This window comes from Triticum urartu, chromosome 4A, assembly GCF_056163025.1.
Source record: "Triticum urartu cultivar PI428250 chromosome 4A, HENAU_Tu73, whole genome shotgun sequence".
In the NCBI taxonomy this organism is placed as follows: domain Eukaryota; kingdom Viridiplantae; phylum Streptophyta; class Magnoliopsida; order Poales; family Poaceae; genus Triticum; species Triticum urartu.
This window is the reverse complement of record NC_141876.1, coordinates 599634387-599706475: the sequence shown is the minus strand read 5'-3', so window position 1 is coordinate 599706475 and position 72089 is coordinate 599634387. Positions and strand designations below refer to the sequence as shown.

Sequence of the window (72089 nt, the reverse complement as noted above, 5' to 3'; positions counted from 1 at the left end):
TGTGCCACACGTCTAGGCCCGGTAGCCCAAAGAGCGATTCATCGCAACCAATCCGCGTTCATTCGCGGCCGCAACATCCTGGAGGGTCCGCTAGCCCTGCAGGAGATCGTTCATGAACTCAAACGCACCAAGGAACCGGCCATTCTTCTGAAGCTAAACTTCGAGAAAGCGTACGACCGGGTTAACCGGGACTTCTTATGTCAGGTCCTTCTTAGTCGCAGTTTTTCGGCGGTGTGGGTACACAGAGTAATGCAGCTGGTCTCGGGAGGACAGACTGCAATCTCGGTGAACGGAGAAGTAGGGCACTTCTTCCGTCACAAACGGGGACTCTGGCAGAGCGACCCAATGTCCCCGCTCTTGTTCAACTTTGTAGTTGACGTGCTGTCCGCTACGCTCCGAAAAGCGGCCGCGGCAGGCCATATCAAAGGGTTGGTTGGCCACCTCATTCCAGGGGGAGTGACACACTTACAGTACGCGGATGATACGCTGCTGATGTTTTGTCCGAACCATCATAGTATAGCCACGGTCAAAGCGATTCTTCTTAGTTTTGAGCTCATGTCAGGCCTCAAAATTAATTTTCACAAGTGCGAGGTGCTCTACATGGGGGTGGAGCCTGAGGAAGGTTGACGTATAGCCGATTTGCTCAACTGCAAAGTGGGTAAATTCTCGTTTACATACCTTGGCCTTCCTGTGGATACCAAACGGCCCACGATTGAGGATTAGGAACCTCTATGTGCCAAAGTGAGGGGTAGGGTTTGCCCGTGGAGGGGTAAATTTCTCTCGAAGGCTGCAAGGCTCGTTCTCACCAACTCGAGCCTTTCATCCTTGCCCATGTTTGCCATGGGCCCCTTTCTGCTAGTAGAAGGGGTGCATGCCAAGATGGACACACCTCGGGACAAATTCTTTTGGGAAGGAACGGACCCTAACCGCAAGTATCATATGGTTAAATGGCAGTGGGTGTGTCGACCCAAAGCCTTGGGAGGCCTTGGGATCACTAACACGAGGATCCTAAACATCGCGCTGATGTGTAAGTGGATTTGGAAGATTGCCCAGGGGGCTTTGGGGCTCTGGGTTGAGCTTCTAAGGGCAAAATACTTCCCTAACGGAAAAAATTTCGAGGGCCGGACAAGGGGATCCCCCTTCTGGAATGATCTATAGACGATCAAACCGCCATTTACCATGGGGGCAAAATTCTCGATTGGGAATGGCCGGTCCGCCCGCTTCTGGACCGATTTCTGAATAGGAGCCCAGCCCCTATGGGCCGAATTCCGGGATTTGTAAGACATTGCGGTGGACCCGGCTCAGTCCGTGGTGGAGGTGCTTACGGCAACGCCACCGGAAATACATTTCAAACGTGAACTTAGTGGGCAGGAGCAAGCTAGCCTAGCGACCTTGCTTCAGATGATTAGCTTAACAGTCCTATCGGACCAGCCAGACACGGTGAGTCGGGCACTCACGAGTTCAGGCAAGTTCACGGTTAAATCGCTATAACACAAGATGTGCAAAGGGCCGGCGCAACTTGTGATCAGGGGGTTGTGGAAAGCTCGGTTGTCTTTGAAGATCAAATTGTTTCTTTGGCAGATGTTCCGTGATAAACTTCCCACCTCCTTGAATGCAGCCAAACGCAATGGCCCGGCCACTAGGCCTTGCGCTGTGTGTGGTGCACCAGAGGACGCAAATCACGTCTTCTTCGTGTGCCCACTGGCAAGATTTGTGTGGAGCGTGGTGCGAACGGCTGCAGGCGTCCAATGGGACCCTAGATCGACGGCAGAGCTTATTCAGATTTTAGACGCGATCCAGGGGCCAGCCAAGCGGGTGTTGTCGAGCTGTGTAGGGGCACTGCTTTGGGCTCTGTGGCTTATTAGGAACAAGCTGACTATTGAGGGTTGCTTCCCAACTCATCCGGCTAATATTATCTACAAATGCAACCTCTTCTTACAGCACTGGAGTCCGTTGGGGAGGCGCAAGGATACTGAGACTCTAAAGAATGGCCAAGACCGTCTGATGCAAGTATATGTGCTGGCTAGGGAGCCTTCGACCACTACTATCGAGGTGGTCCCTTTTGTAGCCTGACGAGCCTGCGTGCTCTGTACGGGCTTCGGCCATGTAATATGTTTGTGGCCTGCTTGACCTCCGCCTTATGTAGCTTCGATCGCATCTGTGACTGGGCCGGTTAGGCTTTTGGTTGGTGTTGTACTAAGACTTATGTCGTGTTACGCTGCCTGTTGGGGGCTTTATTAAGTTAAAGCCGGACGCATCTTGGCGTCTTCGTTCTAAAAAACAAACTAACTAACACAATATGCTTGGGACTTTCAGATAGAAGTGTAAATACATGACCAAATCACAACTGTACTAATACGGAAATAGGATTCAGTGTTGAATTTAAACAATTGAGGCTAGCTCCTGAACCATCTGTTGCAGATTTGACATCTTTTTGGTATACTCAAGAGAGCTTCAACTCTAGTTCTGCTATATCAGACCTGCAAAATGATAACCAAACAGAGTGAAATGGTGGTTTTTCTTGAAATTGCTTGTTAACCGGGGGTCAGAAGATGGCAACATAGATCATACCATTTCGGTATTATATGGTTGCTAGAAATCTGCACCTTCTAAGACAAGAACATTGGATTAGGTGCACTTGCACTGGGGTAAATTGATTGTATTTGGACATCTTCTGGAAAAGGCTTGCACTCCTCTGTAAAAATTTGTGCCCGTTTCTCTCCAATGGAACCTACAAGATGTACATATGTTGCTAACTGCTCATGAACACTACCAAGGAGCAATTTGTCAGGTAATTTATATGATTCAGTTGCCTTAATACTGAGGGGGGGGGGGGGGGGGTTGAGCACAGTGAGATCGACGAGGCTGGCGGTGGGGAGACCCGATGGGGAGGGAGTCCGTGAGTCTGTTCGCGAATCGCGAGAGGCATGGTGCAGATCGATTGATGGCAGAGTTTCGTCTGCTCTTCTAAATTCCTAAACCTACACAGATGAGAGTTATTTTTTATGTTGATGGTTTATGTGGTATTTTATCTTGGTTGTTTTGTGTACGTGTTTCTGCCTGCGCTTTGGAAACAATATGTTTTTTTTAACTTATATGTTTTCTTGTTTAATAATAGTATAAATGGATGGAGAGGTGGTTCGAAGGGTACCACCTCCGATCTGAGATTCTGAGTTGCCCATCCAGAATCTGATGGCTCGGGCTAGAAGTTTTTAGATTCCACGAAAATTTGGTTTTCAGCTGACACATCCATTTTTCTCCATATACAGTCGACAATGTAAAAACATCACTGGTCAAACAGTAGCTCCGAAACACCAACGAACAATTACATAGAGTGACAGTCATTTACTTTTCTTTCAAAATACGAACTTTTAGGCACAACCTCTACTCACGCTAGGTGCGTCATGTAAAGACAGGACCCGGGATTCGCGGCCAAACCAACCTAGCGACGGGGCCTAACAGTTCCAAAACAGAAAAGAAGTACTCAATCACATGGATGAAAGCGCATGGATGCGTGCATTGGATTCGTCTCGGTATATGTGCTACTCATGCTTCACTGCTTTCTTTGTTGACTGCTTGTTATCTTACTGCACATTCGTTTTCCATCAATAACGGAGCTTCTTTAGTTCACGATGCATCTTTCAGCCATGTGCTTCACTCCACTTTGGGAAGCCTGGCGCTCTTTTGCTTTGTACGAAAACAAAAAAAAAAATAGTGCAAAGAAAGACAACAAGGCCATGCATGCATGAAAGCGAAAGCACAACGACCGAATTTCTTGATCCATATGTTCCCTCTTTGGGAATCATTGAGCTTCTTGTTTAGTGCAAAGCCTGAAGCTAAGAGCATCAAACTTCCCTTTCTTTTATTTTTCTTAATATATACTACTATTCGACATGCAATAAGTTCTCCTGCATGATTCGGAAAAATAAGAGTACTTTAGCCTTTCCCAGAACTTAACTGCCTGTGCCACCTCCCTAAACTTAACTTCCAAAATTTGATGGTTTAAACTTATTGCACCTAGTTATTCATTAAAGTTAACTCCCAAAAGAATATCTTTCACTAATTCACACATAAAATCAATCTCAAATATATTTCAACATTTTTACAGAAAAAGTGAAAAAAGTAAATTATTTCAACATTTTTACAAAAAAATAAAAAAGGGAAAAGATTAAAAATGGCATTTGACCATTTCATCCAACACATCTCTTGCGTCGCCGGCTGGAGGGCGCACTCGCCTGCGGGAGCTCACCACAGACACCACATTGCCGGAGGGATAGGGCAGGTTTGAGGCGCCACGGCCCGATTCCTTGTCGAAGCTCGTGGCCATGGCTCGGCTCTTTGTCATCCTGCACAACGCATGCACATGAGTTGATCGGGAGCCTCGCAAGGCATGTGCTAGGGTGTTGGAGGAGTCTTGTTGTGGCGATGGTCCGGCATGGCGCTGGAGGATTCTTGGAACGTTGCTGTTGTCTGACCCGGCACCACAACAGGAATGTGTCGGGAATGACACGACACCACAACAGGAATGCAACTCCCGGATACCGGAGGAATACCTTGTGTGCTATCAAACTCACTCCGTAACTGGGTGATCATAAAGATGCTCTACAGGTATCTTCGAAGGTGTCTGTTGAGTTGGCATGGATCGAGACTCGGATGTATCACTCCCTGTGATGGAGAGATATCTCTAGGCCCTCTCGGTAATACAACATCGTAAAGAGCTTGCAAGCAATGTGGCCAATGAGTTAGTCACGAGATCTTGTATTACGGAACGAGTAAAGAGACTTGCCGGTAATGAGATTGAACTAGGTATGCAGATACCGACGATCGAATCTCGGGCAAGAAACATATCGCCGGACAAAGGGAATTGCATACGGGATTAACCGAATCCTTGACATCATGGTTCAACCGATAAAAGATCGTCGTGGAATATGTAGGAGCCAATATGGGCATCGAGGTCCCGCTATTGGTTATTGACCAGAGAGGTGTCTCAGTCCTGACTACATGATTAACGAACCCGTAGGGTCGCACGCTTAACGTTCGTTGACGCTAGAGTAGTATTGGGATATTTGACGATTGGTAATCGGATGTTGTTCGGAGTTTCGTATGAGATCCCGAAAGTCAGGAGGAATCTCAGAATGTCGAGAGGTAAATATTTATATATGGGAAGTCATATTTTGGGTTCTGAAAAAAGGTACAGTTTTTTCGGTATTGTACCTAGAAGCTTCCGAAAGGTTCCGGAGGATTCTTAAGGGGTCCGGAAGTCCACAAGTGGGTCCACCACATCCCAAGGGCTAGCATTGGCTGAGGCGAGGTGCCCTGGCCACCAAGTTCTCAAAAGCCCATGTGGCTAGGGAAGGAAAAAAAGAAAAGTCCTACTAGGAATAGGATTAGACTTGGAGTCCAAGTCCTCTCCCCTTGGCGCCAACTCCTAGTAGGAGAAGGGCTGGACTCCCAGCCATCCAACACAAATAAATATAGGGGAGGGGGCGCAGCGAGGCACCCCAAGACATTGGCCCTGGCTGCTGCCCCGTCTCTCCCTCCCGGCATAGTTTTCGTCCACAATTTTTTTTGCTTAGCGAAGCGCTGCCGTTGCTCCACCATCACCATCACCGAATATTATTTTACCAATTTTTGGTTTACACATGCATCTGTGTTTTCCACCGAGCACATATTCTAGGATATATAAGTTATATCCTAGAATATAAACTCTTAATTATGAATACAAAAATATAATAAAACAATATTATTGCCTTCAGGGCATACTTCCAACAGTTATGTGGTTGGACCAGTGCTAAGTTGTTGTTCTTACTTGAGCAAACAACGTACTTTTGATTACCCCTCTCATAAACATCTGCAACTATGAAAGAAAAATTAAGATAAATCTAGCCATAGCATGGAATATATGGATCCAAATCAGACCCTTACGAAATAGCGCATAAACTGTTAGAATTCTGCCCACAGGATCGATCACATCACAGTATGACGAACATGTACACAAAAAACTTTTATAGCCAAGGGCTCTTATCGTGCCCTTTGTTTCTCCTCTTTTTATTTTCTGTTTTCTCGGTCGATGATGTTACAAAACCCACGTCCTAGGCTGTGCTTTTATACACGCACTAGCAACCGACCTAAACTGACCTGAACCTATACGTGTATGACTTCTAGTAGGACTCCCATCACATGAACACAATGTTCTAACCGGACAAGTACCATTTTCCTAATCTAATTGCTTCCTAACCTACCACGTACTGGACACGGACCAACTACACCACGTTGTGCTAGCTCATGCCGACACCACGTAAAACCATGACTCATGTTTACAAACTCAAGATTACTCCTAACATAAATTAGGGTTTAATCATCTGTCACTCTAACAACCCATTATGTACTACTAATCCCACAATATGCCTCCCCCTAGGTCTAAGCATGGTAGTGTGCCATGTAGTCGTCGTTCGGACAACACCACTAAAGGTAGAACAACATAACACATCATCAAAAATATTGAACAAAAACCAACTTCACATGGTTACTTATCATAAGACTTCTCCCATGTCCTCAAGAACAAACGAAACTACTCACAAATCATATTAATGTTCATGATCAGAGGAGAATGATATATGATTAACAATCTGAACATATGATTTTTTACCAAATAAACTAACTAGCATCAACTACAAGACGTAATCAATATTAATAGAAACCCACATGCACCAATTTGAAGCTCGAGAGAAAGATTGAATACAAGAGGTGAACTAGGGTTTGAAGATGAGATCGTGCTGGTGAAGGTGTTGATGGAGATTCGTTCTCTCTTGGTGAGAGGAACTTTAGTGATGACTTTGATTTCCCACTCCGAGAGAGAAGTTTCTCTGGCAGAATCGCTCCGCCAGAGAGCAAATGTGCTCTTGGCCAGGTTCCACCTCGAGACGGTAGTGCTTCCTCCCGGAAGTCTTCTTCTGATTTTTTCTAGAGGAAATGGCTTCATATAGGAGAAGATGGGCCACGCGGGCCCTATGTGGGACCCACAAGTTCATCAGGCGCGCCCCATGCGCACTTGAGCCTGTGACTCCATCATGGGTCCCCTCTGGTGCAATTTCCTTCCAGTATTTTATATATTTCAAAATAAATCTCCGTAAAGTTTCATGTCATTTGGAGCTCCGGAAAATAACTATCTCTGTTGTAGCTCTTTTCAGGTCCAAAATTTCGGCTGTCAGCAATCTCCCTTTTGTGATATAACTTACACTTTAAGAGAGAAAAAGACATTAGAATTGCATCAAAAGACGAAATATAACTATAAAACAGTAGAAACAATAATAGAAAAACATGATATAAAATAGACGCATCAAGCGGCAATCTCGCTTTTTTATGAGAACGTGGTGACCGCGGGGGGCGAGGGTGGTAGCGCTGCTCCCGAGCAATGCTCCTGCTACAACGACCTTTCATAATGCTACAACCGGCATAGCTGCCTCACACCACCGACATCTGGTTTTGTACAAACAACCACATGTGCCGATTTTACGCTACAACAGCGTTGCCTTTGTTCTTCAACCGGCTGCTTGTTTTGCTACAACTCACCACTGGCTGCTACAACTGGTGCCTTGTTTTGCTACAACCCATCACCGGCGTCAACCCGATGCTGAAACCGGCAACCACAAAAGCTACCAACTGGTGAACGTTTTTTGCTATGATGGGCCACAAGGGTGACGGTACCGGAGCTTTTTTCGCTGGAAACGACAACTTTTTTGCTACAAGCAGTGGACATTTTTGCTGCCACCAACAACCCGAGGGAAAGAGAGAGTACATTTCGTGAGCTCATCGTTGGGGTGATGGGACCGTCGACCATAGCCACCGGAGCTATGGCCGTCGCCACATAGGTGCGGCCAGCTACAACCGCGAGCGCACACTGGTACACGCATGTAACCGGCGAGGCGCTAAATGCAGGAGACAACGGCGATGATGGTGTTGACCGGCGAGATCTGTCGGGGCGGTTCTCCAAGGTGGGGCGTGTCGCTCATTCATGGCGGCGCTATTGGAGCTTTTTCTCACAGAAGAAGGTGTCAGGGGGAGGAAGGAAGGAGATGGCGGGGCGGTTGTGGGCCGACCGGTCTGCGCCTAGCACGCGCCTTTTTTAAGCCTAGGAAAACAGGATTAAATCTCACTATCATCAGTATTGATCACAACCAGGAATTGTGCACAAAGATATAGGAAAGCAATCACGCAGGAAGCATTGCCAAAAAAGTCATCACGGAGAAAAAAACCAAGATTAAATCAATACGATCACGCAAAGTTGTTGATACAACGGAGATACATTTTTGCTCTCCTGCTAGCCTGCTGTCCCGATTGGCGCTGGCGGTAGCGCCTGCGGCACAACACGGTACTGGATTTCTTCTCTCATCGTGCAAGTAACTTCCTTGGTGTCCTGCAGCGTGTGGTAGCCTATCAAGCCGAGGGTCACCGGCCAGCAAAAGAAGGTGCGTGCTTTGGATTTCTTCCCCGTTACTGGATAGGAGGTGATGATAGCGTCCAGCTGCAGCATGACGGGGAAGCTGATCTGCCCATGGTATTGATCCCACAAGTACTTCAGCGCTTGGCCGTCACTAATCGCCAGTCTATTCTGCAGTTTGTGGGACGCCCCCGGCAGCACGGTGAAACTGTCCAGATCAAATCTGAAGATCTCTATGTATCCGTTTTGCTTGTCGAGGAGGCGTACCGTGGTCTTGTTGCAGGCGATCTTGCTGCGGCGGCCAGGGTTGTGGGCACTCATAATGACGAAAAGGTTCACCGCCATGGCTATAGCACCGGCGTCATCGGCCTCCGTCACCAACCACAGCTTGCCCGCCTCGATGTAGCCGTGATCGATGGAGATGCGGATGTCTTCAGAGCGGAGCACGGCGCTGATCACCATCAGGAGCACGGCAGCGGTGAGCACGGTAACCACGGCGACCACCGCGTAGCGCACTGTGGCAAGCGCGGTTACCAGTATGAGCTTCCTATCGCCACCTGGTGCCATATCCTCTGATGTTACTCACTACTATCTAGTATTCTCTGTCTGTCTCAGTAAGCCAACAATTCCTGCTCTTATATTCAGCGAAACAGTAAGTTGGGAACCGCCGAGCCGGGGATACTGATATTCTCTGACGGCAGGCATGGGTTATCCTCTTACTCAGATTATTATATTTCTTTTCAGAAAGAAACGGCCCGGTATATTATACTCCCTCTTTCTCAAAATAAATGTCTCAACCTTGTACTAGCTTCAGTATAAAATTATACTAAGGACAAGACACTTATTTTAAGACGGTGGGAGTAATCAGAAATACAAAGCATTCCTAATATAATAACGAAATGCATCGATGTCTCTTCACCACAAAACAATCACTACCCCCCATCAGAACAAGCCACTCGACACTAGAAGTGGAATATAAATAAACCAAATTAACCACACACTATTAGAAGCAGGTTTTGTCCGGAGTTTCAAGAGTTCACCGAGTTCATTCTATCAGGAACTCGGCGAATTTTTGTCTGCCGGATTTGATCCAAAATCCGACTCGGCAGCGATAAGCAACTCAGCAAAGTTGTGCCTTTGCCAGGTTCTGATCAAAAATGACTCGGCAAACAAAACAAACTAGACAGAATATCGATTTCACCAAGTTTCGGACGAGAAAAACTCGGCGAACACTGACATGTGGTTTAGTCCCCCCTTGTTTTTGAGGAGCGACGGGACCTGTTTAAATTGCCACGTCGTCCCGAAGCAGAAAGCTACAGTCATCATTGCACCTTTTGTGGAAAATATGACTGTCACTATGAATCTTCTCTGCTTAACATAAGACAGTTTGTATCCCTCACAAAGTGAGCATTTATTGCTGATTGCTCGACTCTTTTATAAATCATTTCATTCAGCCCTGTCAGTCGGCTGCTGTCAAACTTCATCAAGTGCGAAACTGGGCGAATATATGATTAGCAAGTCAGCTGTCAAATTTTCGCCGAGTTCATTGTGGAGAGACAACTCGGCGAAATGTGGCGCTGGTAATGACGACGTGCCACGCCGCAAGCCCTTATTGGATGGAGACTGCCGAGATTATGTTTCTAAGAACTGGGCGAAGGATGGAGACTGCCGCGAGCCCTTATTGGATGGAGACTGCCCAATTTATGTGTCTAAGAATTGGGCGAAGTTTGGCACTGGGTAATAACGACGTGCCACGCGACACGCCCTAATTGGTTAGATGTTTTCCTAGTGTGGAACTCAACAGACAAATTTCCCAGTTATGCTGAATGATGAACCCGGCAGATTTTCTGTACTAGGCAATGTGTTCTGCCACGTGGTTTATTTCTATTGGGAAGGCTTCGCCGAGTTTGTCCACCAAAAACTCGGTGAACATTGTGCCATGTGGCTCTTCCGTTAATGGCGCGTTCATTCTGACGGTGAGGTTCGCCGAGTTGCTTGTGGCAGGAACTTGGCAAACATTGTTGATATATTCACCGTGTTCTCAATACAATGCACTCGGCAATATTGATGATTACCAGGGCCCGTCCAGCCGAGTGCATTGCACCGAATTTGACACAGGTGAAGATTTCGCCAAGTATAATATGTGCTCTGCCAAGTTTCTTTGGAACTCGGCATAAACGGCGATTCTATTAGTGCCGAAGGCCAAAACATATGTCAAAGATAGAAGAGACCATATCCCAAATGACAAAACTGAAACTTGGGTCCTTCTGATTCTCAAACAATATGAGAAAGAGAAATGATTCTTCTCCACCGGCTTGCGTGAAAAATGATTCTTCTCCACCGGCTTGCATCAGAAATGATTCTCAAACAAACTGCAAAGAAACACTCGCAATTTTTTTTATAAAGGAAACTGGTGTCGGCTGACATCAGTGCCTCTATGGCAGCTACGTCCCACAGATCGATCTGCGTTGGAAGACATGAACATACGTTTTTTTCAGAGACTAGAACGTAGGAAGAAGATAGACGATTAAATCCTCCACAGAAAGGAGCACTGAGAATTTGACGGTAAAGGCGAATACCGACCATCCGCACAAGGAGTAAGATGGGCAAAGCAGATAAACCGCCAGCCAGCAAAATCATTGGAGTGGTCAGCATTGAGAACCGTGTAAAGTACTTGGAGACTAAAGCAAGCCAGCTCATGGCTGCGTGATCGCTGCTCATTTCTTCTTCCTTTTTAAGCTTCTTAGCCTCCGTCTGTCTATACACTCTGCGGCCCAGATCTGTATTGCTATAGTTAGCTCCCATGGCCTCTTCTCCTAGATGCTGTTGCAGATGGAGCACCAAGCAGTATGTCGTTGCAGTTCTCATCGTGACCCAGGCTGCCACTGCCATCGGCGTCATCTTCTCAGTTCTCCTCTCGCCGGCCCATATCGCCTTCGCCATCGCCAACGCGAAAACCGGCGGTGGTCCTGACAACAAGGACTACTACTACTTCACCCTCGTGTCCATCAACACCAGCCCACGGACCACGGTGAAGTACAAGGCCATAAACTTCGAGATATGGTACAGCTCGACCGGTTGGTCAGCGGCCCAGGTGGACACGCTGCCGGGGCAGTGGCAGCCGCCGCAGAATATGACCAACATCGACGTGAAGGCTGAGTATTGGCGGTACGATGTCGTCGGGAAGAACAGCTGTCGGGGCTGGTCGTCGCCGAACGTGTCCCTGGTGGCCGTGATAGCTGAAGCGCGGTTCAAGTTCGGTCAGCTGATCTCACGGCCGTACACCATCAGGGTGACCTGTCCGTCCGTGAATTTTGATGACCCTAACATTAGTAACTCCCTGTTCAATTGCACGGGGTGACTTTGTAAACAGTGATCTTTCGAGTTGCATTTGATGTCCGACTCAAGTTATGTGTGCGTCAATCAAATCTAAGCATGTTGAGGGTGATGATATACATAATATGCTATAAATATCTGTGCGAACACAATGGGTAAGGGCGACGCCGACCTCAAAACGAAGAGCGACGCCAACCCTCAAAATGAACACAATATCCATTCACAGACTGGTCCGGACTCGCACATGGACCTGGATACGCCAGCGGGCCATCCAACCATATCCCTCAAACCTCCACCCTTTCTTTTTTCATGTCCATAGGATTGAAGTAATAGCATTTCAAATCTTGCACGGTTGAAAAATATTTGAATGCGGCACTAATTCAAATGCAAATATTACAATCCAACTAAATTTTGAAATCTCCCGTAGCATACTCACCAGTCACCACAGCCTTGCTATCAAGCTCGACATGGAGTCTTCGGAAGTTGATCTTGCTCGCCACCTGGATCGCTCGCCGGTAGGCCATAATTTCAGCCAGCTCCGGGTCGGCAGTATGTGAGAAAAAGTGGCAGGCTGCAGCCTTGAAACTGAAAGCACCATCAATGATCTCGAATAACCGCACCGGCACCGCCCTTCTCCCGGTACTTAGCAACTGCCCCATAGGAGTAGACCTTTACTCCAACTTGCTATTTCATGTGGTGCGGCAATTCGTTTACCGTCCTTTGTTGCATTGTGAGCCAACCAGAGTCCATAGACAGCCTGCAATCGCCGCCTTCTCGTCGACTGCAGCATCAATGAACCAAGCTAAAAAAAAAGAGATCAACCCAAGGGCTAACACTCGTTGGCATTTTTTTTATAGGAGAAACTCCATGAGCACTGCATCAGGGAACCAAGCTAGGATCCAGGTAGCAAGAGCTTGCTCTCGGAATGAACTTTATGCAATGAAATTTGTGCAATGATAGAACTACCTAACCCATCATGATGTAGTAACCAACCTGTGACAGGGATGCGGTGGTTCGTCGGAGCTGTACGATCGAGTGGATGTTGCGGCCAGGCACCTAATGTCCTTCGCGACCTTTGTTACGACGGATATCATTAAGTCGTCCTCGCTGCTCCTGTCAAGCTGTTTGAGGTGACAATTAGGTTCTCCTTGGTGTCCCACACCTTGAACACTTCCCCGATGATGCCCGTGACTATGTTCTCCAGCCACTCATACTGCATCATGAAAGGAGGCCAGACAGCCTCTGGTGGCCGTTGCAGTTGAATGCTTCTTGCAGAAAGCCACCATGGCGTACGTACCGATGCGCAGATTCGATCGTCGGGCAGGTCTGGGTCTAGGTCCGAAGTCCAATAAATCGCCCGGGCTGCTACAGTTACCAGAGTGCTAAGATTTTTCTTCTGACTGTTTTTAACGCATGAATTGTCTATACACTTTAAAAGGTACTCCCCCGTTCACAAATATATGATGTTCTAATTTTTTTTGACTCAAATGCATATAGAGGCATTTTAGTGTACTCGGAGGGAGTAAGTTCTAATCAATATTTTACTTGAATAATGCAAAAAATAATAATTAGGGGTGCTTCCAAGCCACCTACCAAAAGACCCTAAAATGACTATGGAGACCCACCTTGGTAAAGAAAAGGTATAGTGATGAAGAAATGAAATGAAAGCTATATTATTTGCAAAAAAATATGAAAATCTATATCATGACCGACACCCGCCTTGAGGGATCTTTAGGATATATTAAAAGCAAGTTCCAAAGGCAAAAACATGGGTATGCTTTTGCTTTATGGATATGACCAGACATACATGCTTGTATAGATGGTGCTGCACTTTGCCCTTAAACATTGCTTAGATATCCTATCGATTACTTTGCTTTCGCAAATTATACTTAAGTACTCCTTCTGCTCTCAAATGCTAGAGTTCTAACTTTTTGTTTATAGACATGTTTTAGAGTGTTTGTTCATTCGTGAACTAAGCGTACCTCAGATGGTTAGTTTTTTTTTTGTGGTGGAACCAGAGTTCAAGTCCTAGACTTGGAACTAGTACTCGCATTGTCCTGGATTTATTCCAGGCTTTCCGGCGATGTTCGTTCGGTGCGAGGAGGCGTTTCCGTGACTATGATGACAGCTCTGGTGGCTTTGTCAATCTATTGACGGCTCAGTATCTCGGAGGTGCTCCTAGGTGTAGGGTGTGTGTGCGTGCATTAAGAAGGGGTGAGTGTATGTGCATATCGGTGGGCATTTGCGTTCTACTGTGTTAAAAAAAGCGTGTTTGTTGAGTTGTTCATCTATTTTAGTCTGTATGTAGTCCATATTGAAATAACCAGAATCTCTTATATATTTGTGAACGGAGGGAGTACAAATGATCTTTTTTGAAGGAAAGAAATTTCTTAGTTCGTACCCACGGATATGAGAGCTATCATCTCCCCTGAATTTAATGGGGTGGGCATGGGCCTTATTTTCTTCCAACAAAATCAGGCCACATGAGCTTGTATGTAAGTTTCAAAAGAGCTTCTGCGTAGATGTAGTAGCAAATGTGCATCTTTTCCTGAGCACATGGCTTTGGTAAGATTCGGATGCCCGACCGTGATCTGTGTTCACATCTAGTTGCTAGCATAGCTGAACGGAGCTATAGTTATATATAATACTCCGACAAAGAAAGCATGTGCATATATGTTTGAGGCAGTAGTTGGCCTATCGGTTGTGTAGCTAGATCAAGATGAGCTTCTTCGTCAACTCTACACTCTGCAACAGAACCATCGACATCTATGTCCAAAACCTGACGTCCTTGTACACCCACGGGAGAAATGACACAACCATGGTGGCCACGTCCGTCTTCATGTTCATCCTCGCGGTGCTCTTCTTCAACCTCAATCTCTTCAGCCGGCTATATGACATCAGCTCCACCCTCAACCCCAGCATCCGATTCGTCCTCTCCTTGGCGCTCTCCCTCTTCGTCCCTGCCATGTCCTACCTCTTCTCGGAGGCCAAGAACCAAGACGGACCCACGTCTGGTTCCGGCCAGTCGACGGAGGAGCTCCCGCTTCAAGCGCGGATGATCCTGATGTGGATGCTTCTCGTGGAGCTACTACGCAAGAAGGTGGAGGCAATCCTACGCATGCCGGAGTACTCGAGCATCTTTGAGCGTGCCGCCCGCTCCATCTGGCTGGGCATGCTCGTGAACGTCAACGTCCATGGCGCTGGGCGGAAGACGACGTACGGCATTGTGTGGGCCCTCGGCGCCGCCAAGTTGGTGCAGAGGGTCGTCATCTCCGAGATCGGGAGGCGATCATTTGCCTACGGCAAGAATGCGGAGCTTCTCACATCCTACATGGGCCAGCTGCTGCAAGGAAGAGAAAGAGAAACACAAGGTCCGAGTGGGTCGAAGCTCCTCGAGGAGTGCAAGTTTGTGGTGATGGGAGAAGAGAACCTGGTGAAGGAAGAAGAGCAAAGAAAGTACCACCTCCAACTCAACGAGGCGACGGTCACAGCTGACGGCTATTCCGCCGTCGTCACGGTCGGTGAAGTCTGGAAGCTGAAGGACCTCCAAGAAGATGCCAAGAGGCTGTGTCTCTCCTTGGCGCTGTTCAAGCTACTCCGCCCAAGGTTGGAGGGGTGGCCCATCTCGGACCTGGAAACCCGCGAGTGCAGGCGCCTCATCTTTGAGGGCCTCTGCATCTGCGGCGAGGTCGAGGGCGAGGTCGAGGTCGAGGGCGAGGTCGAGGTCGAGGCTGGGGAGGGCGAGGTCGAGGTCGAGGTCGAGGTCGAGGGCGAGGTCGAGGGTGAGGTCGAGGTCGAGGTCGAGGCTGGGGAAGCCAAGGCGGCTGCTCTGTTCCAACTGCTCGAGGACGAGATGCAGTTCCTCTCCGAGTACTACCACTCTGTGCACCCCGTCGTGTTCGCCAGCCGCTTCTTCTTTCTCGCCAACTACATCCTGTACCCGATTACAGTCTGGGGCTTTTGTGCCCTAACCTTCGTCCTCTCCAACAACGGCGATATGGCTTACGCCCGCCGCAGCATCACGGGCGACGACTACACCATGTCGGTGGGTTTGCTGAGGGTGGCGGGGTGCCTCCTGAGCAGAATTACCAAGCACGTCCCGGCGCTCTTCGCCACCATCCAGGTGGCCATCACCATCCTGCTGGCGGTATGCTTCATCTACGAGGAGGTCTGGGAGTTCCTCGTCTTCGTCTTCTCCAAATGGCTCACCGTGTCGCTCATCTGCGACTACACCGTCAAGCTCCGCCGTCCACGCACCAGCCCCATTTTGAGAGGCGTCATTCAGCACATCATGTCGGTGCGTAGCATTAACCGCATGATGAGCCACCCCAGCCTCCGCGTGAAGCACTTCTCGGTCATGCGCATGTGGTTCTTCCGGCTCCGGGTGCCCAACAAGGCTGTGCCCGAGGAAGCCAAGAAATCCATCATGGAATATTTGCTGAGACACGTCCGCGAGAGCCGCCCGCTCAGCAACGGCTTGTCTGCACTGGCAGAGCATCGGCCCGACCTCTCGTGGGCGTGCGACAGCGAGAGCGTCGCAGAGGTCATCCTTACATGGCACATAGCCACCACACTCTTGGAGTCCAAGCACCCAAAGAAGAAGAAAATACCATTACCGGCTAACCGTGTGGTAGCGACTGCCTTGTCGGGGTACTGCGCGTACCTGGTGGCCCAGCATCCTGAGCTCCTCCCAGACGACAAGCCCGGGACGGAGCGGGTGTACAAGGCCATGAAGAAGGACCTTAAGGTCGCGCTAGGGGGGTGCTGGTGGTACCACTTTTCGCCCGAGCGCGCTCGGTGCAACAGGGTGCTGCTGGCCGCCGGTGACATGGACCTAGACCATGCCACCACGGCCATGACGGTGGTCCAAAAGGGAGCGCTGCTAGGGAAAAGGCTCAACAACAAACGCAGGGAGGAAGAGACCAACGACCACGAGGCAACCATGTGGAAGCTACTGGCCGACCTGTGGACAGAACTCATGATGTACGTGGCGCCGCCGAGTGGCGAGGCACACCTGAAGGCGCACAAGGAGGCGCTGGCCCGGGGCAGCGAGTTCGTGACCGTGCTCTGTGCGCTAACCATGCACAGTGGCATAACTAGGCCGGCCATCAAGCCATGGGAGAGCGTCCCAGTAGAGCATGCTGACGATCATGCAGTGTAGTTCTCCATATCGGTCGCTCTCTGCATATGTGTGCTGAATGGGAGCACCTAGATATACCTCAGTTGCCTCATTTTCCATTTTTGGTATGCATCGGTCACTTTTCGTTTAATCCATCAGATTCAAATCTAACAGCCGGTTTTTTCTCTAACGCGTCTGCCACTATTTTCTCCTGTGCGTCCGTGAATGCCAACCGTGTTGACTAGCTAGCCGCCAGCTTCCGGCGGGCTATGTTACACGCACGGACTCTTTATTACAGAATCAACGGGTTGTAATACGTGGTAGTCCCATGAAAATCAGGGGCGAAGATTAATTATAAAGTGTTTGATCAAAATAAAATGCTAAACTACGTAGGCTTCCGGCACCTCAACAAAATTTCTTGCAAATTAAAGTACTACTCCCACTGTTCCAAAATATAAGAACGTTTTTAACACTTGTGTAGTGTTAAAAACGTTCTTATATTTTGGGACGGAGGGAGTACATGAATAAGAAATATGGCAGACATTTTTACAAAGAAAATAATATCCGTACTATGCTAGAACAAAGAAAATAATGAATTAAGGGCATTGGCATTGTCCTACGAGAAAAAATTAAATGTAAACGATACAAAACATATGTTATTCTAAGGTTTAATGAATGAAGGGCTCTGGTATTATCCTAAAAGAAGAAATAAAATGATAATTTTTTACAAAAAATAAGAACATTTTTTCCCTAAGAATGAGTTATGGGAGTGGTTTAACCTTAAAAACCCAAAAAAAGTTCAATAGGAAACTCATATTATGCAACCACGCCTAACATGAAAATCGTAAAGAGTTATAGTCAAACTCTTTCCTGCCATGCATGGACTAGATTATATTGAAAACTTACCATAGATTACACAAAACTAGCACTCTTTTCGTATTGTGCAAGAGGAAATGTAAAGTAGTGCAACTTTAGTCATGGGCTGGCCTCGAAGCCTCTGCTATTTTTTTTACGGAGGGTTGGAAGCCTACTTTCTCATTAGGCCCACACTAATTGACAGCCCACATGGAACTGCAAGATCCACTTGATCAATTTTTTTACCCTTTCTCCAAAAGAATCAAAAAATTTATCCTAAAAAAACTTAACCTTTTTTTATTTCTCAATAAAAAACTTAATCAATTTTTTGAGGGGTTTCACTTAATCAATTACTATGTCATTTTCCTATTTCCTGTCCATATTTCCAGTTCTAGAATTGTCTAAAAAAGTCCAGTTTAAGAATGAACACGTGTATCCCTAAGAGGAGAATGTTTTGAATCTACAAAATGTCAATTTCATATCTATTTTTTAAAAAGGATCCGACATCATCTCAAACCAGAAAAAAAACAATTTCATACTCCTTTCGTTCACAAATATAAAAGGTTTGTTTATTTCAATATGACCGTCATAAGGACTGAAATGAGTGAATAAACACACAGTTAAAACATTTTATATTTGTGAACAAAGGGTGTATCAAACAAAACAGTCTTCAGTTCAAATCCCACCACTCTCTCTTCATATCATCTTCTTCAGTTTGTGGTATTCTTTAGTGAGGCATGCGCTCCTCTGCTCATCTTTGGATGGTTTAAGTTATCGGGCTTAGTCTATCTTGTGACCGCATTAAGGTATTTTTTAGATAAACACGGAGGCCCTTCATTACTCCAAACAAAACCAAATAGACCATATAACACTCAGTTCAGGAGAGCAGTTCAAAAGGAAATAAAATGACAACTAAAGCATGAAAAAAACGAAATAGCATGGTTAGGCAGAGTCTCCATGTAAGAGGAGAGAACTCCAGCCATCTACTCATTACTAATGTTTCATGCTTGAACCTAGAACGATGCACGCCTTGCCTTCTGCGTATGTGTAGTAGCTGGTTGTGCTGACAAGCAGGTCTCCAGCTGAGAGACTTGGCTCTAATGTGGCGCATTTCAGATTAGTCCCAGGCTTCTACGGTGACCTAAGTTGTGGCAGCTTCATCCAGAGATCTTGAGCTATTTAATGGAAGTCTTGCAAAGAGACTATCTTTATGAAGTCAACAATGGAAGCAGAAACTTACAACATTATACAAAACTTGTACCAAATCATAATGGCTTCATGAGCTTTTGATGGACTTGCCAGTAATTGAAATGCCAATTCTGGCTATCCTTACGAACTATGACAATTAGACAATCATTGCCAAGGAAAAAAGTTTAAAGGACACATGCAATCCACAAAGTACATAAAAAGAAAATTGAAATATGTTAGACATTTAAGAAACTCTGCTAAGAATTTGGAAGATCCCTTCGCAGAAGGCCTACTATGTGTTGTGATAGAAAATGCATCGAGAGATATGGGTATGAGACCAATATGAGTCTTGCGGTGTATGTGAACAGAGATCTCGTGAAGTAGGACCTGGGGAAACAAACTACTGGTTAACTAAGGAGAGTAACCTTACTAACCTACTCGGTTGGAGATGTGACACTTTCACAAACTGTATAGCAGCTTAACTTTCATCTTAACGTGTTCCAAGGCTTATATAAGCAAGATGTTATCCTACGGAGCAATCTTTGAAAGAACACACATATATGAGCTCGACTACTCGTCACTATCTATGAGATAGGGTAATCTTTAGCAAGCTCATGAATAGGCCATAAGAGTGACTATTATGCTTCACCCACGGGGTTAGCCTTCAACGGCCTAGTACCAGCAAGACAATTGGCAAAACTTCTTCATACCAAACCGACAATTCAATGCATAGTTCATTATTCAGCTTTGGAGAAGTCTAGCTCTGTTCTAGGTGGATGCTCAATCTTACCGGACTCCACTGAAAATACTTATATATCAAAACTTTGTTTGGAACAGAGGACAACACATGTGCCTCCGAGATCTTGTGGGAGATTGCTGAATTATAGATGGGGGGCCATAAATGAATAATTCCTGGAAATCTCTAAGGCCATGTGGGGTGCATGGTGGGAAGTTTAGTCCCACCATGCTAGTGGAGGAAAGTTCAGAATGGACACTTTTCCACATGCCATTGGAGTTTAAGAAGAGGAGTGGTTTCTGCATGACTTGCCATGCATGCATGCGCGTGTGCGTCATGTTTTGTGCCTAGCTCAACTCAGACCTATGTCATGTGTGCGCTTTATTTTTGCCGGTCACTTCGAAGTTCGAACCCCAGAAGAGGCTGCCAAGGATGTTGTTGCAACTACTACGGTTTTGGCCAGACCGATCTGTTCATCCCTCTCATGTTTATTCCTGAGCCATACTAGTTGTTCACATAGATATATCTGCTCTATGCCTAGTACGTGCTCATATAATTAAATATCAATATGACATTAATACTACTAATATCATTATCATGATTTATTTTGGATCAAATTAATTGATAATTTGCCGTTTTTCCTTGTTGACACCACTCTCCTTGTTGACACCACTCTCCTTGCCACGCCCAACAGGTGTTTAGCGTAAATGCCAGAGTGTTTGGTATGTTTTTTACGACACATATTATATTAAGTAATTAAACATAGTACAATTGCACATATACATGCGGAAACTACTAGAAAAACCAGGACATGTCAGATGTCCAGAAAACTTTGTGAAAGAACTCCATACAAAAGAATATTACAAATAGATCTATTGGAGTCCCTGCAAGCAACCAAATCTGAAATCGCCGCCAGCCACCAACGCCGTCAGGACACACACCAGGGGAAGAGGCAAAGCACCAGCAAACCAAAATCCAGGGCAGTGCCATAGCCTTGTAGGCGTTGTGAGTCGAAGTCCAGACCTGTAGAACATGCACTTGATGTGTGACATGTCGACCGAGGATGTTCCCCACGCCAACCTGGATCCATATCCGACGCATTCCGCCGCCGTTGCCGGGGAAGAACGCCAAATCTGCAGTCGCTGGGCCAGCAACTCTGTACCAGCATTAATCTATCCCACTTGTCGGCACCGCCATGAGAGACGACAAACTCCAGACACAAGAAACATAAGGTCTATCGGTCCGAATGAACGGCAAGCAGACGAAACCATCGACTCAGCGGCGTCGCCGGAAAGGACATCGCCGTGGTGAGGAACAGGCAAGGTGCTATCTCTTGAGCACTGCGTTGGATTTCCCTGAAGAGGAGAGAATGATGCAGCAAAGTAGAGTAAGTATTTCCCGTAGTTTTTGAGAACCAAGGTATCAATTCAGTAGGAGGCCACGCGCAAGTCCCTCGTACCTACACAAAAACAATAGCTCAATGCAACCAACACGATTAGGGGTTGTCAATCCCTTCACGGTTACTTACGGGAGTGAGATCTGATAGAGATGATAGATAATATTTTTGGTATTTTTGATATAGAGATGCAAAGTGAAAAGTAAAAGGCAAAGTAAAAAAGCAAAGCAAATATAAAGTGATGGAGATTGATATGATGAGAATAGACCCGGGGGCCATAGGTTTCACTAGTTGCTTCTCTCAAGAGCATAAGTATTCTACGGTGGGTGAACAAATTACTGTTGAGCAATTGACAGAATTGAGCATAGTTATGAGAATATCTAGGTATGATCATGTATATAGGCATCACGTCCGTGACAAGTAGACCGACTCCTGCCTGCATCTACTACTATTACTCCACTCATCGACCGCTATCCAGCATGCATCTAGAGTATTAAGTTAAAAACAGAGTAACGCCTTAAGCAAGATGACATGATGTAGAGGGATAAATTCATGCAATATGATAAAAACCCCGTCTTGTTATCCTCGATGGCAACGATACAATACGTGCCTTGCTGCCCCTTCTGTCACTGGGAAAGGACACCGCAAGATCGAACCCAAAGCTAAACACTTCTCCCATTGCAAAAAAATCAATCTAGTAGGCCAAACCAAACTGATAATTCGAAGAGACTTGCAAAGATAACCAATCATACATAAAAGAATTCAGAGAAGATTCAAATATTATTCATAGATAGACTTGATCATAAACCCACAATTCATCGGTCTCAACAAACACACCGCAAAAAGAAGATTACATCGAATAGATCTCCACAAGAGAGGGGGAGAACACAGTATTGAGATCCAAAAAGAGAGAAGAAGCCATCTAGCTAATAACTATGGACCTGAAGGTCTGAGGTAAACTACTCACACTTAACTGGAGAGGCTATGATGATGTATAGGCCCTACGTGATGACGACCCTCTCTGGCGGAGCTCCGGAACAGGCCTCAAGATGGGATCTCGTGGATACAGAAAGTTGTGGCGGTGGAATTAGGTTTTTGGCTCCGTATCTGGTCGTTTGGGGTACGTAGGTATATATAGGAGGAAGGAGTACGTAGGTGGAGCACCGAGGGGCCCACGAGGCAGGGGGCGCGCCCTAGGGGGGCGCCCCCACCCTCGCGACCGCCTCTTTGACTCCTTGGAGTAGGTTCCAAGTCTCCTGGATCACGTTCGGTGAGAAAATCACATTCCTGAAGGTTTCATTCCGTTTGGACTCCGTTTGATGTTCTGTTTCTCTGAAACACTAAAATAGGCAAAAAAACAGCAATTCTGGGCTGGGCCTCCGGTTAATAGGTTAGTCCCAAAAATAATATAAAAGTGGAAAATAAAACCCAATATAGTCCAAAACAGTAGATAATATAGCATGGAGCAATCAAAAATTATAGATACGTTAGAGACGTATCAGGCATCCCCAAGCTTAATTCCTGCTCGTCCTCGAGTAGGTAAATGATAAAAAGAGAATTTTTGATGCGGAGTGCTACTTGGCATAATTTGAATGCAAATCTTCTCAATTGTGGTATGAATATTCAGATTCGAAAGATTCAAGACAAAAGTTCATGTTGACATAAAAATAATAATACTTCAAGCATACTAACTAAGCAATTATGTCTTCTCAAAATAACATGGCCAAAGAAAGTTTATCCCTACAAAATCATATAGTTTAGTCATGCTCCATTTTCGTCACACAAGAATGCTCTCATCATGCACAACCCCGATGACAAGCCAAGCAATTGTTTCATACTTTAGTAATCTCAAACTTATAAATCATCACACAATACATGAGCGTGAGCCATGGATATAGCACTATGGGTGGAATAGAATAAGATGATGGGGGTTATGTGGAGAAGACAAAAAAAGGAGAAGATCTCACATCAACGAGGCTAATCAATAGGCTATGGAGATGCCCATCGATTGATGTTAATACAAGGAGTAGAGATTGCCATGCAACGGATGCACTAGAGCTATAAATGTATGAAAGTTCAACAAAAGAAACTAAGTGGGGGTGCAACCAACTTGCTTGCTCACGAAGACCTAGGGCACTTGAGGAGGCCCACTGTTGGAATATGCAAGCCAAGTTCTATAATGAAATATTCCCACTAGTATATGAAAATGACAAAACAAGAGACTCTCTATCATGAAGATTATGGTGCTACTTTGAAGCACAAGTGTGGAAAAAAAGGATAGTAGTATTGCCCCTTTTTATTTATTTTCTTTTTTTGGGCCTTCTTTTTTTTCTTTGGCCTTTCTCTTTTTTTGGACAATACTCTGTTGAGTGATGATCATCACACCTCTATTTATTTACAACTCAATGATTACAACTCGATACTAGAACAAAGATATGACTCTATATGAATGCCTTCGGCGGTGTACCGGGATATGTAATGAACCAAGAGTGACATGTATGAAAGAATTATGAACGGTGACTTTGCAACAAATACTATGTCAACTACATGATCATGCTAAAGCAATATGACAATGATGGACGTGTCATGAGAAATGGAATGGTGGAAAGTTGCATGGCAATATATCTCGGAATGGCTATGGAAATGTCATAATAGGTAGGTATGGTGGCTGTTTTGAGGAAGATATAAGGAGGTTTATGTGTGAAAGAGCGTACCATATCACGGGGTTTGGATGCACCGGCGAAGTTTGCACCAACTCTCAATGCGAGAAAGGGCAATGCACGGTACCGAAGAGGCTAGCAATGATGGAAGGATGAGAGTGTGTATAATCCATGGACTCAACATTAGTCATAAAGAACTCATATACTTATTGCAAGCATCTACAAGCCATCAAAAACCAAAGTACTACGCGCATGCTCCTAGGGGGATAGATTGGTAGGAAAAGACCATCGCTCGTCCCCGACCGCCACTCACAAGGAGGACAATCAAATAACACCTCATGTTTCAAATTTGTTACATAACGTTTACCATACGTGCATGCCACGGGACTTGCAAACTTCAACACAGGCATTTATCAAATTCACAACTACTCAACTAGCACGACTTTGATATTATCACCTCCATATCTCAAAACAATTATCAAGCATCAAACTTTTCTTAGTATTCAACGCACTCAAAAGAAAGTTTCACAAATCTTGAATACCAAGCATATTATTATTATTAAGCAATTTACCATGCTATTAAAGACTCTCAAAATAATCTGAGTGAAGCATGAGAGATCAATAGTTTCTATAAAACAAATCCAACACCGTGCACTAAAATATCTAAGTGAAGCACATAGAGAAAAAATATAACGCTCAAAAGATATAAGTGAAGCACACAGAGCAAAACTACATAGCTCAAAAGATATAAGTGAAGCACATAGAGTATTCTATCAAATTCCAATTCATGTATGGCTCTCTCAAAAGGTGTGTACAGCAAGGATGATTGTGGCACACTAACAAACAAAGACACAAATAATACAAGACACTCCAAGCAAAACACATATCATGTGGTGAATAAAAATATAGCTCCAAGTAAAGTTACCGATGAAAGTAGATGAAAGAGGGGATGCCTTTCAGGGCATCCCCAAGCTTTGACTTTTTGGTGTCCTTGGATTATCTTGGGGGTGCCATGGGCATCCCCAAGCTTAGTCTCTTGCTACTCCTTATTCCATAATCCATCAAAAGATTTCACCCAAAACTTGAAAACTTCACAACACAAAACTCAATAGAAATCTCGTGAACTCCGTTAGAGAAAGAAAACAAAAGACCACTTCAAGGTACTGTAATGAACTCATTCTTTATTTTTATTGGTGTTAAACCTACTGTATTCCAACTTGTATATGGATTATAAACTATTTTACTAGCCATAGATTCATCAAAATAAGCAAACAACACACGAAAAACAGAATCTGTCAAAAACAGAACAGTCTGTAGCAATCTGTAACTAACGCAAACTTCTGGAACCCAAATATTTTCACCAAAATATTACGACCTAGAAAATTTGTTTATTGATCAGCAGCAATTGGAATTAGTATTTTATCACGTTCTGGTGATTTTTAACAATTCGGTCACTGAGCGCAAAGTTTCTCGAAATTACAGCAAGATCAAATAACTATCATCCAAGAAGATCCTATAGGTCTAACTTGGCACAAACACTAATTAAAACACAAAACCACATCTAAAAAGAAGGTAGATGGATTATTTATTCCTAAACAGAAACAAAAACAAAAAATAAAAAATAAAATTGGGTTGCCTCCCAACAAGCGCTATCGTTTAACGTCCCTAGCTAGGCATAAAAGTAAGGATAGATCTAGGTATTGCCATCTTTGATAGGCAATCCATAAGTGGCTCTCATGATAGTTTCATATGGCAATTTTTTTTTCTAAGGAAGTGTTCCATGCCCTTTTTTAATGAAAATTGAAATCTAATATTCCCTTCCATCATATCAATAATCGCACCAACCGTTTTAAGGAAAGGTCTACCAAGAATAATAGGGCAAGAAGGATTGCAATCTATATCAAGAACGATAAAATCTACGGGCACATAATTCCTATTTGCAACAATAAGAACATCATTAATTCTTCCCATAGGTTTCTTAATAGTGGAATCCGCAAGATGCAAGTTTAGAGAGCAATCATCAAAATCGCGGAAATCTAGCAAATCACACAAAGTTTTGGGAATAGTAGAAACACTAGCACCCAAATCACACAAAGCATAAAACTCATGATCTTTAATTTTAATTTTAATAGTTGGTTCCCACTCATCATAGAGTTTTCTAGGGATAGAAACTTTCAACTCAAGTTTTTCTTCATAAGATTGCATCAAGGCATCAACAATATGTTCGGTAAAGTCTTTATTTTGACTATAAGCATGAGGAGAATTTAGCACGGATTGCAACAAGGAAATACATTCAATTAAAGAGCAACTTTCATAATTAAATTCCTTGAAATCCAGTATAGTGGGTTTAGCAACATCTAGGGTTTTATTTCTTCCAATCCCACTTTTATCAATTTCATCATCTAGATCTAAATACTCCGAATTTTTGGAACGCCTTCTAGGTAAAGGAAGATCATATTCAGTTTCATCAAGATTCATATTGCAAAACAAAGATTTAATAGGGGATACATCAATAACTTTTGATCTTCATCTTGATTTTCATAGGAATTCAGTTTAGCGGCCATCTTATTGACTAAGGTGGCTTGCATATCCGAAATTTCAGCAGTCATCTTTTCAAGACGAGCAATTTGGGATCTTATACCATCAAATTCCTTAGACATATCATCGAGCTCTTTATTCATATAACTCATAAAACTTTTTTGTTCCTTAAGCTCGTTTCTAAAGAAATTATTATGCTCAAATTGCAAAACCATAAACTTCCTGACATTGTTTTCGATCTCCTCCAACCTTTTAAGGTGAAGATCACCAAATCTTGGTAGAGCCATTGCGACAAACAAGCAATGCAACACACGAGCAAACAAAAAGGCAAGCGAGAAAAAGGCAAACGGAAAAAAGAGAGGAGGAGATTGGGAAAGAGAGGGCAAATAAAACGGCAACGGTGAAGTGGGGGAGAGGAAAACGAGAGGCAAATGGCAACTAATGTAATGCGAGAGACAGGGATTGTGATGGGTACTTGGTATGTTGACTTTTCCGTAGACTCCCCGGCAACGACACCAGAAATTCTTCTTGCTACCTCTTGAGCACTGCGTTGGATTTCCCCGAAGAGGAGAGGATGATGCAGCAAAGTAGCGTAAGTATTTCCCTCAGTTTTTGAGAACCAAGGTATCAATCCAGTAGGAGGCCACGCGCAAGTCCCTCGTACCTACACAAAAAAAATAGCTCAACGCAACCAACGCGATTAGGGGTTGTCAATCCCTTCACGGTTACTTACGGGAGTGAGATCTGATAGAGATGATAGATAATATTTTTGGTATTTTTGATATAGAGATGCAAAGTGAAAAGTAAAAGGCAAAGTAAAAAAGAAAAGCAAATATAAAGTGATGGAGATTGATATGATGAGAATAGACCCGGGGGCCATAGGTTTCACTAGTGGCTTCTCTCAAGAGCATAAGTATTCTACGGTGGGTGAACAAATTACTGTTGAGCAATTGACAGAACTGAGCATAGTTGTGAGAATATCTAGGTATGATCATGTATATAGGCATCACGTCCGTGACAAGTAGACCGACTCCTGCCTGCATCTACTACTATTACTCCACTCATCGACCGCTATCCAGAATGCATCTAGAGTATTAAGTTAAAAACAGAGTAACACCATAAGCAAGATGAGATGATGTAGAGGGATAAATTCATGCAATATGATAAAAAACCCATCTTGTTATCCTCGATGGCAAGGATACAATACATGCCTTGCTGCCCCTTCTGTCACTGGGAAAGGACACCGCAAGATCGAACCCAAAGCTAAGCACTTCTCCCATTGCAAGACAAACCAATGTAGTAGGCCAAACCAAACTAATAATTCGAAGAGACTTGCAAAGATAACCAATCATACATAAAAGAATTCAGAGAAGATTCAAATATTATTCATAGATAGACTTAATCATAAACCCACAATTCATCGGTCTCAAAAAACACACCGCAAAAAGAAGATTACATCGAATAGATCTCCACAAGAGAGGGGGAGAACATAGTATTGAGATCCAAAAAGAGAGAAGAAGCCATCTAGCTAATAACTATGGACCCGAAGGTCTGAGGTAAACTACTCACACTTAACTGGAGATGCTATGATGATGTATAGGCCCTCCGTGATGACGGCCCTCTCCGGCGGAGCTCCGGAACAGGCCCTAAGATGGGATCTCGTGGATACAGAAAGTTGCGGCGGTGGAATTAGGTTTTTGGCTCCGTATCTGATCGTTTGGGGTACGTAGGTATATATAGGAGGAAGGAGTACGTAGGTGGAGCACCAAGGGGCCCACGAGGCAGGGGGCGCGCCCTAGGGGGGCGCCCCCCACCCTCGCGACCGCCTCTTTGACTCCTTGGAGTAGGGTCCAAGTCTCCTGGATCACGTTCGGTGAGAAAATCACATTCCCGAAGGTTTCATTCCGTTTGGACTCCATTTGATGTTCTGTTTCTCCGAAACACTGAAATAGGCAAAAAAACAGCAATTCTGGGCTAGGCCTCCGGTTAATAGGTTAGTCCCAAAAATAATATAAAAGTGGAAAATAAAGCCCAATATAGTCCAAAACAGTAGATAATATAGCATGGAGCAATCAAAAATTATAGATACGTTGGAGACGTATCACAAGGCCACATTATTCGATGCAGCACCAATCTCACCAAATTGGCTCTACTAGACAAAGATGAAGCCCTAAATCAATGGAACAACAGGAAGAGAAACACGAGCCTACCCCTCTCCACCAGCCGCCGGAACATCGGACAGAGAGGGGTGGAGATCTGTGCCTCACCGGCGTTCAAAGAAAGGCAAGAACTGCCGCTTCTGTCATCTCGAACAGAGAGGAGCGGTTCGCCCGTATGCGGAGAGAGGAGTTGTACGGTAGAGAGTGTTTGATGCACTTGGTTCTCTGTTCTTTCTATGTGCCTCTTGTGGGAAGGGGGGGACAAGATAGCTAGTGTGTGAGAGAGTAAGGGAAGTGTGATTTAGGGTCACTTGTGTGACTTGGATGGTGACGTGGCTGTCAAACCCAAACGACATTCAAGTTTTGGCCAACACTATATTCAGGTCAGACGAAAACCACCCGAAGCAGTACGAGGGACTACATATTGGGGTTGAGAATTGAGAAGTTGAAGGACTACGTTCAAAAATATACGTCCTACGCCCAATCGCTACATGAACTCCCTCGTGCAAACTTTTGTTCCCTTGCCCCAATAGTTAACATGATGAAGCTTGTCACCTGTAACAAAACAATGTTCCATATGTTGCGTGCTATTGGGATCTGGATGTTATTGTTGAAGTGTGCCCACCAAGGAGAGTTTTTCAAATCAGGATGTAGTGCTAGTTCAAGGTGATGATAATACGAAATACTTTCAAATGCTAACCAATGGCAGACATAGAAAGAAACGTATCTTTGCTCTTGACCAGGAGGAAGGCCGTATTGAGGGGGAAGCACCGCTCAGAGACTTTATTACTAAATAGTACAAAGAGCTTTTTGGCCCTTCCACGGAAACACATTTTGAGCTAGACGAGTCTATCACTCATGACATCCCTCAATTTTTGGAAGCGGAAAATGAATTCTTAACCTCTCCATTTTCTGAAGAGGACATTCGAACCGCGGTGTTTCAAATGGAACACAACAAGGCTCCGGGACCGGATGGTTTTCCGGCAGAGTTTTATCAATGCTTTTGGGACGTGATCAAGGCGGACTTGATTCACTTGTTTAACCAACTGCATACCGAAGACCTTGATATTTCCTGCTTAAACTTTGGGGAGATTATCCTACTGCCTAAGATTAAAGTATTCAACAATATCGACCGATTTGCCTTCTCAATGTAAGCTTCAAAATCTTTACGAAGGTCGCAACAAACTGGTTGAACGGGGTGGCTGACCATGTCGTCAAGCTCACTCAAACAACATTCATGCAAGGACACAACATACTAGATGGTATGGTTGTGCTGCATGAAACGGTACATGAGCTTCACCGCAAAAAGTTGAATGGAGTGATCTTTAAAATAGATTTCGAAAAAGCCTATGATAAAGTTACATGGCCCTTTCTGTTGAAAATTTTACGCATGAAGGGGTTTTCACCAAAATGTTGTCAATGGGTTGAGAGTTTTGTTTCTAGAGGTAGTGTGGCCATCAAAGTTAACGATGAGGTTGGCAACTATTTTCAGACAAGGAAGGGGCTTCGCCAAGGGGACCCTGCACCACCCATTTTGTTTAACATTGTGGTGACATGCTAGCTACCCTTGTTGAGCAGGCTAAGGTGGCCGGTCAGGTTAGCGGCGTCATTCCTCATTTGGTAGAAGAGGGTTTATCTATCCTACAATATGCGGATGACACGATACTTTTCTTGGATCATGATCTAGATAAAGCAAGAAATCTCAAGCTGCTTTTATGTGCATTTGAGGAACTTTCTGGCCTCAAGATTAAATTTTCATAAGAGCGAACTTTTTTGCTTCGGGGATGCTGCAGAATATGCACCTGAGTATGCTGACATTTTTGGATGCCGTCTTGGGCAGTTCCCGATTCGGTATTTGGGTATTCCCATACACTATCGACGTTTAACTATCGCTGAGTGGAAGCACATGGAAGAGAGACTTGAGAAACGGCTAGCCAGTTGGAAAGCCAAACTCTTGTCATATGGGGGGTGGTTGACCTTGATTAATTCCGTCCTAAGCAACATGGTTTTATATATGTTGTCATTCTTCCATCTACCGGAAGGGGTTCTTCAGCGTCTTGATTACTTTAGATCTAGGTTTTTTTGGCAGTGCGATAATGAATCAAAGAAATATCGACTGGCTAGGTGGACTGTATTATGTCAACCTAAAAGTCAAGGGGGACTTGGAATTTAGGACCTTGACATTAAAAATATTGCTTTTCTCAGCAAATGGGTTTATAAACTACTCACTGAGAATGGAGTATGGCAAGAAATCATTCGTAATAAGTACGTGGAATCCAAAGCCATTTCTCAAGTCCATTGGAAACCTGGTGACTCACATTTTTGGTCTGGTGTCATGAAGGCCAAGGAATTCTTTTCCAATTTGGGACTTTCTTGGTTAGGGATGGTTCCCAGGTTCAATTCTGGGAAGACACCTGGCTAGGGACCACATCACTCATGGTGCAATACCCAAGTTTGTATAGGATTGTTAGACATAAATTTGTCACCATCAAACAAGTTTTGGGACAAGAAAACCCTGATATTTCTTTCCATAGAGACATATTAGGACCTCGCCTGGCAGCTTGGAATGAGCTACTCATACATCTAGAGGCTATTCAGCTGTCTGATGAACCGGACATCTTTCGATGGAATTTGCATCAGAATGGCAAGTTTACAGTCAAATCCATGTATGATGCAATGGTTCATTATGATGTTCCGGTTGATAATAGGAAATTATGGAAGCTTAAAATCCCTCTAAGAGTGAAGATATTCCTCTGGTTCCTAAACAGAGGGGTCATCTTAACTAGAGATAACCTGGCACGACGCGACTGGCAAGGCACCAAGGCGTGTGTCTTTTGCCAACATGACGAGTCTATTAAGCACTTATTTTTTGAGTGTAAGTTCGCTCGGGCGGTTTGGGGCATAGTTCAAGTAGCTTTAAATTTATACCCACCACGTAGTGCTCGTAACATGTTCGGCAATTGCTTGAGGGGTATTGATAAACAATTTTCTGCACATATTCTTGTGAGGGCGGCTGCCTTATGCTAGGCATTGTGGCTTACCAGGAATGATGTGATTTTTAATAAAAAAATGTGTTTCATCTCCTATGCAGGTTATTCATGTATGTATGCGATGGCTTCGTACTTGGTCTATCCTGCAGATGCCGGAGGACAAGGACCTTTTTATGATGGCGTCTACGCGGCTGGAGCGTACGGCCAGAGAGGCTTTCTCCCCCCATAGATGGCGGTGTGATCTCCAGATAGGATCTGTCACATCATAGGTTGGACTTATTTATCTTTTTAAGTTTTAAAACGTTTTTATTTTTTGGGTCGGTTGGACTTCTTGGCTGTGTGCATCGAGTTATGCAGAGGCCGGGCATACTTTAGATGCGATTGTATCACCTCGATATATCAATTCAACGAAATGTCCTTTATCGAAAAAATGTAGTGCTAGTTGCAAGGATCTCCCCCTATTTGTTTTCTTGTTGCTGGAGCTTTTTTTTTTTTGAGAATTTCTTGTTGCTGAAGCTGCGGGCAGAGTTTCAGAGAGATCGTAGTCAAGTCAGAATGGTGGGAACAGATAAAGATCCTCCCTCCTTTGTGGCTTGTTTCAGCGAACCTGGCCGCCACCAGCTATGTGCCTAGCTAGGTCAAGGCTTCAGATCTTATTCAAAAACAAAAACAAAAGGTCAAGGCTTCTGATGACTTGCTTTCTGGTAATGCTCATGCCTGCTACCTTGTCAATAAGGACCCAGCAAGCTTTGCCACGTTGGTTGGATGAAAAAATAATTGCTCGGTACAATGGAATGGTGACTGACGGAGAGAGAATTCAAGATGGATGAACTCATGAACAATTTGTAAGATGGCATCTGATGTCTTGACTGTTGATTGATTCGCGTGTATATACATACTACAATCTTGAGAACTTCTTAAGAAACAGGAGGCTACGTACTACAAAATCCTCGCGAACATACTTGACTCTTGGCGTTGGCGGGATCACCGGAGCGCGGGCCGCCTCCGGCTGAACCGGCGGGCGGTGGCGAGCAGCCCGACCCCGACGCACACCGCCCAGGCGCCCATCTCCAGCGCCCACCGCACCGTTTCCGCCTCCACCTCCTCCTCATGCTCCTTGAACTCGTCGTCGCTGTGGCCGACCATCTCCCACTCGTCTCCGCACGGCCCCGCCTCCTCCTCCGGTATCCCCTCGAGCCGCGTGGCGCACCCAATCCTCCTCGCCGGCGACGCCCTGGCCCTGGCTCTCACGAGCACGCCGCCCACCGCGAGGACCAGCACCTCCGCCACGGGCGAGCGCGAGGCGACCGGGCGGCGGCACTCGACGCGCCACCCGCCGTTGCGCCACGCGAAGGCGCCCTCCGCGGCGAGCTCCTCGTTCCCGGCGGCGTACACCTCGAACCGCGCGCCCTCGGCGGCCGAGACGCGGTCCGCGTTCGCGTACGCCGGCGCGTCGTCCTTGCCGTCGGCGCCGCGGACGCGCAGGAGGGTGACCTCGGCGGGGCACGCCGGCGGGAGCGCGCGGCCGGCCAGCTCCAGCGCCGCGCCGCCGATGGCCGGGCGGTACACGAGCGTGAGCTCCGCGGGCGGCGCCGATGTAGATGACGAGGAGAGGCGGAGGTAGAACGCCCGCACCTCGAGCCGCCGCCGGGCTCCGAGCGGGCGGAGGCCGTCCACCGTGCCTCTGCACATTGCCGCCAAGCGCGCACGTAGGTACGTATGATTTGTTTCCGTGGGTCTCGGGGTTGGCTGGTTGCTGCGTGATCTCTCGGGTGGATCGGGTTCGGGTGGGTTGCGCCGCTGGGAAGGGATGTAGTGGTAGTAAAGCGCGGCGGGAGATGTGGGCTCGTGGTTTTTGGTGGAAACGGGGGGTGCGGACGCGGCTCGGGACTGAGCATAGCACACGGTTTGGTTGTTGCCGACGACCGCGCCGCGCGCCTGATATTTTGGTTTTGTCCTCTTGCTCCGGGCTGGGAAATTGTGGTTGGGTTTGGCCTCGAGTGAGCACGTGGTTTGGGTTTGGGTTTGGGTGGCCATGGCATGCGGGCCGTGGAACCACGTACGTCGCGACGACAGGAGCCTTTGCTTGCTTCGCAGCTGGCAAAGTTGATGCGGGCATCTCAGTCCAGTCACTACGTCACCAGAGTAGGGCAGAGTCTGGTTTCCTGACGAATCAGGTCCTCTGCTCCCTGAGCTTTTTATTTATTTTGCGAAATGAGATCATTTTAGTTTGGGATAAATTTTTTGCAAGCACACAAACCATTTGCCACAATTTTTTTTCCATTTTTATTTCTTTTGCTATTTTTCTTGATTTTACTGTCATCCAAGAGCATTTGAACTTGGGAGCAGATAGTCTCTGCATCCTGTTTTTGAAGTCGTCTCTTTCCCTATCTTGAGGGCACAAATGGGGTACTTTTTTGAACAGAGAAAGGCGCACAAAGCGCCAACATTTTTTATTCAACTCAATAACATCTTACAATGTGAAGTACATAGCCCTGAAAATTGATATTGGAAAGGAGTGAAACTACAGGGCATCTCCTATTTGAATGAGCTGAAGCAAAACAACTAATGTCAGGTTCTATAGAACATCTAAGAACCTGATGAGCCACATTGTGAGCTATGCCATTGATCTCTCTTGATATATGAAACACCTGTGCTTGGAGATCTTCAGTAAGAGAGAAAATTCAGCAAGATATTTTCTGATGGGCCAAGGGGTAGAATCAGCCAAAACACTTCTTTCTGCTGCCGCTTTTGCCAAGGAGAGACAATCAGTGAGGAAAGTAGGCCTATTAATATGAAGCCTGTGAGCAATTTGAGCTGCAAGAAGAAAAGCAAGGGCTTCAGCTTGAAGAGGCTTGCTTGTGTTTTGAGTGGAAGCTTGAATTTGCACATTGACCTCAGCTTGCTCCTGCAAAAAACAGAGAAACACTCCAACTCCAGTAGCTGTTGTTCCATGTAGAAGTCCTGTAATCTTCGAACAATTGAAAGCGGCATCAGAATAAATTTTAGCTCCTGAAATGAGAAGATCTGTCCTAACAGTGCAGCCCTGTTGAGGTAAGGTACTTATATTATGAGAGGTAAGAAGATGATCAGTTTGCTTACCATCATGGACTGAATTCTGTAAGTAATTATCATGTTCAGCCAAAGCTGAAGCAACAATGTGTACCTGATGAGGAAGAGAAATTTTTATAGCAAATAAGCAACCATTTCTAGATTTCCATATGCACCAATGGAAATTGAAAATGTTAGATATAGATGCATAGGGGTGATTCATATTGAGCAGAGCATGAAGAACACTTTGCATAGAAAGATGATTCTCAGTTAGAAGATCACTTCTGAGGTATCAAGGATGAGCAAACCAAGATGCTCTCGCAAAAGTGCAACGAAAAAAGAGATGCATGTCATCCTCTTCAAGATCACAACGACAACATTGTTTAGAAATATGAGACGAAAATCGACTAGCTCTCAAACCTGTTGGAAGAGCTTTCCGAAGTAACCTCCAGGCAAAAGTTTGAACTCTTGGTGCCATCATTTTTTGCTTCCAAACCTGCTTAAGAAGCTGTTTAACCTGTAGGGAGACCTGCGAAGGTTGGTTCCTTGGCTGCCTTTGAATATCCTGCAAACACAACTTGTAAGTGGATTTAGAGTTACAATTACCATTAGGAGTAAGATCCCAGCAAAGATTGTCTGGACAGTCATCCGGAATGATGGTAGTCTGAGTAATAATAGATGCCGTCGGCTCCTGAAAAAGAGAATGAATTAAGCTAATGTTCCAAGTTTTATGCCCTGGGAGCCAAAGATCTCTCACTTGTGCAGGATAGATGTAGCCAGTAGGTTGGATAATGAGATGCTTGTGAATATCAGTCCAAGCTGAGCACCAAGGAGTGCTCCAAATGGAGATGTTCCCTTAAGTGATGTGGTAGAAAGAATGGTCCTTAAGTTTAGGTAGCATCTTGAGAATGGATGACCAAAAAGCTGACTTAGGAGTGTTGGATGAGGCAGCCCAAATGGAGGTATCTGAAAAATATTTCGATTTGAGAATAAGATGTAAATGGGAGTTTGGATTGTTTGCAAGTCTCCAAGCCGAGGCAAGGATGAGGCCTTTGTTCATGGCATGAAGGTTTCTAATTCCTAGCCCTCGTTCTTTCTTAGAAATGTAGATATATTTCCAAGCTCTTAGGCAAAGTCCCTTGGAATTATCCTCCCTGATTCCTGTGCACCAAAATGTTCTAATAATAGAAGTGAGTTTAGCAATAAATTTTTTGGTGAATAAAATATTGGACATGTAATAAACAGGAATGGTAGAGAAAACAGCTCGAATAAGCTCAAGTCTCGCCGCATGTGAAAGCATGTTAGCTTTATAAGAAGGAAGTTTAGCCTTAAATTTATCAAGAACAAAATTGTAAGCTACAACCTTATTCTTGGCTGGAAGGATTAACGGGTGGCCCAGGTGATTAAAACTCTCATCCATGGAACTAACAGGAAAGATGCTCCTGATATCAGCAATAGTTGATTGATTGACATGTGCACTAAAAAGAATAGCTGACTTGGACCAGTTAGGAGTTTGACCTGATCGAGCACAAAAATGTTGAATAGTCTGAGCCATCGTTTGAGCCTCCTGAATGCTTGCTTGACCACAGACCAAAAGATCATCTGCAAAGAGTAAAGAGTGGATAGGGGTCAATTTGTACCAAGCAAAATACCCTGTAAATGGTTATTAGCCATGGCCTCATCAAGCGCAAGCGAAAGTACATTAATAGCAAGCACGAAAAGATAAGAAGAAAGGGGACATCCCTGCCTAAGGCTGGTTGTAATGGGGAGTATCATATATTAGTATCATGCATATGATACTAGTCCATGATACTACATCCCTAATGCATAGTATGTCATGCATTTATTGTTATAGAGGACTATATTTATTGTCATGCATGACACAAAGTAGCACATCATTTAATATAATACGGTATCATGATATGATACTCAAGCCTCTCTTTCTTCATTTAATTCTATGTCACCTCATCAAAATTGCTTAGTTGGCATGCATAATACTACCTATGATACTCCCACTACAGGCAGCCTAATGCCTCTGCTGCTTTTAAATTTCTGAGTAGGTTGACCATTAATGATGACAGAAAAACTGAGAGAGGAAATGCAAGCATAAATAAGATTAATAAAATGAGCATGCAAACCTCTACGAGCAAGAGAGGAGACAATAAAATTCCATTCTATACGATCAAAAGCCTTAGCAAGATCAATCTTAAACATGAAAGCGTGTTGTTTCCAGGATTTAAGAAACATGAACCGATAAGCATTTTCCTCATGGGAAAATTAGCCAACGTTTCTCGCTTGACTTGCTCCACTCCGTCCCCTGGCCGTAAGTGTGGCCGTCTAGCCAATCCCCCGAGTTCTCATGGCGATTCTCATATGTGGAATCCTGGTTGGCCGGTGCAGCTCCCAGATCGGTCCCTTACACGCCGTACAATAAGGCAATGATACATGTTTGATGAAGTTAACCCCTCCCCACATTCCAGTTCTTCTGCTTACAATGATTCACACGCACACGCTCAATGCCTAAAAAGGGGAACCGCCCCACTGGAATCATCTCCAGTCACGACACCCACCAAGCAAGGACCAGCGGGCCCGTTGTCAATAGCTCGCCCTTCGTAGAAGTTTCCGTTGCCGATTCCAGCAACCGTCGCCATGCGTCGTCGCTGGCTCACACGTCGTAGCTATTTTCGCCGCCGGTTCCAGCAGCCTTCATTGTCGGTCCAAGCAACCGTTGGCACTAGCAGCACGGGTCGTTGCTGGGGTCGCAGTAACCGTGGTGGCCAATACCAGCAACTGTCGCCACCGGTTCTAGCAACCCATCAGCACAACAACAAAATTTGTCCATCAAATTCAAAACTTATTCATCAAATACGAAAAATGTTCAATTTTTAAATTTGTGAACATATTATTGAAGAGGCAAACATTTCATGAAATTCATGTACATCTCTTCCACACCAGCGATTTTTTTAACATGTTTGAAAACTCGGGAACATTTTTTTAAAATCCATGAACATTTTCTAGTTTCATGAACATATTTTAAATATTTTACAATTTTTATGAACACTTTTGGAAATAACAAATTTGATGAAAATAAGCAGATAACAAAACAGAAAAAAGAAATGAAAAAGCAAAAACGAAAAGGGGAAAATGGAAAAAAGGGGTGCCCTGCTCCGCACATGGGTCGGAACAAAGGGGCACGTCAGGGAGGTGCGGAGTGGGCGCTTCCCATCTCGCTACTCACGATCTAAAAAAAAACTGATCCATTTCGTGGTAAGACACCTAAGAGCATCTACCCCAAGCGCTCCAAACCTGCGGCCAGTCACAAAAATACGACTCAGACGGGCTCCTTAAATGGGCCTCAAACGCTCTGGCTGACCGACACCCCTCATATCCAACCCCAAAATGAGGTAGATATAGGGGCGCCCAGGCGCGTTTGGCATGTTGGACTGACGGTGAGGTCTCACACTGAATCGCCCGGAAACCCGGCGGTCCAACGGACGTATCCTCTATCGCCACCTAGCGCCGCTCCGGCGGGCTGTGTAGTGCCCTAGCCCGGCTATCTAAGCCGACCGCCGACCGCCGGCACCGAAACCCTACCTATCCACATTTCCTCATCTCCCGTCCGCCACCGCCACCACTTTCCTCTCGTCACCCGCCACTTAAAGCTCGTTGTTCGCCACTTTTCGATAGTAGCTATGCCGCACGCCGTTGGGTAACTTATCTAACGCGGGAGCGCCGGCTGCAGCTCCTTCAGTAGGTCCTGGCAAGGCGCAAAGTACGGATAGCGGCGAGGCTACATCCTCCGGATGCGGTAGATCCAGAGGAGGAGGAGGAGGAGGAATGGGAGGACGAGGACTAGGAGGAGGAGGAGGAGGAGGAGGAGGAGGAGGAGAAGGAGTAGGCGGAGGACGTGGGGTCGCTGGGGCCGCGGATCTGCAGCACAGCAACAAGTGATCCTCGATTCCCTCCTGTGGGAATTGGCGGTGGAGGCCAAGCGGCGTCGTCTGGAGGAGACGGAGCATGCTGCGGATGGTCTGTAGGAGGCATAGGCCTAGCACGTCGCGGATGATCTGCACGAGGCGGAGGTGGAGCACATCGTGGACATCTTCGACCATGAAACTTAGTTTAGAAAGCGTGGTGTATATGAAATATAAGGTATTCGGATGCATGTCACCAAATACGAGGTGCGACGGGCTAGTGCCCGTGGACGTGTCCACGGGCGTTTGAGGGATCGGATTTTGCCAAGTCTAGTTGTAGATCCTCTAACACACTACGCCCAGCCTTCTCTGTCTGAGCTGGATTGCCATATCAAGTAAATGAAGCAAAGAAAAGTGAGAGGAAGAGAAGTATTTTTTGTGGTTCATCTTTTTTTCTTTTTTCTTAAGAGAGCCATTAAAGGAAAGGAATTTCTAAAACTGCTACAACGGTAAACATCACACCTAAAACTTATCTAGCAACACTAAATAAACAAATTACCTCTTGACATATGTGACCGGGACATCACATTACTGAGGAAAGAGAAAATATTGTATAGAACTCAACCGTCTGTGCAAAAAACATGGAAAAGAATGCCCACTGCACTAAGGAGTGGAGAAAAAAGAAAATGCTAGACCTAGGTCAATTGTATAGTTTCAGAAACGTATTTATGAACACAAAATGACATAAATTTATAGAAAAAAGTAATACTTTTTTGAGAAAGGACTACAAAGCATTATAAGGAACACCCGGCCTCTGCATAATTACGATGCATACAGCCAAACTCCAGAAGTTTGTCAATAAGAAATAAAACAAAACCGACAAATCGCGTAAACCCCCGAGTCCTATATACCGACACTATGCCTATGACGAAGGAGGTGGTGGATCTATGCAGAGTTATGCTGCCACCCATATTGAGAAAAACCTTCGTAGCCACCTGCTTCAATCGCGTAAACCCCGCCTTGAACAGGCGGTTGATACTCCGCTCATTGTAGCGTACACCAGAAAATAACCTGCAGAGGAGAGACATTTTTATCATTAAAAACTATATCATTTTTACATAGCCAAAGTAATCAGATTAAAGCATACGCTCCCACCCTTGTTAGCGTTTTGAACCTATTTGGAATATCGTCCAACCAATGAGCAAAAATATTGGGGACAATAGTGGGCAGGTACAAATTTGATGCTATTTGGATGATTAATCATGTAGAACGTGCAAATTTGCATTGAAAAATGTGTTTGATTGTCTTGTCATGAGTACAAAGACAACACTTCTTACTCCCTTGCCAATTGCGTCGTGCGAGGTTGTCTTTGTTTAGCACAACTCCCCTACAAAGATACCACATGAACATTTTAGGCCTCCTTTGGTTTGGAGGAATTTTGTAGGATTTTCATAGGATAGGATTTTTATAGGAAAAATTCCTTCAGAGCTCTTTGGTTTGTAGAATGAAATCCTATTCCTATGGAGGAATTCTTCCTATCCTCCACATTTCATAGGAAAATAAACATTAGCCTAGACTTAATGGAAAAAATCCTATGGTGTGAATCAAAGGGCATCTCCTTTTCTATTCCTATGCATAGGATTTGAGATGCATGTCATCTCATTTCCTATGATTTTTCTATTCCTATGATTTTTCAATCCTATGAACCAAAGGAGGCCTTAACCTTTTAGTGAAATCTATTGTAAAAGATTTCCTATGAGGTTGTCTTTGAAATCCACGAAGATTTTCTTGTTATTACTCGCCGGCACCTCAGGATGCGTAAGCACACGGTACATAGAGTCTACTGTAAAAGACCCTAATGTAGTAAGGTTCATCGAATCCATTCAGATTAAAATATTATGCCATCACATAAGACGGGGGCCAATCAAATCAAATCCCGCCTGAACGATATATTCGATGGGGATGAACTGAGCACCTGCGCAATAGTATTATTCTTATTATGAGCAATTATGTACAAGGCTGGATATTGTTCTCGGAGACTTCCATCACCTAGCCAAATGTCTTTGCAGAAATGGATATCTGACCCGTCCTGTCGGGGATATACCCCGTGGTATGATCCGGCCGGAGTTATAACCCGGCTATACCGGCAGGTGTTAAGGCATGTGGTAAACCGGCAGGTGTTAAGACAGGTGGTAAACCGGTTGGTGTTAAGTCAGACGGTAAACCGACAGGTTGTTAAACCGGCTGACAGTTAAGACAGACAGGTAAAACAGGCAGTTAACCCAGACGGTAAACCGGCCGGTTGTTAAACCGGCTGACAGTTAAGACAGGGGTTAAGTCAGATGATAACTCAGCAGATATTCTTAAACCGGCAGAAGTTAACTCCCGGCAGACAATCTTAAACTGGCACCAGTTAACTCCCGACAGACAATCTTAAACCGGCACCAGTTAACTCCCGGAAGACCATCTTAAACCGGCACCAGTTAAGTCCCGGGCAGGCAGTGGTAACTGGGTTGCCAGGAGTTATGAAGCCCGAGACGTTATGAAGCCCAAGATGTTAAGAAGCCCAAGAAGAGAAATTATAATAGTTAAGTCTTAAGTCTGAGTTGGACTCTACATGTAACCCGCCTCTTCAACATATATAAGGAGGGGCAGTAGCTTGAGAGAGGTTTAACAACCTGCCGGTTTACCATCTGACTTAACACCAACCGGTTTACCACCTGTCTTAACACCTGCCGGTTTACCACCTGCCTTAACACTTGCCGGTTTACCAAGTCCCAGCCGGGTTATAACTTCGGCCGGATCATACCGCAGGGTATATCCCCGACACGTCCTTTATCGCAAAAGACCGAAAGCGGAAAATATGCTTCTTTGCCGCCATTAGGCCAGCCCAAAAGTGCGAGTCTCTAGGCTTCCGAATATGCACGAGACACCGCCTATTGGCCTAGGTACTTATTGCATAGCATAGTTTGTCAAACACCATCCTCAGTATGAAGTTTGAACAATCATTTCCTAAGTAAAGCCTCATTCTTACCTGCAGGTCATGAATTCCAAGACCGCCTTGGTCTTTCGGTCTACTTACTACACTTGATTTGGTCAGTCTGTATTTTTTCTTTCACTTTGTTGTGGCACCTTATGACACTGTCATTTTTCTCTGATTAGTGCGGTTTTCATGCGTGTGTAGAAGCATCAGTGAAATGGCTATCACATGCAAGCGCCCAAGAAATGCCATCACGAAAGAGATGTTCATGAGCTTGGTCGTGATCATTCCTTGGGCCCTTGGCTGGCTCGATCATATGAAATAACTGTTCATAACATAATAAGCTTGGTTTCATGAAAATGGCTCTGTAAACTAAAGTGAAAATTCCATATATTACTAAATTAGAAAAACATGCAAAATCAACACTAATATTGTGATAATTGTGGGAAAGTTTCAGACAATTTGGCCAAATACGCTGAAATTACAATTTTACCCATCTTTGGTCAAACCTTGTAAAAAAAAGAGTCTAGAAAAAATATCTAAAATCAACACTAATATAGTGATCATTCTGGGAAATTTTCACACAATGTGGAAGAACATAATTAAAAATATGCTGAAATTACAATTTGAGCCCATTTTTTTAATCAAACTTTGGCTAAAGAAATTGGAAGTGCTAAGAAAACTTTGAAAAAGACTCTGCAAAATCAACACTAATATAGTGATCATCAACATTTTGCAAAATCACACGGTGCATTATGTCTATAGCCCGATTTCAATTTTTTGTCAAGCAAGTTTTTCTTCAACAAAAAAAAGGAGAAAATTGATAATCGTTCGATCACATGAAAACATGTTTCTCTCACAATAAAATTTGTTACAAGAAAACGAATTTGAAAATGGAAACTCATAGCCTCTCACATGCATGGACAAATTAACCTTGACGCCTTCAATGATTTTTTTTCTCTACAACGATTTACAGTTCCTTGTTCCTGGTTTTTTGATAGGCCTTCAACGGAGGACGGTGCTCCAAATCAAGGGTGCCGTCTATTTATTAGGAGACATTTTGCTGCCATGTCTAGTTCATATGTGTGCCCTGAATGCAACATACGTACTCCAGGTAAAAACACTTACACTGCTGCAGTTGAAAATCCTTGTCCCATCCCTAAATGTCTTGCTTCTTGGGTCGTAGATTCGCAGCACCGTGTCTTGGGCGACCTCGGACGCCGGATTGAGTAACGGCATCCGCAGGACAATCCTCCCATCGGCGAGCACCGCCAATGGCTGTTACAAATACTCATGGTTTTGATGGAAAGACATGGCGAGGGTGTACCGCTTGGACCATAGAGACCGGTCCAAATCAACGAGGAACCACAGCTCAACGGACTTAGAGTTGATGTAGCTTGCAACTGATAAGAAAATAGGCAGTTTTTCAATTAAATTAATCCATGAATAAATCATGAGCATGACATGGACAACATTAATAACACACTGATTACGATCTAACAGAGCATGTACTACGCATATAGTAGAAACATCTATCGCTAGTACTGCTATAACAGAAACAAACACGAGAAGGATAAACGATGTATACCCTCCAATCGGCCACGCGGCGGTGGTGGCGGTGGCAGCAGCCGCGGCATCCTCGGCGGCCTTTTTGTCGGCCTCGGCCTTCTCAGCGGCGGCACGGTCGGCGTCAGTCGACATGGTGATGACGAAGGTGATGCGGACATAGATGAACAGAAGCGAGCAGTCGCGTAATCGCTACACAAAAACCTAATCACCCCTCTCCCGTACAGGATCCGAAGAAGCGGGGTTTCGGGGGCCTGCTCTCCCGGTAGCCCACGATCCGACGTCTCAGATCGTGGCCCTACCTGTCAAAGACTCTCCGTTCCTGACCGGCAAAAAGAAGCGCATAGGAGTGAGCTCGGCTCGGCTCAATCCCGCAACCCGCGGCGCGGCGTGGCGAGCGGAGCAGGAGGAGTGCGCGAGGGCCTCATCTCTTCTCAAGCTCCAATAGCATGAGGGAGAGGATCCCTTATAAACCACTCCAACTCTCCTTCCACTTCCGGGATGGGACTAAACTTCTCACCACCTTGTCATGCCACCTACATGGGCCCTTAGAGATCAAATCTGAAATTGTCATATGGGCTCTAGGCCCATCTCATATTTCAACAAACCCCCACCAGATCTCAGGGCTCACTTTGTCCTTTGTTCCAAACGCTGTTTTGATATACCAGCATCTCAGTGAAGACCGATTAAGGTTGAGCTCCACCTAGACCAAGTAGTTGCACTCCTTCACAACTGAACAATGGACTATGCCTTGAATTTTCAGTTTGGCGTCAAGAAGTTTCACCACAAGTCTCACTGATACGAGGCTGCCGAAGGCTGACCCCTCGGGTGGAGCATATTAGTCACACTCCTGGCCTGTTCATGAGCTTGCTAGAGATCACCCCAATCTCATAGACTGTGACTAGCAGTCGGGCTTATATAGGTGTGTTCCTCCAAAGATCGCTCTGTAGGATAGCATCTTACTTATGCATATAAGCCTTGGAACACATTAAGACAGTAGTCATCCTTCCATACAGTTTCCGAGAGTATTGCATCTCCAACGGAGTGGGTAATTAAAGTTACTCTCCTCAGTTCACCACTGGCTTGTTTTCCCAGGTCCTACTTCACGGGATCTCCGATCACATAGGTTGGGTTACTACCAAGGCAACTCATGTGGGTCTCATACCCATCTCCCTTGATGCGCTATCTATCACAACACGTGATAGCCCTTTAGTTAAGGGATCTGCAAGATTCTTAGCCGTTTGAATATAATCCAATGCTATCACTCCGGAGTTCTTCAATTTTCTGACAGCTTTCAATCTTATTCTTATGTGTTTGTTGGACTTCATGTTGTCCTTTGAACTCTTCACCTTGACAATAACTGTTTGATTGTCACAGTTCATAAGGACGGCCGGAACCGGCTTCTCAACCACTGGCAAGTCCATCAACAGATCTCGAAGCCATTCTGCTTCGCCATCCGATGTGTCTAATGCTGTTAATTCTGCTTCCATTGTCGATCTTGTTAAGATCGTTTGCTTGCAAGACTTTCAGGAAACAGCACCACCTCCAAGAGTAAACATATACCCAGTTGTGGCCTTCATCTCATCAGCATCAGAGATCCAATTCGCATCACTATACCCTTCAAGTACCGATGGGTATCCGGTATAGTGAAGTCTATAGTTCATAGTACCTTTCAGATAGCGCATAACTCTCTCAAGAGCACGCCAATGTACATCACCCGGTTTGGAAACAAACCGGCTCAGTTTGCTAATAGCAAATGCGATGTCAGGCCTCGTTGCGCTCGCTAGATACTGGAGTGAACCAACAATCTGAGAGTATCTCAATTGATCTATAGCTGTGCCTTTAGACTTTTGAATCAGCACATTAGGATCATATGGTGTTTGAGATGGTTTGCAGTCCAAATATCCAAAATGACTCAACACCTTCTCAACATAATGGGATTGCAGACGTGTAATCCCACCTTCATCATCTCTCAATAGCTTGATGTTCAAGATAATATCAGCCACTCCAAGGTCCTTCATCTCAAAGTTCTGAGATAGGAAAGACTTAACTTCCTCGATCAACTTGAGATTAGTCCCAAATATCAGTGTGTCATCAACATACAAACACAGTATAACTCCATCGCCCCCACCATAGCGATAGTATACACATTTGTCGGCCTCATTAACAACAAAGCCAACAGATGTCAACGTTTCATTAAACTTGTCATGCCACTGATTAGGCGCTTGTCTCAGGCCATACAAAGATTTCACCAACTTACACACCTTTCCTTCCGGACCATCCATCACAAAGCCATCAGGCTGTTGCATATAGATTTCCTCCTTTAGCTCTCCGTTCAGGAAAACCGTCTTAACATCCATCTGATGAATGAGAAGACCATGTGAGGCCCCCAACGAGAGTAATACTCGAATGGTGGTCAGTCTGGCCATAGGTGAATAGGTGTCGAAGAAATCTTCTTCTTCTTTCTGGGCGTAGCCCTTGGCCACAAGCCTAGCCTTGTACTTTTCTATCGTACCGTCGGGCCTAAGCTTCTTATTGAACACCCACTTGCATCCCAATGGTTTGCAACCATAAGGACGTTCAGTAAGCTCCCAAGTCTCGTTAGCCATGATGGAATCCATCTCGCTACGGACCGCATCCTTCCAGTAGTCAGCTTCTGGAGATGCATACGCTTCTGAAATAGAAGTGGGATTATCCTCCACGAGGTATATGAAGAAATCCTCACCAAAGGTCTTTACAGTCCTTTGTCTCATACCCCTACCAAGGGATTCCTCATTATCCTCCTCAGGATTTTCATCATGTGTTTGATTATAATATTTCATCGGAATGACAGGTTCATGAGTCTCCTCAGATTCCTGTCTAGAAGTGCTTTGTACATCTCTCATGGGGGAAATGTCCTCAAAGAATGTAGCATCTTTAGACTTCATAATTGTACCGACCTTCATGTCAGGTACCTTAGATTTCACTACTAGAAATCTATAGCCAACACTATTCATAGCGTAGCCCAAATTAACATAGTCCACAGTCTTTGGTCCAAGCTTACGCTTTTTGGGGACCGGCACATTAACTTTCGCCAAGCATCCCCAGGTACGTAAGTACGAGAGTGTTGTCCTTCTCTTGGTCCACTTCTCGTAAGGAGTGATCTCGTTATCCTTTGTCGGAACTTTATTCAGGACATGACAGGATGTCATTATAGCCTCCCCCACCATGCCTTGGATAAACCCGACGTATCTAACATGGCGTTAACCAAATCAGTTAGAGTACGGTTGTTCCGCTCGGCAACCCCGTTTGACTGGGGTGAGTAGGGAGGCGTCCTCTCATGAATAATGTCGTGTTCCGCACAAAAGGCATCAAACTCTTTCGAGAAGTACTCTCCACCATGATCTGACCAGACTCGTTTAATTTTCTTTTCAAGTTGATTCTCAACTTCTGCCTTATAGATTTTGAAGTAGTGTAGAGCCTCATCTTTAGTATTTAACAGATACACATAGCAATATCTAGTGGAATCATTTATCAAAGTCATGAAATATTTTTTTCCACCTTTAGTCAACACACCATTCATCTCACAAAGATCAGAATGTATGAGTTCCAGTGGCGCCAAGTGTCTCTCCTCTGCTGCCTTGTGAGGCTTGCGAGGTTGCTTAGATTGCACACACGAATGGCACTTAGAACCTTTGGCTAAAGTGAAACTCGGGATTAAATTCGATTTTGCTAGCCGCGTCATAACACCGAAACTAATGTGACAAAGACGTGAATGCCAGACTTCAGATTCATTAACACTCAAATGAATATTGTTCACGACTTTATTACATAGATCTGCAAGAGAAAGGCGGAACATGCCTCCGCATTCATAACCTTTTCCAAAAAATAGTTCATATTTCGTAACAACTAATTTATTAGACTTGAATACCAACTTAAATCCTTCTCTACATAGAAGGGAGCCACTAACGAGGTTCTTCTTGATGGCGGGGACATGCTGCACGTTCTTCAGCTGCACGATCCTTCCCGAAGTAAACTTCAGATCGACCGTGCCAACACCAAGAACAGAAGCACTCGCGGCATTCCCCATCAGTACGGACCCGTGACCTATGGCCTGGTAAGAAGAAAACAATGAGATGTCAGCACACACATGAACACCTGCACCTGTGTCGACCCACCAATCGGTGGACGGCCAAACTGAAAATACAGAAAATAAATTACCATACTCAGATGCACCACTCTCATTGTTGCTCACAATCATATTGACAGACTTGGAGTCCTGCCCTTGCTTCTTATACTTGTTTGGGCACTTGTTGGCCCAATGTTCAAGCGAACCACAAGTAAAGCAGCCCTCATCCTTCTTATTCTTCTTGAAGGTCTTCTTACCCTTCTTCTTAAAGACGGCACTCTGTTGGACACCGTTCTTTCCCTTGGGCTTGTGGGAATTGGAGTTCTTCTGATGCACCATATTGGCCACAAAAGTTCCTTCTACCCCTTTTCCGTGCGAGTCATTTGCCCTTGAATTCTGCTCAACACTCAGATGGCCTATGACATCCTCCACAGAGAATTCACGCCTCTGATGTTTCAGAGTGGTGGCAAAGTTCCTCCAGGAATTGGGAAGCTTAGCGATTATGCAGCCCGCGACAAACTTGCCCGGTAACTCGCACTTAAGAAGCTCAAGCTCCTTAACAATGCATATTATCTCATGAGCCTGCTCCAATACAGGACGGTTTTCAACCATCTTGTAATCGTGGAACCGCTCTATAATATACATCTCGCTCCCTGCATCGGCAGCCCCGAACTTAGATTTGAGCGCCTCCCACAAGTCCTTGGCAGACCGCACATGCAAATATGCGTCAACCATCTTATCTCCAATCACGCTCAGAACCGCCCCGAGGAACACGACAGTGGCCTCCTTGAACGCCTTCTCCTGTTCAGGAGCGATCGTTCCTGTGGGAGTCACACCGGCGACCCAGAACACGTTCATGGCCGTGAGCCATAAGGTGGTTTTAGTCTGCCAACGCTTAAAGTACGTCCCCGTAAACGGGGACGGTTTCAGTGCAGCAGCAAAACCAGAATTCGAAAAACTCCTACACAAATTAGGTTTTTGGATTGATAAGAAAATAGGCAGTTTTTCGATTAAATTAATCCATGAATAAATCATGAGCATGACATGGACAGCATTGATAACACACTGATTACGATCTAACAGAGCATGTACTACGCATATAGTAGAAACATTTACGCATATCGCTAGTACTACTACAACAGAAAGAAACACGAGAAGGATAAACGATGTATACCCTCCAATCGGCCACGCGGCGGTGGTGGCGGTGGCAGCAGCCGCGGCATCCTTGGCGGCCTTCTTGTCGGCCTCGACCTTCTCAGCGGCGGCACGGTCGGCGTCGGTCGACATGGTGATGACGAAGGTGATGCGGACGTAGATGAACAGAAGCGAGCAGTCGCGTAATCGCTACCCAAAAACCTAATCGCCCCTCTCCCGTACAGGATCCGGAGAAGCGGGGTTTCGGAGGCCTGCTCCCCCGTCAACCGTGTACGCGGTGAACGGGACGGAGTCGCCGGTGGCAGCAGCAGTAGAGGAACGACGTGGGCGTGGAGGCGGAGATGCGTTCTGTTTCGTGGCGGCTAGGGTTGGCAGCGTCCCACATATATATGTGCGGCCGCGCGTGGAGAGACGTGGGCTGAACCCACGTCCAAGTCGGTAGCCCACGATCCGACGTCTCAGATCATGGCCCTACCTGTTAAAGACTCTCCGTTGCTGACCGGTAAAAAGAAGCGCATAGGAGTGAGCTCGGCTCGGCTCAACCCCGCAACCCGCGGCGCGGCGCGGCGCGGCGCGGCGTGACAAGGCGAGCGGAGGAGGAGTGCGCGAGGGCCTCATCTCTTCTCAAGCTCCAATAGCATGAGGGAGAGAATCCCTTATAACCACTCCAACTCTCCTTCCACGTCCGGGGTGGGACTAAACTTCCCACCACCTTGTCATGCCACCTACATGGGCCCTTAGAGATCAAATCTGAAATTGTCATATGGGCTCTAGGCCCATCTCATATTTCAACAGCAACAAGGTGTCCGTCCAGCTCGGTCAACTTGACGAAAAAGCGATTTGCAGGGCCTCGGTAGGAAGCCTCCCCCGGCCGCCACGCCTCATCGTCGAGGTCAAACGTCATGAATATGTCCGCTTGCGCCAGAATAGCAACCGCCGCAGATGAACATTATAGATCAAAAGGATCCTACCTGAAGACGCATGAACGAAGACGAACAGATCCGAGCAAATCCACATAAGACAGATCCGCCGGAGACACAACTCAACACGCCCACCGATGATACTAGACGCATCACCGGAACAGGGCTAGGCGGGGAGACTTTTATTCCATCTTTAGGAAGTCGCCGTCGTCTCTCTTTTTTGAGCAGGACACAAACCCTAACAAAACTCGAAAAAAAAATCTAAAAACGAAGCCCTTCCACCAGCAAGGGCCGAGATCCACTCGGTCTCCATGGCCCTAAGGTCACCGGAGACGGGACGGACCGGCGCGGCAGGAGGCAGAGAACCCTAGCTAGCTTTTTGGAGGCGGCGGCTGGCTAGGGAGACCGTGTCGGGGTTGTACGTGAACGGTTCAACTGCAACTTAGAGAGTTGGTACTTCCAATTCCACTTTTTTTGGCATGTTACAATTCAAAAAAAAACTGTATTTCAACCAAATTTGTTGCCAACTCTCAACTTGAGAAAACTGGCTATCCACAGAACAAATAATCGATCAGCTTTCTACTCTCTGTCACTACTTTTTAACTTTTGGTCTTACAGAAAAATTACAGAAAGGTAAAGAACTTGTAACATTATAAATTAACACATTTAACTCTCCTTAACAATAAAAATTGGAAACAAAAAGCTGGTGGAAGCAATGCGCAGGATAACCGGTGGGAGTTGATGCTGCTGGAGATGGACCGTGGGTCAGTCGGTGGCCGCCAAGCCAGTCATGCACGCTATTGGCTATCCAACTACCACTGGTACGCTCTATCTCCGCGGCCTGAGTGCAACAAGCTACATGTGTAAATGCTCACGTCGTGGCAGTCCATCATCCTCGCCGCGTCCGTGGAAGTTCCGGTTCGTGGGTCGTAGAAACGCAAGACCGTGTTCGGGAAGGGGGACCCCGACGCCGACTTCACCCGCATCCTCATCACAATCTTCCCATCTTCGAGCACCGCCAGTGGCTTCTCGACATACTCGCGAAAGCGTGACGATAGTGGCGTCCGGGCGAGCGTATGGCCGGGCATGACGATCCTATGCAGCATGGACCAGAGAGACTGATCGGGTTCCACGAGAGACCACAAGTGCACGCGGGTGCGGCGGTCGTCGTGGCACACAACGAGACGTCCGTCCAACCCGGCAAGACCAACATCGAGGGTGCCCGCCGGGCCTTTGATGGCGGCCGATCGCCACGCCTCACTGTCCAGGTGGTACCCCATGATCCAGTCGGGGGCGGCGTTCTTGTTCATCCGTTCGTCGACAACTAGGAAGTAGGCGACCCCCTCGACTACGGTCGTCTCCCGGCAGGTGGTATACGACTTCGTCAGCGGCGATGCCACCCCGAAAAGAGGTTTGCCTGTTGCCCTCCAGTGCTGCTGGCCGTCGGTGAGGGTTAGGATCTTGCAGACCTGCCCATGATGTTGCACGAGGGTGACCACGACCAGCACCTTGTACTCTCCGGTGGAGGGCACGCGGCCTAGTGAGTACGAGACCACAACACAGTCCCGTGGCGATGCAGGTCTTGGCAAGAGGGAGACGGCACCCGTAACGTGGTCGTGGAGGTAGAGCCGCATGCCCAAGCCCTGCACGCAGACCGCTCGGTCAGGACTGAAGGGACGGTGGTTGTGGGTGGTGCTGTTGGCTCCTAGATTTTTGATGAGGCAGCCGGTGTCCATATCCAGGACGAGGATTTCAGGCCAGGGCCGGCCATAGTGGTACACGCCGACGGCGCGGCGTTGGCAAGGGTGACGGTGGTCGTGAGCGGCGATAAAGTCCGAGTGGCAGAGCAATGACTGCCACGCCCTGCAGACGGAACGGAAGCGGCAGAGCGGCTTGGCGGGGAGGCGGAGCAGGAGGCCGTAGAGCAGGTCCAGGGGCAGGATGCCATCGTTGGTGGTGCCGACGATAGGAAGATGGAGTGGAGCATGGAACGCCGCCGCCGCCATAGATTGGTTCGACATGTGAGGGTGCAAATACTTCTCTCCTGCTTTAATACCCAATAACAGATCAATAGAATCGAACCATAGATTCTGCAGTTCGTTAGGTTTGTTCTCCTACGCGAGTAAATCTCGCGTATTCCCATTGGATTTGTGTGTCCAAATCCAAGTAGAGGATGCCACCACGACGCTATTAGGAAATTAAATTAGCTTTCCTAACCTTTTTTTAAAAGCTTTCCTAACCAAATAAGTAAGGCAAATGCTTCAAATCACCGACGGATGATAGCTCCCTCGTCCGCCGGCTTCCCTGCACGCCACGTGCCTCATGGGCCGTCATCACCGGATTTGCAATTGGCCCGTTGTTGCAATTTTAACATCGCAAGACCTGATCTGTGGCAGACCGACGAGGACGAAGACGATGCAGCAACATCCAAATCCACGCAGCACTTAACTAGAGACGCGCGTCACCCGAGCTTCGGCACAGGAGGCGGCAACCGCCCACCTCACTGGAGAGGAAGATGGCAGCGAGGTTGCAGCTGGGATCGAGCCCGATGGCCCTCGTTACCACCCGCCTCCAAAACTACCATTGGCCGCGCGGGGTATGCCTACCTCGCCGTAGAAGAGGATGGTGGCGAGGCGACCTGGTCGGAGGACCGGCGGTAGTGCGACAACGGGGACTGTCGGCGCCTCTCCTCCCCTCACCACCGTTTGAGAGGAGCGTGCGGCGAACGGCCGACATTTTTTCTTGCAACATCCCCCTGTTGCAAGAAAGATTTTTGCGACATCACTAGTGTTGCAAAACTTTCTTCTGTAACACTGTACATAGGTGAATACAAAAAAAAGTTGCAAGATTAGCTCTGGTGCAAAGAATAATCCACAACAATACCTCTATAGCAAAAGTTCTGCAACATGAACCTTGTTACAATCATCCGAGTGTAACATCATCCTTGTTGCAAAGCTGACAGCTGAATCTGACGACCAGCTCACGTTGAATCCAGTGGCTCGTGAGGTGGCGGATCTTATAAAAAGATCCGCTGGCCGACGCGTAGCGTTAGTAAAACTAAAAGTTGTTTTCAAGAGAATGTTAGGAATTTTATTGCTTTGTCTATCGCAATAGCTACGTTTTAGCCGGTAGATCACACGTGAGCGTCCGCCGCCTCCTCTGGGCTACGCGAATATTAGCATGGCTATTTTTGTATTTTTTTCTGCAACATCATATGTGTTGCAAACTTTCCTTTTGGAACAACAACTATCTTGCAAAAAGTTGAAGATGAAAAAAAGACTTCTGCAATTTTTTTCCGCAACATCATCGGTGTTGCAAAATTTTCTTCCGCAACACGTGTTGCAAAAAATGAAGATGTAAAAACCATTCTCCAATTCTTTTCTGCAACATTGTTTGCCAAAAGTGAAGCCAATTTTTTTCGACATATCCGCTAGCCGACACGTAGCACGTCCCCTTTTGCAAAGCAAGCTTGTAAAGTACTCCCTATGTAAACAAATATAAGAGCGTTTAGATCACTAAAGTAGTGATCTAAACGCTCTTATAAAAGTTTACAGAGGGAGTACTTGACTAGCATTGAGTAATAAAGGCTGCATTCACTGAATTTTTTTATTTCCCTCAGAAAGAAGTGGCAGTAAAATATAGGAACTATCAGTTACAGGGGTCTAATAATGAATAAATCTAATCACCATTTTACACTAATCAACCATCTAAAATTACTAACAAAAATGTCCACATATTCAAAAATCTTATAGATATTTACAATTTCTAATTAGATTTTCAAAAATCGAAAACTTGGGATGAGATAGTTCTTCTACTTTCCAAGTTGTTTGATTCTAAAATCGAGCAAGGTTGTAGATATTCAATGATGCTCATTGGCAGAGAGGAGCTCGATATGTAATATTGCGTCGTTGTGCGGTGTGCCATTAAAAAAAATGAGAGAATGATCAAATCTACTATAAAGATTCATCAGAAGTACAAAACACCACAAATACAAGAAAAATTACATCAAGGTCCATGAATCACTGAATGACCTCCGCCGCCGCCGGAATGATGGGCAGAGGGGAGGCGAATCCACATTTTGACATGTGGCAGAGAACAACAATATTGGACATAAGGACAATGATGTGCAAGCATGTGCCATGATTAATGCATGTATAATTAAAGAGTTTGGTCCAAAAAATATTGCTTTGATCACATACGAACATTTACTTTTATAACCATAAAATACATTTAACGCAAAAGGCTATGGAAACAAAATCACTTGTCTCTCGCATTCGGGTACCTATAAACGGAGCTGTGTTTCACAATCAAGTTTTTTCTCAACATAGATGCACGGAGCGGATCGTGAGCACTTTTCCCCCCTAAGGCCTTGTACAATGCTAGGTACTTAGAAAGGTGCTTAGAAAAATAAACCCAGTTTTTTTCTGAAGCACCAGTGCCTACCCTATACAAATAAGCACCGATGCTTAAAAAAAGCCTGATTTATTTCTCCAATCACCTTTCTTAAGCACCTTGCATTGTACAGGGCGTTGAGCTAATTGAGGATGGTTCTTTGGATCAAACGATGATGTCTACCGGTAAGTGCTAGCTTTTGTACCTGTCAAATGCACCACTCCACCTCGAATGCAACGGTGGGGTGGTAGTATTTATTTCCCAAATGTCTACGTGTTTAACTTGCACCGTGCAGTAACTTGTGTTCTCCAGCTCCTCTCCCTGAATATAACAAGTTCCATGGTGGCAAAGTGATGTGGTCGCATCTCGCTACATGCATTCCATCTGTGAAAGTTCCGGTTGTCGTGTCATAATACCGCAGCACCTTATCAAGCGCGGAGGGGCCTCGTGGGGCCACCCGCATCCACACGACGATCCTCCGGTCATCCAACACCGCTAGTGGCTTCCCAAAGTCCTCATGGGGCCGCCCCCATCCACACGCTGCTGGTAAATGGAGTTCATGGTCTGACATGACTATCCTTTGTCGCATACACCATAGAGGCAGGTCAGGATCCACAAGAAACCACAACTCGACATAGCCACGGCAGTCGTCGTGGCACGCCACTAGTTGGCCTTCTAGTGTGGCTAGGATGAAATCATGCCGCCACGCAGGACCTCGGATGGCACTCGGTTTCCACATCTCGTTTCCAAGGTCAAATGCCAAGATCCAGCCATGGTGCTTTTTGTGCTCCAGCCGTGCGCATGCTCCGTAGGTCACCAAGAAGTAGGAGACCCCCTCGACGACAGCAACCTCACTGCTGTAAGTCGGTGACGCTAATGGCAATTTCACACTAAGCAGTGGGCTCTCCGCCTCTCTCCAGCGCTCCCCGCCGTTGTCATCCAGGGTGAGGATCTTGCAGATCTGCTGCCCATGGTTAACTGAGTTCGCGACGGTGAGCACCTTGTATTCTCCCGTGAAGGCCACGCAACCAAACGTATACGAAATAGACATGTGAGCCGATGACAGAGGATCGAGCAAGAGTTTGACGGCGCCGGTGATAGGGTCGAACAGGCAGAGCCGTCCGTCCTTGTCGTCGACAAGGACTGCTCGGGAAAGATTAATGCTAGCTGTCTCGTGCGGAAGCGTCCGGCCATGTTGGCTTGAGGCATCAATGCTGATCCGCTTGATGACATCGCCGGAGTCCATGTCCAGGACATAGCCAGGGCGGTCGTAACACACACCAATGGCGATGTTTGGGCCATGGGCGGTGGCGATAAAGTCCGGATGACAGAGCAGGGAGTGCCAGGAGGTGCATACGGCGCGGAAGCGGCAGATCGGCTTGACGGGGAGGCGCACTAGGATGTCGTAGAGCAGGTCTAGCGGCAGGACGCCGTCGTTAGCGGTGGCGTCGATCGGAACGGAGCTGGATCGCCGGTTTGGTGGGTGGAGCGTGGACGCCATCGTCGTCGCCGTGGACATAGATTGCTACGACGCAAACTTGGTCGATAGCTTAGCCTCCGATCGAACGGGCTAATGGGTTTCTCTGGTCTCACTCTGATACAGTCGGAGTTCTGTTTGTATCCTACCACGAAGTCCTGAGTCCTTGACGACGTAATAATCAAACTCGATGCACATGTGACTATATTTGTGTTTGTAGCTGTCACGTTAGATTTTTTTTTTTGAAATGAACTGTCACGTTAGATTTGTTTTCATTGGATTAGTTGCCTCGTCCGTGCCGTCCATGGACACGTCGCACGGCATTGCATGAACACGACCTTCTCTTTTTGGCAATTTATCTAACTCCAGGGATTCTTGCCCCAGTTAGTATTGGTGAAAGAATATGTTTTGCTATTTATTACAGGATTTTAAATATTGCATCAGGACCCATTCAAAAAATTACGAAGTCAAATCTTATGTGGAGATTTCTGCGGGTTTTTTTTTCTTTTTCTTTATCTTTGATTTGAGTCACTTAGACGAGCAATAACTAGACCACATCTAGATGTGCCCCATACACACCCATCTTATTTTTTGACATTTACAAACTCAAAATGTTCTAGTGGTTTCCATACTGAAAGACTTGCAAAGAAAGAGCCCAATAACTTCAAAGAGAAGTGAAGTTCCCCACCCGCAAAAAAAGAGAAGTGAAGTTCCCAATCTACATATGTAAAATTCATAAATAGGTGTGCATTTCAATTATAAGTTGTTGAAACTAGTAAAATTATAGTTTCGACTTCTTTTAATGCGGTAACATCACTTTTCCATTTTCTATTATTTTGATTTGAATACCATAATGCCAATTTTTACAATATTGAGTGAATTTCACAATTTTAAGCTCAAAATACCAAAACAAAAAAAAACAAAAAATGGATCATTGAAATTTAATTTTACTTATCATGAAAGCTGGAACAATGTTTTCAAATCACTACCGGCAGTGAAAAACCATTTCGGTTTATTGGTGAAAACGAGTTCAGGAAGTGATAGTTCCTTGTGAAAGACTGCTTCATCATATGGTGTGACATCAATGCCATCATAAAATGTGTGGCAGAAAACGATGGCATGTTGGAGAACAAGTATGACGCGTGTAGCCTGCTACAAATGTAAGAATGCTAGACGCATCACCGTGACTGAGGCTAGGTGGGAAGAACTTTATTCCATTTTCAGGGAGCCGCCATCATCTCGCCTTCCTAAGTAGAACACAAACCTTAACAAAACTCAAAGAAACATCTAAGCCTTCCCGCCCGCAAGAGCCGGGATCCAAAGTGCCCCCATGGCCCTAAGGCCACTGAAGACGAGGCGTACCAGCAGCAGCGCTGACGGGAGGAGAGGAACCCTAAACTTTTTCGGGGAGAGGAGGCGGCCGTTGCATGGAGATTGAAACTTAATGTGCCATAATTTATAGTTGTAAAATGCAAATATGTAATTAAATTTATATATGGCTTAGACTTTCTAAGATCACTTTTTTAGTGTTTTACAATTCAAATAAAGACAAGTATTTTCAAGAGTACTCATGTAATTTCATAATATTTGATTCAAAGTCACCAACCATGCAACCTTTCAAATTCATAGTCCTCAATACTTATTGTTTATCATGAATTTTTTGATATGACTCTAACTTAGATTAATTAAGCATCAGGTTAATAATGCTGTTGATTTTAAAATCTATCAAAATTGTAGTTATTCATTAAGAGAAAATGCATATGCTCAGAGAGTGAAGTTCAGGATGTTGTACTGTCACACCCACAATGCGGCTATATCTCCCACGTGTCGGAGCACGACTTAGAGGCATAACCGCATGGTAGGCATGTCGCAAGAGGGGTAATCTTTACACATCCCATGTACTGAATAAGAAAAGGGATAAAGAGTTGGCTTACAATCGCCACTTCAAACATTACATAAATACATCATACATCAACCAGAATACAATCAAGGTCCGACTATGGAACCAAATAAAAGAAAGACAACCCCAAATGCTAGATCCCCGATCGACCCAACTGGGCTCCTCTACTGATCATCCGGAAAAGACACATAGTAACGGCCCGAATCCTCGTCGAACTCCCACTTGAGTTCGCTAGTGTCATCTACACTAGTATCATCAGAACCTGCAACTGTTTGGATGTATCTGTGAGCCACGAGGACTCAACAATCTCACACTCTCGCAATCAAGACTATTTAATCTTAAGGAAGGGAAGGGGTAGTGAGGTGGAGCTGCAGCAAGCACTAGCATATATGGTGGCTAACTTACACAAATGAGAGCGAGAAGAGAAGCAAAGCACGATCGAGAGCCTATAAGTGATCAAGCAGTGATCCTGAATCTACTTACGTTCAAGCATAACACGAGAACCGTGTTCACTTCCCGGACCCCGCCGAGAAGAGACCATCATGGCTACACACGCGGTTGATTCATTTTAATTAAGTTAAGTGTCAAGTTCTCTACAACCGGACATTAACAAATTCCCATCTGCCCATAACCACAGACACGGCTTTCGAAAGTTCAAAACCCTGTAGGGGTGTCCCAACTTAGCCCATCACAAGCTCTCACGGTCAACGAAGGATATTCCTTCTCCCAGGAAGACCCGATTAGACTCGGAATCCCGGTTACAAGACATTTCGATAATGGTAAAACAAGACCAGCAAAGCCACCCGATGTGCCGACATTCTGATAGGAGCTGCACATATCTCGTTCTCAGGGCAACACCGGATTGTCCAAACTTCCGGTAGGCCAGCCCAGAGTTGCCCCTGGTGGCCACCGGCGGCTGACAGGTTCGGACCAACACTTAGACAAGCACTGGCCCCGGGGGGGTTAAAATAAAGATGACCCTTGAGGCTGCAGAACTCAAGGGAAGGTGATAGGTTGTTAGGCAAATGTAAAATCAAAGTTGGGCCTTGCTGAAGGAGTTTTATTGAAAGTGAACTGTCAAGGGTTTCCCGTAACACCCAACCGCGTAAGGGACGCAAAATCAAAGAACATAACACCGGTATGACGGAAACTAGGGCGGCAAGAGTGGAACAAAACATCAGGCATAAGGCCGAGCCTTCCACCCTTTACCAAGTATATAGGCGCATTAAAGTAAACAAGATATAATAATGATATCCCAACAATATCCATGTTCCAACATGGAACAGACTTCATCTTCACCTGCAACTAGCAACGCTATAAGAGGGGCTGAGCAAAGCGGTAACATAGCCAAACAACAATTTGCTAAGAAAGGTGGGATAGAGGCTTGACATGGCAATATGGGAGGCATGATATAGCAAGTAGTAGGTATCGCGGCATAGCAATGGAGCGAACAACTAGCAAGCAAAGATAGAAGTGATTTCGAGGGTATGACCATCTTGCCTGCAAAGTTCTCAGAGTTGACGAAAGCTTGATCCTCGTAAGCGTACTCAACGGGTTCCTCGATCACGTACTCATCTCCTGGGTCTACCCAAAGCAAGAACACAATCAAAGGACCAACAATCAATCACGGTGCAATGCACAACCAACATGATGCAAAACATGGCATGACATGCGAGATGTGATATGCAATGCATAAGCATGCTCCGAAAGGAAAATGTTGATCAAGGCATCAAATTGGCAAACCATGAGTGCCGCTCGAAAGATGAGATGATTTCGGTCGAAATCGATATAAAGATCACCGGAATCGGATGCACGGTTTGCAAATGACAAACAAAACAAGAATGGCACAATTCTGCGATTAACAGCACAATGCCATCTAGGATGCAATAAGGAACTAGGGTACTGCACTCCAACATAGAAACAAAGTACATGGAAGTTATCTACTCAAGATGCTTGAATAAACATGAACACTGAGCTACGGCTAAATCACACAAGAGCAGGTTCAAACAAGCATGGCAAAAGTGCAAAAGATATTAGCTTCACAGACTTAGTGAAAATACTAACATGCCAGGAATTAATATCAGGAAGCAATGTTTAGAGTAAGCAAACCACATGCTACAAGACCATATCATAGCAAAACAATTCATGGCATGAATCTACTCAAAGCATAGAACAAAAGTCCCTTACTGACCATGAACCAAAAAGGATCAGAAGATATGATGGCACCCATGTAAACATAGCAAGTTTTATTAACAGTTTCAGACTTAACAGAAAACTGAGCATGGCATAAACAGAATTATGAAGGCATCTTTGCGAGCTCGATTCACTCAAGACAAGGCATTGCATGACAAGATAAGCATAGCATCAGCAAGAAGACATGTTTGTGAAGCTAACCAAGGCAAGAGCAAGTTCATAGGATGCATGGATCAACTACAACAACCATGGCAAAATTGATTAACATGTAAACAATCTGCTAGGAACATTTTATAGCAAAAGTATAGCAAGATTAAGACATGCTAGGATACTCCATAATTGCAAACAGGGGCATGGATGGATATATCACAACCATATGTCCAAATCATCCTTACCAAAACAACTCAAATAAATCATGTATCTCACTGAAGCAACATGAATACATGGCATCAAAATAACAGCAGACAAAGACTTAGCCAAAATCCTGAGATCCTGAAATCAACAATATCACGAAGGCTACTTTGCATGCTTATGCTAGTCACCACGTTGATCACAAAAATACATGGCAAGCACCCCTGTAAAGATGGCATGGCATAGATCAAAACACATGTAGATCTCATGCCCATATGCAGCACACAACAAATGTAGCAAAGAATGACAAAACGTCATACTCTGATAAGAATCAGCACCTAACAATTTATAGCACTCTTGCATCAGTGATTTGGGCATCAAGATGGACTCAAACAAGCATGTCACAATGAAATAAAATTAAAAGCATCTCCCAATGAACATTTTGATATAACATATGCATGATATAGAGTCATGAACATGGAGATATAATATGATTAACAAGGGCATATGACACAAGAATTTCTAGGACTTAGTCGTTTCAGCACTGTGCGTCGGATAGTAAAAAACGCACGGGCATGATTTAGACAGAGGCTCACCACGTGGGCTTGGCCCAGGAAGCAGAAGTAGGCGGGCCAGAGGAGATGGGTCGCGGCGAGGCGCTGGCCCACGCAGGGTTCGCGAACGGAGAGGCGGATCAGGATCCTCCAGATCTCGTTAGGCGGCGGCGGTGACGGGAGCAGACGGCGGCGGTCTCCGGCGACTCGGGTTGCGAGACGGCGGCAGGGACGACCAGGTCCGGCCGGCCAGTGCCGAATCCAGGAACGGCGGCAGCGGATGGAGACCGGGGAGGCGCCTGTGAGACGACACGGCGGAGGAACGGAGCGGGCGGCAGCGCGAAAGGCGGCGGCGGAGCAGCGGGCGCCGGCGAACTCCGGTGGTGGCGGGCGATGGCATGCGGCGGCGGGGCGAGACGCACGGCGAGCGGGGCGAGGCTAGGGCGGCACGGGCGCTCAGGGTCGCGGCGGGCGAGCGGCGCAGCCGGCCGGGCTCACGCGGGTCCGATCCTGGACCGGCGGGCCGCGGCGGCGCGCGGGACAGGCGCTGGACAGGTGGCAGGCGGGCATTGGGCGAGGGGCGCGGTTGGCTGACTTGGCGCCTCGTGATAGGTCCGGGCGACGTGGCGGTGGCGGTGGACACGTCCGACGGCGGACGGACATGTCCGGTGGCGCGGAGGAGGAGTGGATCTAGGGTTTAGACTGCGATTTTGGACGGGGGAGGCCTTTTTATAGGTAGAAGGAGGCTGGAGTGTCCAAATGAGGTGTAGTTTTTGCCCACGCGATCGTGATCCGGCATCGGAGTACATGGAAGAGGTTTGGACGGGTTATTGAGCCGTTTTGGAGGGGTGTTGGGCTGCAACACACAAGGGGCCTTTACGGTTCCCCGGTTAACCGTTGGAGTATCAAACGGACTCTAAATGACACGAAATTTGACAGGCGGTCTACTGGTGGTGTACCAAGTCCGATTGGAAAATGTCAGTCCATTCCGAGAATGTTTAACACCCGCACACAAAAAGAGACAAAAGGGGGGCGCCAGGTGCATGAGGGAGAGTTGGATTGCGAAACGAACAACGGGGAAAATGCTTGGATGCATGAGACGAACACATATGCAAATGCGATGCACATGATGACATGATATGAAATGCATGACATGAACAAAATGAAAAACGAAGACAAAGCCCAACCACGAGGAAATCTCATAACTTAGAGCTGAACATGGCAAGAGTCGGAGTTACAAATATGGAAAGTTGCATCCGGGGCGTTACATGTACTTCCTCATCGTATGGTGTGATGCGATACGCCATGCGGTAGAGTATGAGAAGATTAGCAAAGAACGATAATGTTTTTTTGGAAAAGGAGGAATACCCCGGCCTTTGCATCAAAGCGATGCATACAATCATTTTATTACATGGATCAATCTGAAGCCATCTTCTTGCCAACTACTGTCGCTACACCTACAATCTTGATGACGTGCCCTAACCGCATATCAAGACACCACATCTATTGGGTGGCCTCAACAATCCGCCCGCTGGCATGCGGAGAGAACCAATAGGTTTAGTTAGACCCTCTGCATGCACCACATGCGCACGCTCTAGGATCAGCTGCTGCCATATTCCGTCATCCCACCTTCAAGAGTGATCGATATATCCACCTCGTCAGGCCATACTGTCGTCGACGTCACCGTGACACTAGACAACACCACCATCCTGCACGTATCGATCCACACATGACTGTCCTTGAAACTCTGTTGCGCCATGACGCCAAGATCCGCCTTCGGCCTTGTGGTAGATGTAACATCGCTCCTCCTCTTGTGGCCTCCAGTCAGCACTTGCTCGAAAACGATGCCCCATGAGGGAGAATGACACTGAAGTCACTGTCATTGTAGGATCTATTAGACCAAGAGCTAGGGTTTCCCCCGGAAGATCCCGACTGAGGTGACATGACCTGCAATGACGATGCCTCGAGAAGGAAACGATGTCAGAGACGCCGCTATCGTCTGCCAAGACCGCAAGCAGGCGCGATTTTCACCGGAAGCCGCATTGTTGTGATGTTGCGATTGGCTGGAACCGCGCGGAGCATCGACATGAAGATATATGCCGCTGCCGATACTCCGACATAGATACTCCATCCCCTCACTGGACCCCTCATCGCGTCGCCGGCCATCCACGTGATGAACCGACGATGGATCTGGGTGGGATCCAAATCCACGGTCGCTACCATGCCCACCATCGCCAGAGAACCCGCAGGTTCCCGGTGGGCATAGGGGCTAGCACCGCCGCCGCGCGACCAGGGACACCGCCCTAGCTACTAAACGCATGCTCCCCACTGGCACCGCCCCAGCCGCTCGATGGAGATCGCCGCTACATCCATCGCCCCGGCCCATTGGCGTTGGGCCCCTCGCCATCATGGCCTACGCAGACGGCAGCAACAGAAGAGAGGACCACCGTGAGGATCGACTGCTGGTGTGTGACGCCCGGATAATTAAGCTACAGTAATTCTCTGCTAATGGTGCCACGTCACTTCGATTACTATCGCTAATCTCGTGTTAGTTCGAAACCGATTCAAATTCAAATTCAATTAAAGGAAAATAATAAAAGTTTTCAAATATTAAAATCAAATTGTTCGAGTTGTGCCAAATAATGCATAGGTGATTATGGTGAAGCACCCATACTTCTATACAACATTTAAGTGCTATAAGATAACTAAAATAGTAGCAAAAACTTTTAATTAAATGCTTTTAAATAATAAATAATTACACAACTATTTTAGATTAGGTAGCTAGTTAATGTGGCAGTGGCATATTTGGTAACATCAAATTAGGTGCCATTTTGGTATTTTGCTAAATCAAAAATAAAAGGAAACTAAGCTAAAACAGAAAGGAAATAAAACAAACAAAAGAAAAAGAAAATACAAAACCAGAAAAACAAAACTAGCAAAAAAAAAGAAAAGGAGAAAGAGAACACCCCTTGGCCCAACTGGGCCATGGCCCAGCCGGCCACCCCCACACCCCGGAAACCCTAACTCGTAACCCCCACTCTCCCCACTTCCCGATCCACGTCTCCCCTCACCCCCACTCGATCTGGATCGGTGGATCGGGGGAGCAATCCCGATCGATCCCCTCCTTCCCTCTCCTCATCCCAGCCTGACCTGGGCGCTGCGCCGCCCCCGACGTCTCTGCTCGCGGTCACCCGCGCCTCGCCGCCCGACGACCGCGCTGCCTCGTCCTCATCATCGTGCCATCCCCGTCTCCTCTCAACGTCAAGCGCGGCCACGCCCGAGGACGACCCCTCCGACGCTTCTCGCCGTCCCTGGAGCCAGCTCGACGTCGTCACCGCCCGGACTGCCTCCCTGCCGTCCTCTACGTCGTCGCCTCCTCGTCCCCACCGCGTGTCGTCACCGCCTCCTCCCCAAGGGTCGCCCCCGAGCCTCGCCGCCCGAACAACTACGAGCAGAGGGTGAGGGAACCCCCAACCTCCTCCTTTCCCCGCGCCGCGCTTCGGCGTGCATAGCTGTGCGCTCGCCGCGCACCACGCGCCACCCCGCCCTTGCTTCGCCGCGCCCCGACCACGCCCGATGCGTGCACGCCGCTGCTCCCCTGCTCGACCTGCTACTCCTGCCGGGCCACTGACGCCCGCAGCCCCCCCCCCCCCCCGCGCGTCGGCCACGTCCCGGGCCCCTTGCTCGCGCCTACGCGCCCGCCCCGCGCTGTCGTGCATGTGTCACTGCCTCCCGCCGGGCGCCTCTGTCCCGCCTCATGCTGCTAGCCCCGCCACCGCCAGAGCCCCCGCCAGGGACCGCCCTCGCCAGCTTCTCGTCGAGGCCATGGCCTCTGCCGGCGCCCTCCATCACGCCCGTGCGTGTTCGGGCGGACGCCCACGCCTAGGCACCCGCATCCACCGCATGGTAGCCCTCTGGCCCTATGACGTATGGGCCCCACGCCCAAAGAACAAAAAAAATTAAGTTTAATAATAATAATGAAATTCAATTAATTAATTAATTAAGATAATTAATTAACTTAATTAATCCTGTTAACTAATCTAATTAACCCTGTTAATTAACCTTAATGATCTGATTAGATAAACAGAGTATGACACCTGGGTCTCACCTGTCAGCTTGACCTGGTCAACTAGTTGACTGCTGACTGGACCCTTGACTGAGCCAACTGCCCCCCTGGCCCCACTAACAGGCTGTGTGGCACAATGTTGTGTACACTTTCTGTGTACACCTAGCATTTCACAATTAGTAATTTTTGGATTAATTTAATTAATAGTAATTTCAGAAATGTTTAAATCAAATTAATATAAAATAATCTGTAACTCCGACGGAAAAACTTTGTACATAACAGTTGCTTAGAACGACGAGACGAATTCGGATACGCGGCCCGTTCGTCCGCCACGCATCCCTAGCATAGTGAACACGCAACTTTCCCCCTCCGGTTCGTCAATCCGAAAACGCGAAACACCGGGGATATTTTCCCGGATGTTTCCCCCCTTCACCGGTACCACCTCTTACCGCGTTAGGGCACCCCTAGCACCGCTACTTGTCTTGTCATGCATCTGTTTGCTTAATATTTATTGTCTCTTCCCCCTCTTCTCTCGCTAGACACTGAGACCGACACCGCTGCTACCCAGTACGACTACGGTGTTGACGACCCCTCTCTCTTGCCAGAGCAACCAGGCAAGCCCCCCCTTTGATCACCAGGTATCGCCTACTCTTCTCTCTACTTCTTGCATTAGAGTAGTGTAGCATGTTACTGCTTTCCGTTAATCCTATTCTGTTGCATAGCCTGTCATTGTTGCTACAACTGTTGATACCTTATCTGCAATCCTAAATGCTTAGTATAGGATACTAGTTTACCATTAGTGGCCCTACATTCTTGTCCGTCTGCCATGCTATACTACTGGGCCGTGATCACTTCGGGAGGTGATCACGGGCATATAATATATACTTATACTGTTACATTACTTATGATACTGTTCGGAGATGGGGGCTGAAGGGGCAGGTGGCTCCATCCAGGTATTGGTGGGCCTGAGTTCCCGACGGCCCCCGACTGTTACTTTGAGGCGGAGCGACAGGACAGGTTGAGACCACCTAGGAGAGAGGTGGGCCTGGCCCTGGCCGGCGTTCGCGGATACTTAACACGCTTAACAAGATCTTGGTATTTGATCTGAGTCTGGCCATTGGCCTATACGCACTAACCATCTACGCGGGGACAGTTATGGGCACTTGACGTCGTGGTATCAGCCGAAGCCTTCGTGACGTCAGTGACTGAGCGGCGCGCGCCGGGTTGGACTGGAACGCCTGCTCTTTTATAAGGGAGGCTAGGTCTGCTCACCGGCCGCGTACGCAACGTGCAGGTGTGCAATGGGCGATGGGCCCAGACCCCTGCGCCATAGGATTTAGACCGGCGTGCTGACCTCTCTGTTGTGCCTAGGTAGGGCTGCGACGTGTTGATCTTTCGAGGCCGGGCATAACCCAGAAAAGTGTGTCCGGACAAAGGGGATCGAGCGTGTTGGGAAATGTGGTGCACCCCTGCAGGGAAGTTAATCTATTATAATAGCCGTGATCTTCGGTAACAGGACGACTTGGAGTTGTACCTTGACCTTATGACAACTAGCACCGGATACTTAATGAAACACACCCTTCCAAGTGCCAGATACAACCGGGGATCGCTCTCTCACAGGGCGACGAGGGGAGGATCATCGGTTAGGATTATGCTATGTGATGTTACTTGGTGAACTTACCATCTACTCTCTTCTCCTGCTGCAAGATGGAGGTTACTAGAAGCGTAGTCTTCGATAGGACTAGCTATCCCCCTCTTATTCCGGCATTCTGCAGTTCAGTCCACATATGTTACCCCTTTTTCCATTTGATACCAATACATGCATTTGTAGTGTAGCTCCTTGCTTGCGAGTACTTTGGATGTGTACTCACAGTTGCTTTGCTCCCTCTTTTCCCCCTTTCTATACCCGATTGCTGCGACCAGACGATGGAGCCCAGGAGCCAAACGCCACTGTCAATGACGACTACTACTACCCGGGAGGTGCCTACTACTACGTAAAGCCTGCTGACGATGACTAGGAGTAGTTTAGGAGGATCCCAGGCAGGAGACCTGCGCCTCTTTCAATCTGTATCCCAGTTTGTGCTAGCCTTCTTAAGGCAAACTTGTTTAACTTATGTCTGTACTCAGATATTGTTGCTTCCGCTGACTCGTCTATGATCAAGCTCTTGTATTCGAGCCTTCGAGGCCCCTGGCTTGTAATATGATGCTTGTATGACTTATTTTTAATTGTAGAGTTGTGTTGTGATATCTTCCCGTGAGTCCCTGATCTTGATCGTACACGTTTGCGTGTATGATTGGTGTACGATTGAATCAGGGGCGTCGCATGGTGGCGCTAGGGTTTTCCCCCTGTCGGCACCCTGGGGAGGCGTCACGAGGGGGTCGTGAGGCTTTCACGTCAAGATGGTGATTGTTCAGTCGGAAAGCCTCCACAAGATGGCCCAGAGAACAATGATGTGCAAGTGCGCGCCACAATTAATGCATGTATAATTCCAAACTAGAGCATGAGGCAAGCCTTGCCTAGCCATCCTTCAATCATGAGTTAAGTATTTTATTTTTAATTTATACATGGTTTATTACCACCGGCTGACTTGATGTGAATAATTATCACTTACTTATCTTACATATTATTAATTACCAATCATGTTAAAACATCTCCACAATAGCGAGAATAGTAGATTTATGGTAATAGCCTCAGTATCATTGAGGTAACAACAGGGCTAATCATTAGCTCTATGCATGATTCATACATGTTATCATGGAATGAAATGCTTCGTTGAATCGAAATTGTTCTCTTGCAATGCTAGCATGTCCTTCCTTTATGGCATGTGCCAAGTGAATCAATGGGCCCGTTCTGTATCGTTCATGTTGTGTTATATTTTTTTTTGAGAATATTCATGTTGGGTTGTCGATGGAAAGAGAAAGTATATATATACTTTACAGACCAGCCAGCAGCTAGAAAAAAGGTAAAAATCATAGTAGCAGACTAGCGGTACAGGTGTACGTATGTACACGGCCAGAAGTTAAAAGCTCATCCACTCCCATTCAGCTCGAAATACCCAGGAGAACATCTGCTTCGACTTCATCATCAATTCATCTCGCCTGCAACGAGCATGCGATCATGTCAACTTCTGTGACTAGTAGTGAATCCCTAAACCCCTCTAATCATGTTATTTTTGTGATCTAGATGCAATCTGTTCATGTAATGACATCCTAGTGATGCAATAATTCTAGCAATACGTGCCATGCATGAGCACAACTTTTTTAAAAATAAATTACCTAACTGTGGGGAAATTTTGTTATGCAAAAACTGTGGGGATTCTTGTCCTAGTTAGTATTGGTGCAAGAATATATTTTGTTGATTTAAAAAGGAGAGAATAAGTTTTGTTATTTATTATTATTACTGGATTTCAAATATTGCATCAGGATCCATTCAAAAAGCGTATGAACATTTATGATCAAACTCAAGTTTTATTTCATGATAACATTTGCAAACTCAAAATTTGGTAGTGGTTTGAATACCCTAAGGGCATCTCCAACGATGAGAAGCGAACCGCACACAAAAAGTCAGGACTGACAAGTCCGGACCATTTTTGCCATCCAACACGGTTCCTCAAACGTCCACGGACGCATGCGGGTGTCCGAATTTCATATCCAAAGCAAATATGTAGTCGATTTGGGGGCGTCCATAACACAGCCTGCAGCAGCAGACGCTAGCACTTCCGAGCGAGTATTTTGATTTGAATACCCTAAAGACAAATTTCTTCAATGATATTTAATGAATTTAACAAATTTAGTCTCAAAATACCGAAAGAAGAAAAAAAGTAATTAGATTGTTGAAACTCAATTTTACTTATCTTGAGTGCTGCAATAATATTTTCAACACACTACCAACAGTCAAATACACATTGGTTTATTGGCGAAGAAAAGCACAGAAAGTGATAGTTCCTTGTGGAAGACTGCTTCATCATATGGTGTGACATCGATGCCGTCATCAAATTGTTGCGCAAAAATGTGGCAGGTGGGAGTCCAAGAATGATGGGATTGGCCTGCAAGCACCAGTACTAGTCTAGGACTTGAATCCGATGGTTTGGTTCCATCACAAGGTAAACATCTAAGCTATTCTTAGTTCACGATATCAAGGTATATGACACAAAGTGTGGGCCTACTACCAGTTACAACTTAATCCAAACAATGACCCATCCAGTTTGGTACAAAAGCACCACGTGTGTGTTGGCGGCAACATAATCATATAAGTTGAACTGTTGGAAGACAAGTGCACATCTGCTGCCTCCCGTTTCTGACAATCTTTACTCAAGTAAACCAGCATCCTTAAGAACAGTCTCAAAATTCTCCTCGCTCTCCCAGCTGGGGACCTCCTGTACTTTGTGTTGGAAGTAGTTCTCGATCTTTGTCATCAAAATGTCATCAGTTTCACCGCATAGCAGGTTGAACACAGCTCCTGTCACGAGCATCGATTCAATTAGGAATATAGCCCACAAAATAAGCATTGTAATTGGACAACATGGTAGCTGATAATATGGCATGAATAATACTCGTGAGTAGACATATTCTATGTTTTTAGTGTACAAAACCTATAAGTATTCAAGTAAATTGTGTGAACAATCCTAGAAAATCAGTTTACAATCCAAACAAACATATAACATCCATAATCGACAAGCAATGGTCACATAAGTTCTATCATATCCTCATAAAGAAGCTCAGAAATTTTGCCAAATCTTATTCACAACATTACCAATCTAATTTTGGTGAGAAGTTCAATCTCAGGCTAGAACATCATTAGGTTTACTAAAGGTAGCATGTTTTCTTATTACTCAGGTTCAGTCTGCCTTTATCTCCAAGCCATTTGCATTTGTCACGATGTGGACAATCATTATGCTTATAACGGCTGCATGTGATATTCTTTACAATTTACACTTGATGTAATTCTAGAATAGAATACAGTAATCATCTCCCTCTATTTGTTTTGGAAAGTATGCCATACATAAATAAATTTACCTTTTCGGCCAAAGCGCCCAGCTCTGCCAATTCTGTGCAGGTACACCTCATAATCAGGCTCATCTCTAGAATTATATTTGATTGGCATGTCGTAGTTGATGACCAGATTGACCTTTCAATGGGATAATGTTAGAATTAGAAATTCAACATGTGAGTAAAATCGGTATGACACACATAGTACCTGTGATTGGTCAAAACCCCGGGCAAGAAGATCAGTTGATATAAGAACCTTGGTGTACCCATCTTTGAATTCCTGTATTACCTTTTCCCTCTCTGAGTGGTCGAGGGATCCTTGAATTGAGGAACACACATAGTCCTCTTTTGTCAAAGCATTATGAAGATGCATAGTACTTATCTTTGTTCTCACAAATATGATAACCTGTCCAACCTTTTGACCAAACTCAAAGATCTTGTCCCTTATGACCTCTATTTTGGCTATCTCATCGGGGACTCGGACTTTATATTGCTTTACTTTGTCCAAAGTAAGATCTTCCTTCTTCACAAATATCTGGTTTCCCTCCTTAATGACCTTTGTAATAAAATCCTTCACTTTCTCGTTGAAGGTTGCAGAAAACAGAAGCAGCTGGCATAAAAGAATTCAAATAAGTAAAAAAAAAAGGCACCATATAAAAAGAGAAACAAACACATCGAACCAAGAATTTTGATGAGCACTAAGAATATTCATAATGTTTTCACAGAAGGCACCATATAATAAAAGGCTAGTTTGAATAGCACATCCATGGAATTACGCCAACAGTTACAAGCATCACAAAGGATTATCCGCCACGTGGACTAGGCTAGTGGAACACCGAAGCAAATCAACACCATATATGGATGAATGTAAAGTTGAGGGCAATAACACCCAGTGGACGGCTGTTAAGATTACTATATGACTAGATGATAACCCTTGAGAACTAGCGTGGCTCAACTACTAAGTATATATAGGATAGGAGTTCCCAATATGCAATTAGCCGGTTACATAGATAATGCCATAGTACATGATTTCTTTTTGTAAGTCCTAATTAAACTAGCAACAATAATTATGCCCATGGATGAATATGCATTGTTCCAAAAACTAAGAATAATATGTGTTGCTCCAAACATAAAGAAAATAAATGAATATCACAGTTGAAAAAACTGGTAAAATTGAATACAACCCTTTGCATCACCAAATGACCCATTTACACGATAATCCCTCTACCTATCATTAGCAACTGGTAGAAGTTCAACAAGCAGCACATGAGCACATACAAAGTAGTACATAAACAGGTTGTTTCCTTTAAGAACCACCAAATATAAAGATTCAAATAGTTCTTTGGAACACATGATTGCCATAACAACTGTCACTCGATTTTGAACTATTCCAATGTGCAAGCTGTTGTATGTGATCTACTGTCAAAGTCAAAAGCAGTCGATTGACTAAAAAGAGTTACCTGGCAGTCACCGGCACTGCTCTGTATATCCCTCATGATCCTTTTAGAATCACTCATAAAGTTCTCCTGCAAGAAGCATTCACCAGCACAAGAAAGCATACTCATTAGATCTAATAGATAGAAGATACTTTACATGAGCAGATATGATATGGAATTTTGGTTCCACCTATATGTATATTTCTACTCTTGGAAACTGTACAGTAATCTATGCCGTTGGAAAACGGATACTGTTTTTTGCTTATTCTTTTCGTCCACTCAGACAACACATGAACCAGGAGCTAACATCTAACATCACACAACTGCACCACGATGACACCCCTTAATGCTCACTAGGAAACTAGAAGTAGAAACTTCACAGGTTCACGGACTTGTACTGTACTAGACAGGAGGTCCAAATAACATTTGGGCACATTAATAAACGTCTCGAACTGTATACGTACCTCAGCAAGCATATGGTCTGCCTCGTCGAACACAAGAATCTTGATGTCCCTTGTGGCAAGCTTCTTATTGGTAATCCACTTAATGAGAGTCCCAGAAGTGCCAATCACCACCTGATCAGTGACCGGTGCCATCTTGGAGATGGGCATGTAATCCTTGAGAGCCGGCGAGATGGCAGAGGCACAGGTAATGCCGGTAAACTTGCTCATCCTCATGAGCACGGATTTATTCTGCACAGACCAACGGATCAGATTCATCAAATTAAAGGTGAGAAATAGCAGTCAGAGGAGTATTCAGTAACTAGATGAGACATGAGAGAGGGACCTGCTGCGCAAGCTCCCTGGTAGGGCAGATGCAGATGGCCTGGGGAATCCTGCGGCTGGCGTCGACGCGGCTGAGCATGCCGAGCACGAAGCAGGTGGTCTTGCCGGAGCCGTTGTGCGCCTGCGCGACGAGGTTCTGATAGGGCGGCGTGAGGATCATGGGAAGCGTGACGGCCTGGATCTTGCTGGGGCGGCTGAACCCCATCTCGTCGTGCAGACCCTTGAGCAGCTCCGGCGTGAGCTTCAGGTCCTCGAAGGTCGTCGCGGATTCGTACACCGTGCCGCCGGACGCCACCTGGGGAGCAGATCACCAAATCAGGCAACCGACATCGAGACTGGCATGGATAGCTAGGGCAATGCAGAATTGCAGAGCAGAAGCGCCTACGGCTTGGATTTGGGAGTCGTCGTCGTAGTCATCCAGCAGAGGCGGTCCGCCGCCGCCGACGCCGCCGTCCTCCGGCGCCAATAGCGAGAGCGCCTCCAACTTCTTCTGGTTCTCGTTCACCGCCGTCTCGATGGCCTTAGGATCGTCGACGTCGGCCGGGGACTTCTTCTCCAACTCGGCCATTGTAAATAGACCAAGAAAAATCGATAGCGTTGTTTCCGCTTGCGATTGCGACCTCGAGCGAAAACTCAGCGATCTTTGTTTGATGGTGTTCGTTGCCAATGTAATAGTGTATATATATATGCCGAGAGTTTGTGTGAAACGTTTTGAATATGTTTGGCGGCGTGCACGTGTACGACAAGGAGTCGTCCAAACAAGCTATAGCCTTTTCACTTTCGGATTGGAATCCAACCAAGATATATCCGACACCGTCTTCGTCTAGATCTGCAC

At 45.9% G+C, this 72089-nt stretch overlaps 5 protein-coding genes across 5 annotated transcripts; 1 reads left to right on the top strand and 4 right to left on the bottom strand.

Moving 5' to 3' along the window:
• Positions 1–8250: 8250 nt before the first annotated feature.
• On the bottom strand, positions 8251–9072 carry LOC147977122 (uncharacterized). The gene is made up of 2 exons (XM_087519895.1): positions 8708–9072; positions 8251–8611 (listed from the first exon to the last, which is right to left on the bottom strand). Exons 1-2 carry the CDS (start codon positions 9005–9007, stop codon positions 8321–8323), a joined length of 591 nt encoding a protein of 196 aa, XP_087376021.1. The 5' UTR covers positions 9008–9072; the 3' UTR covers positions 8251–8320.
• A 5379-nt stretch (positions 9073–14451) lies between these two features.
• On the top strand, positions 14452–17066 carry LOC125554376 (uncharacterized). The gene has a single exon (XM_048717946.2). It carries the CDS (start codon positions 14496–14498, stop codon positions 16935–16937), a length of 2442 nt encoding a protein of 813 aa, XP_048573903.2. The 5' UTR covers positions 14452–14495; the 3' UTR covers positions 16938–17066.
• Positions 17067–32230: 15164 nt separating this feature from the next.
• On the bottom strand, positions 32231–33277 carry LOC125554377 (uncharacterized). The gene has a single exon (XM_048717947.2). The coding sequence runs from the start codon at positions 33107–33109 to the stop codon at positions 32402–32404; it is 708 nt and encodes a 235-aa protein (XP_048573904.1). The 5' UTR covers positions 33110–33277; the 3' UTR covers positions 32231–32401.
• A 16646-nt stretch (positions 33278–49923) lies between these two features.
• LOC147977121 (F-box protein At5g18160-like) lies at positions 49924–51132 on the bottom strand. Its single transcript, XM_087521071.1, has one exon. It carries the CDS (start codon positions 51130–51132, stop codon positions 49924–49926), a length of 1209 nt encoding a protein of 402 aa, XP_087377197.1.
• Positions 51133–68351: 17219 nt separating this feature from the next.
• LOC125554378 (DEAD-box ATP-dependent RNA helicase 38-like) lies at positions 68352–71881 on the bottom strand. The gene is made up of 7 exons (XM_048717948.2): positions 71640–71881; positions 71256–71549; positions 70934–71161; positions 70494–70559; positions 69242–69643; positions 69061–69172; positions 68352–68503 (listed from the first exon to the last, which is right to left on the bottom strand). Exons 1-7 carry the CDS (start codon positions 71820–71822, stop codon positions 68352–68354), a joined length of 1437 nt encoding a protein of 478 aa, XP_048573905.2. The 5' UTR covers positions 71823–71881.
• Between the last annotated feature and the right edge of the window lie 208 nt (positions 71882–72089).

Coding starts and splice junctions, on each gene's coding strand:
- LOC147977122 (XM_087519895.1), bottom strand. CDS start 9,007: ATGGCACCAGGTGGCGATAGGAAGCTCATACTGGTAACCGCGCTTGCC. Junction 8,612..8,707: donor TCGCCTGCAACAAGACCACG/GTACGCCTCCTC, acceptor CACAAACTGCAG/AATAGACTGGCGATTAGTGA.
- LOC125554376 (XM_048717946.2), top strand. CDS start 14,496: ATGAGCTTCTTCGTCAACTCTACACTCTGCAACAGAACCATCGACATC.
- LOC125554377 (XM_048717947.2), bottom strand. CDS start 33,109: ATGTGCAGAGGCACGGTGGACGGCCTCCGCCCGCTCGGAGCCCGGCGG.
- LOC147977121 (XM_087521071.1), bottom strand. CDS start 51,132: ATGTCGAACCAATCTATGGCGGCGGCGGCGTTCCATGCTCCACTCCAT.
- LOC125554378 (XM_048717948.2), bottom strand. CDS start 71,822: ATGGCCGAGTTGGAGAAGAAGTCCCCGGCCGACGTCGACGATCCTAAG. Junction 71,162..71,255: donor CCAGGGAGCTTGCGCAGCAG/GTCCCTCTCTCA, acceptor TGGTCTGTGCAG/AATAAATCCGTGCTCATGAG. Junction 68,504..69,060: donor TGGGCGCTTTGGCCGAAAAG/GTAAATTTATTT, acceptor TGCTCGTGACAG/GAGCTGTGTTCAACCTGCTA.